At 43.4% G+C, this 52,642-nt stretch overlaps 1 protein-coding gene across 5 annotated transcripts; it reads right to left on the bottom strand.

Annotated features, from left to right (window-relative positions):
- Positions 1–11,324: 11,324 nt before the first annotated feature.
- nfascb (neurofascin homolog (chicken) b) lies at positions 11,325–37,965 on the bottom strand. 5 transcript variants are annotated; one of them, XM_024375914.2, is made up of 28 exons: positions 37,780–37,965; positions 28,334–28,517; positions 27,654–27,781; positions 27,410–27,515; positions 27,100–27,290; positions 26,710–26,832; positions 26,264–26,482; positions 24,965–25,076; positions 23,446–23,630; positions 23,023–23,154; positions 22,716–22,859; positions 21,534–21,645; positions 21,296–21,459; positions 21,027–21,174; positions 20,173–20,297; positions 19,883–19,984; positions 19,535–19,732; positions 19,295–19,365; positions 18,944–19,166; positions 18,687–18,802; positions 18,239–18,449; positions 17,993–18,115; positions 17,697–17,870; positions 17,456–17,587; positions 13,659–13,728; positions 13,208–13,219; positions 12,875–12,913; positions 11,325–12,771 (listed from the first exon to the last, which is right to left on the bottom strand). In XM_024375914.2, the coding sequence occupies exons 3-28, from the start codon at positions 27,727–27,729 to the stop codon at positions 12,516–12,518; spliced, it is 3,564 nt and encodes a 1,187-aa protein (XP_024231682.1). In that variant the 5' UTR covers positions 27,730–27,781; positions 28,334–28,517; positions 37,780–37,965; the 3' UTR covers positions 11,325–12,515. The 5 variants fall into 5 exon arrangements, with proteins under 5 accessions (XP_024231682.1, XP_024231680.1, XP_024231683.1 ...); XM_024375912.2 differs by lacking the exon at positions 37,780–37,965 and having other exon boundaries at positions 27,654–27,788; positions 28,334–28,589; XM_024375915.2 differs by lacking the exon at positions 37,780–37,965 and having other exon boundaries at positions 27,654–27,764; positions 28,334–28,589.
- Positions 37,966–52,642: the final 14,677 nt, after the last annotated feature.

The raw sequence follows: 52,642 nt of genomic DNA, 5'->3' as shown, positions 1-52,642 counted from the left end.
TTTAAACTACAACAAAAAGTCACGGGATTGTCACCGTCTTAGTGGTTCTTCCTGGATAGCTCCTCTCTCTCGGTGGCCATCTTCCAGAGATAGTTTCCCCCCCCATCTCTGCTGGTTCCATTCTCTCTCTTATAGGGGAAGGAGAGTATGTCATTAGTACCGTCAGCTGTGCTTAATTGCCTCTGGTTACCTTGTCTCCCATGCCTTGTTGGGCTACTATCCATGAGCCCAGCCTGCCCTCTGGTGGTCCTTCCACACTATATATATATTTGTTTTCCCAATAAAGGCTCTCCTGAATATCACAGTTTAATTCGCACTCTGTGTATGCCTATCTGTTGGATATCTTTGATGTGAAGTTTACGCCATAAACAAAGAAAACTGAAAAAGAAATTGCAAAAGGTCATCATAGTAGAACAAACATTATGCAAGATCCAGGACCCAGCTTCCGACAGGGCAGGCGGAGGAGCAGGTTTCGGGTCGAGAGCCAGACCCGGTCCCCCGGTGCGAACACAGGGGCCTCACTGCGGTGACGGTCTGCGCCCACTTTCTGGTGCAGTACGGCGCGCTGAAGGTGGACATGGGCGGACTCCCATGGGTGCCGGAACCAGTCGTCCACCGCAGGAGCCTCGGTCTGACTCTGATGCTGATACCCCAATACACACTGGAAGAGAGAAAGGTTAGTGGAGGGGTGGCGGAGCGAGTTCTGCGCCATCTCTGCTCAAGGCACGAACGCTGCCCACTCCCCCGGCTGGTCCTGGCAATAAGACCTCAGAAACCTACACACATCCTGATTAACTCTCTCCACCTGCTCGTTACTCTCGGGGTGAAAACCTGAGGTAAGGCTGACTGAGACCCCCAGACGTTCCATGAATGCCCTCCAGACCCTCGACGTGAACTGGGGACCCCAATCAGACACTATATCCTCAGGCACCCCGTAGTGCCGGAAGACGTGTGTAAATAGAGCCTCCGCAGTCTGTGGGTCCGTAGGGAGACTGGGCAATGGGAGGAGACGACAGGACTTAGAGAAACGATCCACAACGACCAGAATCGTGGTGTTACCCTGTGAAGGGGGAAGATCAGTCAGGAAATCCACCGACAGGTGCGACCATGGCCGTTGTGGAACGGGTAAGGGTTGTAACTTACCTCTGGGCAGGGGTCTAGGAGCCTTGCACTGGGCGCACACCGAGCAGGAGGAAACATAAACCCTCACGTCCTTACCTAAAGTGGGCCACCAGTACTTCCCACTAAGACAGCGCACCGTCCGACCGATACCAGGATGACCAGAGGAGGGTGACGTATAGGCCCAAGAGATCAGCCGGTCACGGACAGCAGACAGAGCGTACAGATGCCCAGCCGGACACTGGAGGGGAGCGGGCTCTGTACGCAACGCCTGCTCAATGTCCGCGTCCAGCTCCCACACTACCGGTGCCACCAGGCAAGAGGCCGGGAGTATGGGAGTGGGATCCATGGGCCGCTCCTCTGTGTCATACAGTCGGGACAATGCTTCTGCCTTAACATTCTGAGAGCCTGGTCGGTAGGAAAGGGTAAACACAAAACTGGTGAAAAACATGTCCCACCTTGCCTGACGAGGGTTCAGTCTCCTCGCCACCCGGATGTACTCCAGATTGCGGTGGTCAGTCCGGATGAGAAAAGGGTGTTTAGCCCCCTCAAGCCAATGTCTCCATGCCTTCAAGGCCTTGACGACAGCCAACAGCTCCCTGTCCCCCATGTCATAGTTTCGCTCCGTCGGGTTGAGCTTCTTCGAGAAGAAGGCACAGGGGCGGAGCTTAGGTGGAGTACCCAAGCGCTGAGAGAGCACAGCTCCTATCCCAGACTCGGACGCGTCCACCTCCACTATGAACGCCAAAGAGGGAACACCCAAAGATGGGCCAACACGGAAACCTCAGGTGACTAAAAGCCCTGTCCGCCTCAGCTGACCACTGCAAGCGTACCGGGCCTCCCTTCAGCAGTGAGGTAATGGGAGCCGTCACCTGACCAAAACCTTGGATAAACCTCCGGTAGTAGTTGGCAAACCCTAAGAACCGCTGCACGTCCTTTACCGTGGTGGGAGTTGGCCAATTACGCACGGCTGCAATGCGGTCACTCTCCATCTCCACCCCTGAAGTGGAAATGCGATACCCTAGGAAGGAGACGGATTATTGGAAGAACAGGCATTTCTCAGCCTTGACGTACAGGTCATGCTCCAACAGGCGACCAAGCACTCTGTGCACCAGGAACACATACTCGTCGCCTCTAGCGGAGTATATCAAAATGTCATCAATATACACCACTACACCCTGCCCGTGCAGGTCCCTGAAAATCTAGTCTACAAAGGCTTGGAAGACTGATGGCACATTTTTTTTTTCTCTTTTTCCACTTTTTCACTCTGGACTCTTTATCTGGACATGGTTTGTCAGGACCTCCAACAGCCAAAGCTAAGTAGTAACATTAACATGATACCTTCTAATTGTAGTCACTGTACTCGTAATATACAGGAGAACGATCGCCTTACGGCGAGGATAGCTGTGCTGCAAGCCCAGCTTCAGACGCAAATGGTAGGCAAGAGTAATTTCAGTGTAGGAAAGGATGAAACAGCGTCTGTGCCACCAGTAAGTACAGATAGTAACATTAGTATAAATCCCCTCCCACGGTCCCCGCAGCCGGACAATCTTCTCATGGCTTGTGGAGGGAAATGCTGTAGGAATGCTCAACCGGTGTCGCTCATTCAGCCGACAGAAACTAACAACTGGTTTTCCCCATTAAGCAGCGAGTCAGAGTCTGAGGCTGAGGCTTCTCTGGTCTCTACTCCTCCCATTACGGGGTCTGAGGCGCCGAAGGCTCCCACCATTAGCTCTGACAAATTGAAAACCCTAGTCATTGGCAACTCCATTACCCGCAGTATTAGGCTTAAACGAATCATCCAGAGATCATACACTGTTTACCAGGGGGCAGGGCTATCGACGTTAAGGCTAATCTGAAGATGGTGCTGGCTAAAGCTAAAACTGGTGAGTGTAGAGAGTATAGAGATATTGTTATCCACGTCGGCACCAACAATGTTAGGATGAAACAGTCAGAGGTCACCAAGCGCAACATAGCTTCAGCGTGTAAATCAGCTAGAAAGATGTGTCGGCATCGAGTAATTGTCTCTGGCCCCCTCCCAGTTAGGGGGTGATGAGCTCTACAGCAGAGTCTCACAACTCAATCGCTGGTTGAAAACTGTTTTCTGCCCCTCCCAAAAGATAGAATTTGTAGATAATTTGCCCTCTTTCTGGGACTCACCCACAAACAGGACCAAGCCTGGCCTGCTGAGGAGTGACGGACTCCATCCTAGCTGGAGGAGTGCTCTCATCTTATCTACCAACATAGACAGGGCTCTAACTTCTCTAGCTCCACAATGAAATAGGGTGCAGGCCAGGCAGCAGGCTGTTAGCCAGCTTAGTGGAGTCTGCCAATAGCACAGTCAGTGTAGTCAGCTCAGCTATCCCCATTGAGACCGTGACTGTGCCTCGACCTAGGTTGGGCAAAACTAAACATAGCGTTGTTCGCCTTAGCAATCTCACTAGGATAAAAACCTCCATTCCTGCCATTATTGAAAGAGATCGTGATACCTAACATCTCAAAATAGGACTACTTAATGTTCGATCCCTCACTTCAAAGGCAGTTATAGTCAATTAATTAATCACTCATAATCTTGATGTGATTGGCCTGACTGAAACATGGCTTAAGCCTGATGAATGTACTGTGTTAAATGAGGCCTCGCCTCCTGGTTACACTAGTGACCATATCCCCCATGCATCCCGCAAAGGCGGAGGTTTTGCTAACATTTACGATAGCAAATTTCAATTTACCCCCCAAAAGCTCTTTTGAGCTTCTAGTCATGAAATCTATGCAGCCTACTCAATCACTTTTTATAGCTACTGTTTACAGCCCTCCTGGGCCATATACAGCATTCCTCACTGAGTTCCCTGAATTCCTATCGGACCTTGTAGTCATAGCAGATAATATTCTAATTTATGGTGATTTTAATATTTCACATGGAAAAGTTCACCGACCCACTCCAAAAGGCTTTCAGAGCCATCATCGACTCAGTGGGTTTTGTCCAACATGTCTCTGGACCTACTCACTGTCACAGTCATACTCTGGACCTAGTTTTGTCCCGTGGAATAAATGTTGTAGATCTTAATGTTTTTCCTCATAATCCTGGACTATCGGACCACCATTTTATTACGTTTGCAATCGCAACAAATAATCTGCTCTAGCTCATTACCCTAGATGCAGTTGCATCCCTAAAAATTAAAAACATTTGTCATAAGAAACTAGCTCCCTGGTATACAGAAAATACCCAAGCTCTGAAGCAAGCTTCCAGAAAATTGGAACGGAAATGGCGCCACACCAAACTGGAAGTCTTACGACTAGCTTGGAAAGACAGTACCGTGCAGTATCGAAGAGCCCTTACTGCTGCTCGATCATCCTATTTTTCCAACTTAATTGAGGAAAATAAGAACAATCTGAAATTTATTTTTGATACTGTCGCAAAGCTAACTAAAAAGCAGCATTCCCCAAGAGAGGATGGCTTTCACTTCAGCAGTAATAAATTCATGAACTTCTTTGAGGAAAAGATCATGATCATTAGAAAGCAAATTACGGACTCCTCTTTAAATCTGCGTATTCCTCCGAAGCTCAGTTGTCCTGAGTCTGCACAACTCTGCCAGGACCTAGGATCAAGAGAGACACTCAAGTGGTTTAGTACTATATCTCCTGACACAATGATGAAAATAAACATGGCCTCTAAACCTTCAAGCTGCATACTGGACCCTATTCCAACTAAACTACTGAAAGAGCTGCTTCCTGTGCTTGGCCCTCCTATGATGAACATAATAAACGTCTCTCTATCCACCGGATGTGTACCAAACTCACTAAAAGTGGCAGTAATAAAGCCTCTCTTGAAAAAGCCAAACCTTGACCCAGAAAATATAAAAAACTATCGGCTTATATCGAATCTTCCATTCCTCTCAAAAATTTTAGAAAAAGCTGTTGCGCAGCAACTCACTGCCTTCATGAAGACAAACAATGTATACGAAATGCTTCAGTCTGGTTTTAGACCCCATCATAGCACTGAGACTGCACTTGTGAAGGTGGAAAATGACCTTTTAACGGCGTCAGACCGAGGCTCTGCATCTGTCCTCGTGCTCCTAGACCTTAGTACTGCTTTAGATACCATCGATCACCACATTCTTTTGGAGAGATTGGAAACCCAAACAAGTTCTGGCCTGGTTTAGATCTTATCTGTCGGAAAGATATCAGTTTGTCTCTGTGAATGGTTTGTCCGCTGACAAATCAACTGTAAATTTTGGTGTTCCTCAAGGTTCTGTTTTAGGACCACTATTGTTTTTACTATATATTTTACCTCTTGGGGATGTCATTTGAAAACATAATGTTAACTTTCACTGCTATGCGGATGACACACAGCTGTACATTTCAATGAAACATGGTGAAGCCCCAAAATTGCCCTCGCTAGAAGCCTGTGTTTCAGACATAAGGAAGTGGATGGCCCCTCCCAGCTCAATGGGTATTGGAGAGGGAGTGCGGGAGGATGGAACCACCAGACCCCAATCTGAATGTCTGCGAGTGGCCAGCAGGTTGTCCAGCCGGATGGACAGGTCCACCAGCTGGTCAAATGTGAGGGAGGTGTCTCTGCAGGCCAGCTCCCGACGGACATCCGCGCGCAGAATGCAACGATAATGGTCGATCAGGCCCCTGTTGTTCCATCCCGCGCCGGCAGCCAGGGTCCTAAACTCCAGGGCGAACTCCTGGGCGCTCCTCGTCTCCTGCCTCTGATGGTAGAGGCGCTTCCCGCTGCTCTATCCTTGGGCGGGTGGTCAAAGACTGCCCAGAAACGACGGGTGAACTCCTCAAACTGGTCCAACGCCGCATCTTCCTCTCTCCACACGGCGTTGGCCCACTCCAGGGCTCTCCCGGTGAGGCACGAGACGAGGGCGGACACCCTCTCACAGTCCGATGGAGCTGGGTGGACCTTGGCCAGATAGAGGTTTAATTGAAAGAGGAACCCCAGTTGGCAGCCCTCCCTTCGTACTCCTGTGGCAAGGAGAGACGGATCTCACTGGGTTCAGGTGGGAAAGGGGCGCTCAGGGGAGACCCCGGTTGTGCTGGTGGAGGCGCTGGAAGAACTCCCTGTCTCTCCCAGCGGTCCATTGTCTGGACAACGCGATCCATGGCGGCACCAAGATGGTAAAGTAAAACTGCATGCTCCTGGACACGCTCCTCAACCTCAATGGCCGGGGTACCCTCTCCTGCTGACTCCATAGTAGAGGTTGGAGATTCTGTAATGAGTGCGTGTCGGTGGCAGGGAAGTCAGGCGCAGGAAAACGAACTTGGTATAAACGGAGTCATTTAATAAGTGCTCATACAACTCCAAAAACCAAAATATACAAAAAATAACATAAGTGGGTACAAAACCCGTCGCACACCGACACCTGACTTGCACAAACATACAATAAAACAATATCTGACAAAACATGAGGGGAAACAGAGGGTTAAATACACAAAATGTAATTGATGAGATTGGAACCAGGTATGAAGGAAGACAAGACAAAACCAATGGAAAATGAAAAATGGATCAATGATGGCTAGAAGGTCAGTGACGTCGATTGCCGAACACCACCCAAACAAGGAGAGGGACCGACTTAGGCGGAAGTCGTGACACTTGGATACATTTTCGAAACTATTCTCTCATTTATTATATACTTTGCACACGAACCGCCACCCATTTGGAATAAGAAATCATTAATGTATTTACATGTGAGTGCCTTTGTTCACCATTTATCTCTGTTGGAACCAGGCCTTCTTAGGAAGGACGTGGGTTGGCCTTTCAGCGGCACGCTTGTAAGGCTCTGATTGTCTGGAAGGGTCCGCACCGTCTCTTCTACTGGTGTTCACTCTGGAAGATAGCCAGCCATTGGTGATGAGCGTAGTAGGATAGTCAAATCAAATTTTATTTGTCACATACACATGGTTAGCAGATGTTAATGCGAGTGTAGCGAAATGCTTGTGCTTCTAGTTCCGACAATGCAGTAATAACGAACAAGTAATCTAACAATTCCAAAAAAACTGTCTTATACACAGTGTAAGGGGATAAGGAATATGTACATAAGGATATATGAATGAGTGATGGTACAGAGCAGCATAGGCAAGATACAGTAGATGATATCGAGTACAGTATATACATATGAGATGAGTATGTAAACCAAGTGGCATAGTTAAAGTGGCTAGTGATACATGTATTACATAAGGATGCAGTCGATGATATAGAGTACAGTATCTACGTATGCATATGAGATGAATAATGTAGGGTAAGTAACATTATATAAGGTAGCATTGTTTAAAGTGGCTAGTGATATATTTACATCATTTCCCATCAATTCCCATTATTAAAGTGGCTGGAGCAGAGTCAGTGTCATTGACAGTGTGTTGGCAGTAGCCACTCAATGTTAGTGGTGGCTGTTTAACAGTCTGATGGCCTTGAGATAGAAGCTGTTTTTCAGTCTCTCGGTCCCAGCTTTGATGCACCTGTACTGACCTCGCCTTCTGGATGACAGCGGGGTGAACAGGCAGTGGCTCGGGTGGTTGATGTCCTTGATGATCTTTATGGCCTTCCTGTAGCATCGGGTGGTGTAGGTGTCCTGGAGGGCAGGTAGTTTACCCCCGGTGATGCGTTGTGCAGACCTCACTACCCTCTGGAGAGCCTTACGTTTGAGGGCGGTGCAGTTGCCATACCAGGCGGTGATACAGCCCGCCAGGATGCTCTCGATTGTGCATCTGTAGAAGTTTGTGAGTGCTTTTGGTGACAAGCCGAATTTCTTCAGCCTCCTGAGGTTGAAGAGGCGCTGCTGCGCCTTCCTCACGATGCTGTCTGTGTGAGTGGACCAATTCAGTTTGTCTGTGATGTGTATGCCGAGGAACTTAAAACTTGCTACCCTCTCCACTACTGTTCCATCTCACTTAGATTCGCTTTTCTCGATATCTGACTTAGGACAGCTAAACATCCATACCAGTGATTGTCTGGGAGGTGAGCTTCTCGCCTACACCTCATGTGGATTATTCAGGGTTCAGGATTCAGACCACTTTACAAACACAGCTGCAACCTGGCAATGTTCTGGTCTAAAGAATGGTGAGTTTATTTCTTCACCTCGTGTTGAGTTTCAAAGTTCCAACCATTTCAAATGTGTAGCTCCCGCCTCCCATTTCCTGGTCTCTGAGATTCAGCGTTTAAACCACTTTAGATGTGGGCTGCAACTGCCCATCTTTCCTGGTCTGAAATGTTTATTCTTAGCCAGTCCTTTTAAGCACTCTGGTCAAAAAGGACGGTTCCATCAGGCTGACACGATCTTCTGACCTCACTCCTGGCGTTGCTACTTAATGTGCAAAGGATATGATGGGAAGTTATCTCTTATGCCTGCTAAAACCACATTCCTATCTTAACAAAAATTCTTTCATAATTGTTCATATCATATGCACAACGCATTGGATGGAAACTTGACATATGAAGTGGATATACTTTCCAAGTTACAGTATTTCATCCATACAGTTTATAATGACATGACAAAATGAAAGCCAATATGACATTAGTTTCCTGTAGCGTTAGAATTATTGTTCCAGTATTCACTTTGACGTGTTACGAGTTTCGGCTGGAAAACCTCTGTGAAGCAAAGAATATTCCTTGGGTTAGATACTGGAGGGGAAGAGAAAGTATCCTTCGCCTGTAATTTACAACAGGGTGTGAACTGTCAACCCCCCCAGCAGCTCCCTCCCCCCTCTATGGGTGAGAGAGAGCCTGGTTACAGTCATCCATTGCCAAGCTGATCTGACCCATTCAGATCCTCACAGGACAGTCATGACACATGACAAGATAAACTAGTCATAAAAATGTCAGTATTGGATTTAAGATTTTATTTTCTTCTTTTGTTGAAACTGTAAAAGTTTGTCCTTGGATTAACACAATATGATAATACACTCAATGTTATCTTGTACAGGGGTGTACTGATTCATTGAGGTCAAGAAAACAGAACAACACCGTAAATGCAAAACATGACAATGCCTGGAGAGTCTACTGTCAGTTGGGTGTCTACTGTGTGAGGATTCTACTGAGTGTGACCTGTTTACTCGACCTTTAAAGACAGGAAGTTGACTACATTTCAAAATCACTTACAGCCATTCACACTGGTTCAACCTGGATGTCAGTCTGCCTCTGCCTTAGCCAACTATTTTGTTGTCATCATGCCACACATGTATGCAAATCTGAAACTAGATTTTAATAAATTAATTGTAAACAATGTATACTAAATGTACTACAATACTTGAGATTGAAAAACAAGCACTTTATTCATGTAGCAACACTTGTGATAGCATGACACAACATAATAAGAGCTCTATGAACTAAATAGACAATCAATTAGATATTTACAGTGCCTTCAGAAAGTATTCACACCCCTTGACATTTCCCACATTTTGTTGTGTTACAAGGGGGAATTCAAATGTATTTGTCTTTTATATTATCATCACAAAAAACTAATGTCAAAGTGTAAGAAAAATTGTAACATTTGTAAAACAATTAAATAACCTAATATCATAATATATAATATACTAATATCTCTTGATTAGAAAGTATTCAAACCCCTTACTCAATACATGTTAGAATCACCTTTGGGAGCGATTACAGCTGTATGCCTTTTTGGGTAAGTCTCTAAGAGCTTTGCATAGCTGGATTGTACAATATTTGCACATTATTCTTGACAAATTCTTCAAGCTCTGTCCAGTTGGTTGTTTATCATTGCTAGACAGCCATTTTCAAGTTTTGCAATAGATTTAAGCCGATTTAAGTCAAAACTGTAACTAGGCCTAACATTCAATGTCGTCTTTGTAAGCAACTCCAGTGTATATTTGGCCTTGTGTTTTAGATTATTATTCTGCAGAAAAATTGAATTTGTCTCCCAGTGTCTATTGGAAAGCAGACTGAACCAGGTTTTTCTCTAGGATTGTGTCTGTGCTTAGGTCTATTCTAATTATTTTTTATCCTAAAAACCTTCCCACTCCTTGCCGATGACAAGCATACCCATAACATGATGCAGCCACCACTATGCTTGAAAATATGAATAGTGGTACTTAGTGATGTGTTGTGTTGGATTTTCCCTAAACATAACACTTTGTATTCAAGACATAAAGTTGATTTCTTTGCCTAATTTTTTCCATTTTTACTTTAGTGCATTATTGCAAACAGGATGTATGTTTTGGAATATAATTCCTTCTTTTCGCTCTGTCATTTAGGTTAGTATTGTGTAGAAATGACAATGTTGATCCATCCTCAGTTTTCTCCTATCATGACCATTGAACTCTAACTGTTTTAAAGTCACATTTGACCTCGTGGTGAAATCCCTGAGTGGTTTCCTTCCTCTTCAGCAACTGAGTTAGGAAGGACGCCTGTATCTTTGTAGTGACTGGGTGTATTGATACACCATCTGAAGTGTAATGAATAACTTCACATGCTTAAACAGATATGCAATGTCTGCTTTTACATGTTTTACCCATCTACCAATGGTTGCCCTTTGCAAGGCATTGGAAAACCTCCCTGGTCTTTGTGGTTGAATCTGTGTTTGAAATTCACTGAAACGCTCGACTGAGGGACGTTACAGGCAATTGTGTGTGTGGCGTACAGAGATTTAGTAGTCATTAAAAACTCCTGTTAAACACTATTATTGCACAGTCCATGCAACTCATTATGTGACTTGTTAAGCAAAATTGTACTCCTGAACTTATTTAGGCTTACCATAGCAATGAGGTTGAACACTTATTGACTCAAGACATTTCAACATTTTAATTTTTAATTAATTTGTTGAAGAAACATTTCCACTGACATTATGGGGTGTTGTGTGTAGGCTAGTGACACAACATCTCAGTTTAATCCATTTAACATTCAGGCTGTAACAACAAAATGTGGAAAAGTCAAGGGGTGTGAATACTTTCTGAAGGCACTGCACAAGTGCTGGGTTATTAAGGGGAGAGACAATTTACAGTTAAAAAAACTAAACTATGTCTGAAATACAGCTCTGAATCACCTGTCAGCTTTCCCCCACTAATGTTACTGACGATGTTGCAGATTCATAGTCTCTGACTGGAAGGTTAATATACAGTATGCCGTGTGCATCATATCATTTGAGAACATGATGATACTGTACTGCTGCTCCTCCATATTGTACTTTCAACACTATTACTCATGATGGAAAAATGCAGCTGGCCTTGAGCATTTCATGTCATGTCATAGAACAGTGTTTTAATCTATTTGTGTATTAATTCAAGTACCATGAGTACAAGGTAAATCTCTATCAGTTAATATTGTCAAAATTACAAGGAACATTAATAATAAGCAGAAAGTAAATAAATGATTAAATAATATCATAGCATTTACAACTTCTAAATACTGTAGCTCACCACATTACAATTACACAAATTCCTCGTAAAAATAAAAGTGCACAGGGAAAAAAAAGTTACGGTATGGTCCTAGAGACATTGATTAGGGATATGTTTAGGGACATTACGGATATGTCTGTGTTTACACTTTCTGCTCACACCCAAAAGTAGACAATTTGCTGTCCAGACATTTTCAAGGCTACAGGTGACATCTGTCTAGCTTTGAAAGATGTTGAAACAGCTCACAGTCCTGAAATATGTGTACACAATGACAATGTGTCATCATACCAATAACAACGTCAGCCAAGATTCACAGAACAATGTTTAGACAAAGCAACAGACAAACAAGTGAAGGGCACAGAGCCCTAAAGGTGGTACTATATTTACTTCCATCAGGTGGAGATAAAGTTAAAAGGATCCTTAGCAATCCTGCCAGGCCTAAACCAGTGACTTAGCAGTGAATCGTTAATTAATATTTTTCTCCCACTGTCATATAAATCATGATATAAATAATATTTATCATATAAATAGTTTCTCTACCAGGTGTCACTGCTTTTATCAACATGATAAACTTATCAATGTATCCCTCTGCCTAATGTTCAGTCAATATCTCTCCATTAGTAGGAATATTACACACGCACATCAACATGGACGCATGCACTTCCACACCCACAAAATACACCTGAAAAGCATGTACTTTTTACAACTTCATAACTGTAACTGTAACCAGACTGTAACTGTAACCTTCATATTTTTGTTAAATTGCTGCTGTATTGCATTTACAGCACCAACCCAGTGTCAATGCAGAGCATGAGAATAGAGGAACACTACCAGGCTCCAACCACATCATCTTGTGTGCCTGGATTGAAGAAGATGGTGGATTTGTTTGGGAGCACCTGTGTCCCCCAGTTAGTGGGCAGTGGGCATTCCAGACCCAGTCCGATTCGCATATACAACTGTTTATAGAGGCGCTAGTGGGCAATGTTCATTCCGGACCCAGTCTGAGTGTAACACCCATTGTACGTCTTGTTTCCTTATGCAAATGAATAGATGGGGCTCATGGGGGAGTTGGCCATCGGGGAGTGGGCTTCCTGGCTCCTGTTCTCACTGAACTCTGTGTCTCTGTCATCCCTCTCCTTGTGTCCAGTGTACTGGCCAATGAAGGAGCCGTCCTCGTTGAACTCAATCTCCTGTCCATCACCATAGTCCACCAGACTGTCGTCACTATCTGTCCGTTTCATCATGGTGTCTACTGTCGTCTGGCCCCTGCCAACTTTAGTCTCTTCCTCCCTGGAAGAAAAAGGACAATATCAGAGGATATGCTTCAGCAGCTGTGGTTATGGCCTCACAGCTTTCTGCATACAGTTCTAGACTAACTGGTTATAATATTTACCGTCGGGCAGAGTAGGGAATGGTGGTGACACGACTTATCCTGAAACATTAAAACAGATTGTTAAGGAATTGTGTTGAGAGAGTGTTGAAGAACTTTGCTATAAAATGTCCTAAAATGGTTGATCATTCAATCAAATCACTTAAACCATTCATTTGTTTCAACAATGACAACATGTTGAATTGTAGACACAGACCTTTTTTATGTTGTTTTTTGTTGTTGTTCAGATTTCTGATTATTGGTTATAAATATGAAATAAAGTCAATACATAAGTAAAATAATATAAAATAATAGAGTAAAAATGGTGTAAACTTGTCAGTGTTAGTCTTATCATACCTTTCCAGAGACCTTCAGTAGTCCAAAGGCGAAAAGAACAAGGATGAAAATTTGAAAACATTAGTAGTCAGAATAGAGAGATCAATTGGGGTGTATTGGGGAGTTACCAGGAAAAATACATTATTCTGAAATAATGACAACACCAAATGGTACAATATTGTTAGGGAATTAAATGATTTTTTCCCCCAATGTTGAATATTATTACCATGACATATTACAGTATGAATACATGTTTATATGACTGTAGATCACTGTTCATGTGGAATTATTTAGATACCATATATCTGTCTTAAAGGGAAACTGACATGATGAGGAATACTTCACAAAATTATTATACATGGTATATGTGGTTTACTTTGACCTACACAAATCTTGCATTGGTACCACTGATACCTATCTCAAGTCAAGGTTTTCTCAGTTCATTTTCAGACAGTTCTGTTATATTGCTTACCGATAGTCAAATGATCCCTCCTGATCTTTGTCATCCACTGGCTCCAATGTCACTTCTTTCTTGTCCCGTACTGAAAATAAAATTCTCTGTCTTGTTACCATGACCAAATATAATATAAGCAATTGTGATGGGTGAATGCTTCAGCTTAGGTTTGGCGTATTTCCCTTGATCAGGGAGAAGAGCCTGGATCAGGGAGGTGACCAAGAACCCGATGGTCACTCTGACAGAGCTCCAGAGTTTCTCTGTGGAGATGGGAGAAACTTCCAGAAGGACAACCATCTCTGCAGCATTCCACCAATCAGGCCTTTATGGTAGACTGGCCAGACGGAAGCCACTCCTCAGTAAAAGGCACATGACAGCCCGCTTGGAGTTTGCCAAAATGCACCTAAAGGACTTTCAGACCATGACAAACAAGATTATTTATTCCGATGAAACCAAGATTGAACTCTTTGGCCTTTGGCTTTAAATGGCGCCGGAAGAAATGGCAGCAGTTTTACGGACGCCCAACCAATTGTGCTATTATGTGTTTTTCTCTGCGTTATTTGTAACTTATTTTGTACATAATGTTTCTGCAACCATATTTTAAGGCAAAAAAAGAGCTTCTGGAAATCAGGACAGCGTTCACTCACCTCGGATTAGATGAAGATTTTTTCTACGACAAGGACGACACACAAGACATTCTCCAAACACCTCACAGGGCCGACATCCCCGTTATTTGCAAGAAGAAGCGACGCAGGTACAGAGGACAAAGAGCCGGATGCCTGATCAGGACCCGGAGAAGGCGACTGGGAAAGCTGCCCTTACCGTCAATACTACTTGCCAACGTGCAATCATTGGACAATAAATTAGACGAGGTACGATCACGAATATCCTACCAACTGGACATCAAAAACTGTAATATTCTATGTTTCATGGAATCGTGGCTGAATGACGACATGGATATTCAGATAGCGGGATATACACTGCACCGGCAGTATAGAACAGCACACGAGGGGGGTGGTCTGTGCATATTTGTAAACAACAGCTGGTGCACGAAATCTAAGGAAGTCTCTAGAATTTGCTCACCTGAAGTAGAGTTTATTGTGATAAATTGCAGGCCACACTACTTGCCGAGAGAGTTTTCAGCCTCACTTTTCGTGGCTGTTTATTTACCACCACAGACAGATGCTGGCACTAAGACCGTACTCAGTCAGCTGTATAAGGAAATAAGCAAACAGGAAACCACTCACCCAGAGGCGGCGCTTCTAGTGGCCGGAGATGCAGGGAAACTTAAATCAGTTCTACCAAATTTCTATCAACATGTTAAATGTGCAACCAGAGGGAAAAAAAAATCTAAATCACCTGTACTCCACACACAGAAACCCATACAAAGCTCTCCCTCGCCCTCCATTCGGTAAATCCGACCACAACTCTATCCTGATTCCTGCTTACAAGCAAAAATTAAAGCACGAAGCACCAGTGACTTGGTATTTAAAAAAGTGGTCAGATGAAGCAGATGCTAAACTACAGGACTGTTTTGCTATCACAGACTGGAACATGTTCCGGGATTCTTCCGATGGCTTTGAGGAGTACCCCACATCCATCACTGGCTTTATCAATAAGTGCATTGAGGGCGTCGTCCCCACAGTGACTGTACTTACATACCCCAACCAGAAGTCATGGATTACAGGCAAAATTCGCACTGAGCTAAAGGGTAGAGCTGCCGCTTTCAAGGTGCGGGACTCTAACCCGGAAGCTTACAAGAAATCCTGCTATGCGCTGCGACAAACCATTCATGTACATACTACCTCAATTGGGCCGACCAACGAGTGCTCCCGCACTTTGGCTAACCAGGCAATCTGCATTGTGTCCTGCAACCCACCACCCGCCAACCCCTCTTTTACGCTAATGCTAGTCTCTGTTCATCATATATGCATAGTCACCATATCTACATGTTCATACTACCTCAATCAGCCTGACTGGTGTCTGTATGTAGCCTCGCTGCTTTTATAGCCTTGCTACTGTATATAGCCTGTCTTTTAACTGTTGCTTTATTTCATTACTTACCTATTGTTCACCTAACACCTTTTTTGCACTATTGGTTAGAGCCTGTAAGTAAGCATTTCACTGTAAGTTCTACACCTGTTGTATTCGGCGCACGTGACAAATAAACTTTGATTTGAATGCCAAGCGTCATGGAGGCAACCTGGCACCATCCCTATGGTGAATTATGGTGGTGGCAGCATCATGTTGTGGGGATGTTTTTCAAGCGGCAGAGACTAGGAGACTCTGGAGCTCTGTTAGAGTGACCAGTCAGGATCGAGGGAAAGATGAACGGAGCAAAGTACATAGAGATCCTTGATGAAAACTTGCTCCAGAGTGCTCAGGACCTCAGACTGTGGCGAAGGTCCACCTTCCAACAGAACAACAACCCTAAGCACACAGCCAAGACAACACAGGAAGGCCTTCGGGACAAGTCTGTCCTTGAATGGCCCAGCCAGAGCCCCGACTTGAACCCGATCAAACATCTCTGGAGAGACCTGAAAATAGCTGTGCAGCGAAGCACCCCATCCAACCTGACAAAGCTTGAGAGAATCTGCAGAGAACAATGGGAGAAACTCCCCAAATACAGGTGTGCCAAACTTATAGCGTCATACCCAAGAAGACTCAAGGCTGCAATTGCTGCCAGAGGTGCTTCAACAAAATACTGAGTAAAGGGTCTGAATACTTGTGTAAATGTGATATTAAAGTAGATTTTTTTTATTGTAAATTTGCAAAAATGTATTAAAAAAACGGTTTTTGCTTTGTCATTATGGGGTATTGTGTAGATTGATGAGAAGAAAACAACTTTTTAATACATTTCAGAATAAGGCTGTAACCTAACAAAATGTGGAAAAAGTCAAGGCGTCTGAATACTTTACAAATCCACCGTATGTTCCGCCCCCACAACCATGCGCTCAAGGAGAAAAATGTACCCACGGCTTAATGTAATTGGGGACCCCTTCTTTAGAGTAAAGACATGTAATTGAACTGTAAAAATGTATTACCTTTTAATCAGTCATGAACACAACTAGTTATGATGTTGTCATCTGATTGTCAAACAAATCACTTAAAAAACTAGGCCAGCCTCCCTCAAAGAATGTACAATAAAAAACAAACGAAACGTATAATGATTTCTTATTCATGACGATCCGTGTTTCATACTTTTCCAGTCAATTCGTAAATCTATTTCACTAGAGAAAGCATCTGAGTGAGGCAAACAGCACCCCTCTGTTGTAGTATCTGTAGCCCAGCCTAGTGGTTAAGATTGTTGGGCCGGTAACTGAAAGGTTGTGGGTTTGAATCCCTGAGCCGGCAAGGTGGAAAAAAATCTGCTGTTCTGTCCTTGAGCAAGGCAGTTGCTCCCCGGGCGCCGATGATGTCAGTTAAAGCAACCCCCTGCACCTCTCTGATTCAGAGGGGTTGGATTCAATGCGGAATACACATTTTGGTTGAAAGCATTCAGTTGAACTCTTTTTGTCCAGACAGCATCAGATATATGGGCTACACATACTAAGAAAAAAGGGCACTGTTTTGCTCGAATGCTTTCTACGGTGAGACCGATGAATCATGTTGTTTGGTTATTTTTCTAGGTAAAAATTATAAATATATTCTGAGACAACCTAACAGATCTGAATGTCTGAGGGGGCCACTGGGGTGGCCAATTAGATTTCAGGGCACCCCCTGGACATGCCACTGAGTATTAGGTCTGTCTCTCCATCTAAGAATGTTAGTCCTTTAATGGAGAAGACTTGTGGACTACAGTATTGCTACAGTACCTGGGTATTTGCCCCCTCGGCTCCTTTTGATAAAGCAGACGACCAGCAGGATGAGCACGAAGAGAGCCACAGCACACATCACACCAATTACCCAGCCCTGAGTGGAGAGGTCCACCTGCTCCCGAGCATAAGCTGTATGTAAACACACACACACATGATTAATTGTCATGATCAAATCTGCAGATGTGTGGATGTTTAATGGCTTGTAATTGTGTGCTGTGGTTGACCTGCATTGTTATACCTTCAGTTGTATAATGGGGTGATTCCTCTGTGTACCACTCTCCTACCCCGATTCTAGTCTGTGCTGCTATGGTGAATCTATAGCGGGTGTAGCGATCATATCTGCGAACAGCAAAACTGGTGGTGTTTGGGGGAAATCCCTCAACGTGCAATTCTTCCCCCTGAGTTGCGTTCACTGTAGAGAGAGTGCACAGTAGTGAGCCATGAGAACGTATGGTTAAGAGACATGCAGCTACTGTACTTACTGTAGATACTGTACCTTATTTGCTCACCTGGCTTATGAGTAAGTCTTCCTACCTGTCTGATATTTGAGTATGTATCCGGTGACGATGCCATTGGGCTCTGCAGGAGTGTCCCAGTCCACCCAGATCGTGTCCAAATGTCTCTGCTGGATTCTGAAGGATCTTGGAGCAGAGGGTGCTACAGACATAGATCAGAGGTCAAGTCTGAGAATAAACACTGGGAAATACATGATTAGGAAAAGAACCCTGACAGAAAAAGTGTCTGCCACATCTAATACAGCACCGCAGTGCTCTTCCTTACTTCCCTCTGGAGTGGAGAACTCTATGGTGTTACTGGGATGTCCCTCGTATCGGTTGTTGGCCACCACTATGTACATCTTGTAGTTGCTGTAAGGGATGAGTCCCGGCAGGACACCAAAGAGAGGCGGCCCGCTGGCTGGAAAGGCTTTAGACTTCATGGCCCTGCTCACACTCAGCCACCTCAGCTGGCTACTGTCTCGCCAGAAGTAGACCTGGGATAGGGGGGACACAGCACATGCATTCGTTCCCTCTTTTGTTCTGTTGTTTATTCCTTCCTTCATTCCTTCATTCATTCATTCATTCATGCAGCCAGTGTGTAAAGGGCTCTTCCTCCACCTCTCTCCTAATGAATAACAATTTCACCTGGATCTCTACTTGTCAGAACAGATTGTCACACTTGGAATTGAAAACCAGAAACTAAACAGGCCACCTATTCCCATTAGTCTAACCTTGTATTCCTTCAATTCTCCCATGATGCTGCTGCCAGCCACGGTGTCCCAGTGCACGGTGACCTTAGTGGCCTCTATCCTGGACACACGCAGGTTGAGGGGGGCAGCAGTGGGACCTGAGAGACACCAGGAGGAAGTTGTAATTCACTACGGTATGGCTAACTATGGTATGGATCGATCTAGGTCTATAGCTACCTGTAAATGTATATAAAAAAGTGTCTCTGTATCTGCAGGAAGGGATGGGAGGTCATACTCACGGTCTTCTCCAGAGTAGCCTATGATGACAGGGGACTCTGGGCCCATCCCAAAGTCATTGACAGCTTGGACCTTTATCTCGTATGGTGTGAAGGTGTCTGTGTCGTAGATGTAGTATTTACACCACCAAGTGGTAGCATTCTTCCACTCCTCTCTGGAATCCCTCCGTTTCCACCACACCAAGTACTTTAGGTGGGGACCGTTCCACTCTCTGTTGTTTAATGCCTTTTTCCCATACCAGACACGGAAGTTCAATTGTACGGAATAAAAGTTGTTATTCTTCATTGAATAAACATTGAGTTACAAACGAATTAATGGAGAATTAGCTTTTGAAAAGACTTTGAATGTATCACCTCCCAGCTGATCATCATGTTGTTTCTCCATGTTCCCACTCCCTGGATGTTTTTAGGGATGGCGTCTGGAGCTGAGAATCATAGCAAGTACACAGATTATTTTGGGAAAGCTCATGGTCCAAGTTTTTTAATATGAAAGATAATTGTCACCTGTGTTCCTGTTCAATACAATTAATGAAGCCAATGAGAAATCCATTATTCATATCACATTATCAAACTCATCAAGCATGAAATACTCACGTGCTCCACCAGTCTGGAAGTTGGCTGACGAGCGACTGGGTTTACTCATACCAATGTCATTGATAGCAATGACCCTAAACTCATAGATAATGAATGGTGACAGTTGCAGAATGACAGAGTTCAGGTTTCCAGGGTACGTGGAAAGGTTTCTCCACTTGAAAGGTAACCAGTCGTCATCATCATACTGCACCAGGTTTTCTGGAGGAAAAGCCCAGAAGAACACACTGATTCCTTCAGTTGATGGTAGCTAACTGACTATTTCAATGAAACCATGTGGCCTGAATCCAGGCCTATGTTTACTCTGGATGTCCTGCTCCTGAGGTGTAGACAGTAGGGTAGAGCTGTTACCTTTGATAGGACTGTGATTGCTATCTCCAGGGGTCCAGGTAAGCCTGACGCTGCGCTCAAAGGGGTCCGACAACTGCAAGTTTGTAGGGGGGTCTGGACGATCTGGGAGGAAAGTAAGGAAACTTTTGATGCAAATTCCAAAAACATACAGCATGCTTATGAAGTCTTTATCTGCTACTCTTACATAATGCAATGTAATTAACATTACATAACATGTAATGCAATTGCTGAAACACAGTGTATGTACTGTAGCTATGTATGTTAACTAAGTGTCAAGTTATAGTCCTTACCCATCACCACCAGGCGGGCGGAGGCAGTGTTCTTGTCCATCTCAGTCTTGATGATGCAGGTGTAATTGCCCTCGTCTCCTCTATTGACGTTTGTGATGACCAGAGTTGATTCATCCAGTGACAGCCTGGAGATAATTAAAAGGACACAATACTGTTATTATTACGAAGTCATCTTGACAAATTCAGTTGAACTATTAACCATTTAGCCTTTAGTTATACTCAGATATAGACTATAACTCTGTTAATTTGAAGTTAGCTACAGTCATCGAAATCCACTTCAATCAGTGTGAAGCCATTTCCGGTCACAACTTGCAGACTTGTTTACGTGTTGCTGTGCGTTTTGTGCATTTTGTTGCCAACCTTACTTTGCTACCTGACAACTTTACGGTTTTTACTTTTTAATTACCGTTTATATTTTAGTTTTTTCCCTCACTCAACTTTTTTTCATTCAACTTTTTCACTCAGTACGCTTTATTTGGACGTGGTTCGTCAGGACCTCCAACAGCCGAAGCTAAGTAGTAAGTAGTAGGCAGTAGGGATGACCAGAGATGTTCTCTTGATAAGTGAGTGAATTGGACCACTTTCCTGTCCTGCTAAGCATTGAAAATGAACGAGTACTTTTGGGTGTAAGGGAAAATGTATGAAGTAAAAAGTACATTGTTTTCTTTAGGAATGTAGTGAAGTAAAAGTAAAAGTAGTCAAACCTATAAATGGTAAAGTAAAGTACCTAAAGAAAACTACTTAAGTAGTACTTTAAAGTATTTTTACTTAAGTACTTTACACCACTGGTTAGCTATAACTATAACCCCATTGTTACAATGGTTACAAGGACAAGTAGTCATATTCAGGCTCACCTCCAGCCTATGATGAGGAACTGTTTGTTCTTCAGCCAGGTGGTGGTGACGGCGACTGTGGGGTCATGTTGGGCCTTACACTCCAACCGGACATCAGTCCCCCGGAGGACTCTCATATTATCTGGGCGTTTGAGAATTTTGGTGGACTCTGAAAAAGAGAGGATAAGGATCATGAGAACACCTGCAATGTGATCCATGAGCAGTGTAACTCTGGATTGAACGACATGCAGAAGCAAAGTGTTACAGTAAATCTATTATTAGGCATTCACCTTTGACTTCTAGGTTAACCTTGTTTTCATCTCGTCCTGCTACGTTGCTGACAATACACAGATATGTCCCCTGGTCATCCATACGGGTGCCTTTGATCTGTAGTGTCCCGTTGCTGTGTACTTTAAAGCGATTCCCCTCCAGGTTGCCCAGTCCATACTTAGACCTGTGAAAAAACAGGTAGTCAGTTATACATATGCATACACACACGAGAGAAGAGCATCATAAACATGTTCTCACCAGCGCAGATCAGGCACGGGCGAGCCAAAATAGCGGCAGTCTAGCCAGGCGCGTCTGCCCTCAATGACCTTCACCAGGTCAGTCCTAGGCCTAAGGATACGTGGCGTTGCATCTGCAGATAAGAAGATGAGACATTAGACAACTCACATATACTTTTTATCTTCATTCCTGGCTGTGGAGCGATTTTAGTGCCAACAGAAATTGTATAATTTTGAATTTTGCACAAATTAAATCACAAAATGTATAAATTGATCTTTTGTTTCATGATTTGAAACTGAATTTAATGAATGACAAATTGACGTTTAAATTCAATATTTATACATTTAGTTGTCTGCATATCCAGTTTACAAACTATCATTTCAAGTTTATCTAAGTTTCATATATTCAACTTCTCAAACGCATTCAGATTCCGTTTTAAAATGCAGTTCTCTAAATTCAGATTTGAAACCAAAGACAACATCCTGGTACTTTGCCAGCCAGGAAAGTTAAAGGAGAACAGATAGTATCCAACTCTCTATGTTCATAGGTAGAAAATAAATTCAACATGCCACATTGGCTTCAGAAACGGCCAGAGGTTTTGGTTTACCACAGAGAGTTTGATTCTATTTGTTCCCCTCTTCCTTTCCTGGCTGGGAAAGTACCAGGATGCTGTCTCTGGTTTTGAATCTGAATTTAGAGAACTGCATTTGAAAACGGAATCTGAATGCATTGAATATATGAAACTTTGATTTACTTGAAATGATGGTTTGTAAACTTGATACACATACAATGAATGCAATATCTATCATCCACCATATTTACAGTATAAATATTGCATTTGAATATTCTATTAAATTGAAATTGAACTTTAAAACTGAATGCAATATTCATTCAATTCAGTTTCAAATCATGAAATACAAGTTCAATTTATGAATTCAATGATTCAATTTGTGCATTACAAATTCAAAAATATTACATTCAAATTCAATATCCTAATATTCTACATTGAAATAACATTTCTGTTGGCACTGAAATCTCTACATACGTGGCTCTGAAAATACTTGGTGTTGCATCTTGAGGAACAGAAAAAGAAACTGTATCACACTAGAATCCTGCACTGGTGACCTGATATCTGCATTTACACATATGCCAATAGATAAAGAGGTTTAGGGTTATTTTCTGCAAACAAATGTGATATCTTACGCAGTACGTTGATGTAAGCATTGGCAAACAGGTAGCCATACTGGTTAGAGGCATTGCACTGGTAAACACCAGTGTTCGCCACAGTCACAGAACGGAAGGTAATTGTGTCTCCGGATACCTCCCTGTTTGGGACTGGAGTAGCATCTGGAAAGGATAGGAGAAGAAGAAGTAAACTATTATTTCCTAGTAGTTCAACTTACTTTATCATATAACCTTTTCAATTAAGTGACAAAATGGCTGATATTATTCATATCGTTATTGAAAAATGTGAGTGGCATCTATATTTGTGCTTAGGTTAGCTGCTTACCCTCCATTGTATCTCCGTTGATGAACCAACGGATACTGGGCCTGGGGATGCCGTCAGAGCGGCACACTAAGCGTGCATTCTCCTCTGGGGCCAGCACCAGGTTACTGGGCTTTTCCAACCAGAACGGAGCAGCTGTCATGGAGATCAGGTCAGCAGAAAAAGAGAAACATATCATATCACATAAATCTACATAAATATTAAATATTTCCGTAATATCAAACCCCATACAAGGACAAGTAACATTGTCCAGGCTATATCAAACTACTGAATATCAAACTAATGGGCTATTTCCTTCCACGGGAAATCAAACAGTGAAATGTAAAGTTCAAATCAAAATCCTTGTGAGAGTAAATATGCTGAACATGTCCCAGTATCTGTGTGTTGGTGTGATGAAGGATGACGTGATGTAGATGATTGGCTGACCTTTGATCCGGACAGTGATGGTGTGTTCCAAGTATCCAATCTTGTTTGTGGCACTGCACGTGTATTCACCAGAGTCCTCAAAAGCGGCCTTGGGGATCTGCAGTAACTTGTTGTAGTTCTTCACCTTCATGTTGGTCGTGTCCAGTTCCTGTCCATCTTTGGTCCATGTGATGACAGGGGTTGGACTATTATATGGTAATTATAATTAAAACCAAATAAAATCACATGTCAGGTGTATTCAGAATGCTTTGAATGTTGAATGAACATTCAAAACTTGACGACTTGGTTTGAAGAAGTAATAGTACAAAACAAGATACTTGAGGCATTTCAATGTAGCCTTTTATGACTTACAACACTGTCCAGGACATAGCTTAAAACAAGTACAGTAGTTGCACCGGCAAAACTGGGAAGTGGAATAGTAGAAGAAGTATCGAGAATAAGCACATTAATTACCATATATGTTTTGCCCATTATAAGCAATCAGAACTGTTCCACTGACTTGATTAGCTATTGTGAAAGACCAAATAAATTAAACAGATATGTGTGAAATATGACCGGAGCCTGCATTTGGTCCTATTTGAATTATTGTTCATTGAGATACAGTATGTTAAATATACCACCAACAGTTGGTTTTGTTAAATTCAGGGCCCTAAAAACAATAACTCAAAAGCATCATGATACTGTACAAGCCTCTTGTTCACCACAAGAGGCTTATTGGAGATGCCATTGATGACTGCTTCAAACAATGTACAATACAATTGTGATTGCTAGGTATACATTTTTAGATTATTTCTTGATACATTTGAATTTTGAAACGAGGTCTAGTTGCGGCCATAACCGGAATAGATTGTGAACGATTCTTGGCGGAATTCAATTGCTTGACTGCTGCGGGGGAGATTAGCAATGATTTGATCTCAAGTTCTGTTTTTTTTTTAGTGTAGGTTTTGGTTCTGTAAAGCTATGTTCATGCATTCTTTTTAGCACCATGCAATCAATGTTCAGTTCTAAACATGTATTTTCCTTCCCTATACTGTCTGCAGCATGATCTATTTTCCTAGCCTCGTGGAGAAAAGCATTGTTATAGATCGTTTAGGCCTATAATCGGGATCCATTTATCCCCCTTCAAATGTTTAAATTTAAAAAAGGGTGCGCTTTTTGCCCTTTTCTAAACCCTCTCAATTGGAGCACTGCTGGTACTCCTATATTTGAACTATTGTGTTGTCTCATGTTTCTGTTTTTACTGTGTTATTGTTCTGGCCTTTTGGTCAAGTCGTGGTTGAAAATAAGAAGTGGTTCTCAACTGACTTGCAGAGGGAAAGAATGTCCCAAAACGTTTGTGGTTGAGAGGATCATGGCTATATCGTAAATATGAATGAAAACAACTATTTGCATTTTGGTCTTGATTTAAGGTCAGGTGGAAAAATCTGATTTTAATAATACATTTTTTTAAACAGGCGAGGTTTAGCCATAATTATGACTTTGTGCCTGTAGTAACTAGTGATGACCGAGGATCACTCACACTCCAGCAGCGATGCACTCGAGGAGCAGCTCCTCCCCCTTCAGGACAGTCTGGGAGCTGGACCTCCCGGCTGGAGACAGGAAGGTGGGAGCGGCCTCTGACACCATGCGGGCTGTGGAGGAAACACAACACACCACACAGAGTTAGAACCACAGAGATAGATAGAGGACTCTTTACCACAAAAGCCCGTTTTAGAATGGGAAGCACCATTATGGACTTTCACCATTTTGAAGTCGTCAACTGGGTGGGACTTCCTATGGGTTAATGCTGCAATTTGTAACTTTTTGGGCGACCTGACCCAATTCACATAGAAATGTGAGTTATAGCTCTATCATTCTCATTAAAAGCAAGTCTAAGAAGCTGCAAATCTGTTCTCCCCTAATTATATGATTCCGGTTTTGTACACCAGCTTCAAACAGCTGAAAATACAATATTTTTGGTTATTGGAAATACATTTCACAGCGGTTTAGATGGTACAATGATTCTCTAAACCCTGAGTGCTTGTTTTGTCACAAACTGAAATTTGGGACAAATTACATCTGCGTTACCTATCATATGTACAAGAATTTTAGCAACCAGGAAATGGCGGAGCGATTTCGGCATATTGCACCTTTAAGGAAGGATCATATAATTCCATCCAAGTCACCAGGAGGGATCAGCCAATAAATTATACTTGCGAGGAAACATTCCATAACTGCAGATGGCAGTAAATCGGCAACCTTGGCTTTATATCAGTTCCAACAACACACTCTAGGTGGCAGTGTGCACTCTTTCAGGTTGTTTGCCAACTCATAGAAGTAGTAGAAGAAGAAAATTGGCCTCAATGGCGCTGCCCGTGTTCTCAGAGACATCATAATGGGACAGATACAATGACGCAATGTCTATGGTTAGAACTTTTCTCACTTAAATATCCTGACAGCATGGACTACGACTGTGGTTTGACTACGACTGGTACTTCACACTGGGTACGGAAAACAGTGGTGCCTAACTCATCCTGGGCCTGAAGACTGTGTCAAGGCAGACCAATGTTAAAGAAGGGTCAGGTTGTTAAGACGAGGTTGTTCATTCTTGACAGTATACTTAGTAAAAATTAAACACAACAAAAGAAGCAGAGCACACACTCACCACTGCACTAGGTCAGTAAGATCGGAGAAGAGCTATGGTGAGTCGTATTAGGGACAGTCTGAAATAAAACAATGTGGGGCAAACCAAAGCAACAGTTTAATAAGGAAGGCCAGTTAGTACATGGTAAGTTAAGTAAATGATGCAACATCCCTTGTGCTACATAACAATACTCACTTGTAAGGACTCTAACTGTAATAGGCATCTTCTGTTGAATGATGTTTTTGTAGGGGAAGCGTGCGTTGCAACAGTAGTCGGTGGCAGAGTCATTGACGTAGACATTAGAGAAGTAGAGATCTCCATTCACCCCCATAGACACTCTACGGTCTTGTTTGATAGGCAGCATGACTGGGGGGTGGGGCTGGTGAGGCCAGTTGAAAGGTCTCCCTGATGAACCTGAAATAAATACAAAGTTATTTATGCATTTCCTGTTAAGGTCATCTGGAGTTGATAGGATAAATACAGATAATGTTTGAGATAAGTGCCATATTACAAAAACATGAGCAAAATAAGCTCATCAGTTCCGAACGAGAGACAAGTGGTTGTCATTAATTATAGAATATCAATGCCATTCCTAGACATGATGTACTTCTGATTTGAGAATAGGAGGTAGGCCTACTCACACTTGCTCATCCAATAGGTCTCAGGTTTGGGAGGGCCTGGAGGAGGGCTGCAGTCCAGGACCAGAGGAAGACCAACACTCACCGTTACTGGTTCCAAAACCTCTCTGGGCCACAGAGGGGCCCCTGACATGAAAACATAGGGTTAAGAAGATGTGGTTAGTGGCATTTAACACAGAGAGCAGAATCTTGCCGGGATATGGACTTATCTTAACACAAGACCACTTTTGAGGTCTGAAAATGGCTGACAAAATTAGGTTTTGTACGGATTTGTCAGTTTAAGCTTTGCTTGGTTCTGCCACCAAAGTTGAGCATTTTCAAGGTTTGAGGCTCTAGCTTTCGAATGTAGTCTGTGACAATGGACTCAAAAGCCTGAATGGAGTGGCAGCTTACTAGAGATGCGTAGGTTGATCTTGTTTGAGTATGCAGTGCCATACTCATTGGTGGCAACACACTGGTACTCCCCCTCATAAGCCTCCGGGTCAGCCCAGGCATAGATGTCCAGCGTCCCCGAACGTCTCCTCATCGAGGCCTGAGGGTCCCGTGCCACATTGAAATACTTCCCATTACGCCTCCATGAGAAACTTAGGGATAAAGGCAAGTAATTTGGTTAAAGTAGTCAAAAGAGTTGTACTATAGCTACTCACCATTTTTATACGGTTTTGAACTATAAAGAAAGTGTTTTTGATTTGTCAGTTCTTACATTGGGTGGGGGGTGCCTTTGGCTTCACACTCAACGACCATGTTGTCTCTGGGGTCCACGACATGATCCTTCAACGACTGTTTTATAATGGTGGGGGGCTGTCTGACTTTAGGTTGACAAGTCAAAATGTAAGACCTGATTGCATTAGGATTGTACATTCATTTACATACTGTATTTGACAATATACAGCACTGTACACTATTATCACCATATTGCAGGGACACAATAGGTTGTATTGACTTACATTCCAGTGGGACGTCAATGGCAGACAGTCCTTGCCATAACAGTAGTAATAGAGTGGATCTGGCCAGCATCCCCATCTCTACAGTGAACGACCTTCACCGATCCTGTTGAACTGCCGGACGCCTTTATCTAGGAACTGTTTTATTAGTGATCGATTAAGCAATTCAAATGTTTCATGAAATCAAATTAAATATCATGACATTTATGGGACCAATTGCTTTGTGAGACAATATTTTCTAGCGCAAAACAACAAAATAAAATGAAATGCCATTTAGTATCCAAACAGCAGTATTTAATCTCTGTCCCACTCAACAGTCTGCGCTGTCACATTCTCTGACAGAGTCTCTTTATCACTGTTTCCAAACAATAGATCCACCAACGCAACACATGCCCAGGACTCAACTCCAGTCTCAAGCCATTATGAAAAACTTACCTCCTCCACAGGACTACATTAATAAAGCTTTTGTTAGTTGCTGTGTAGGAAGTACTTGAATCCTAAAGAAATTCATTGTTATAATGTAATTAATATGTCACTACTATATTATCCTGTTAGTTATAAATATATATGATACAAAGTGTAACAAAACAGATCATTGATCAGACTCATTGATCAACTCATCTACAACAATTATCAGAACTTTTCTTCCTCTAGAACACATTAGCTCATTACATCTGCGTTACCTTTCATAAGCACAATCCTTCAAGTGGAATATCATGAGGTTTCCCTCTTCCCCATCATCTCCATGACACTCCAATGCATTGAGTTTCTCCACAATTCCAATGTCCAGTTAGTGCCGTAAACAGATAAAATCCTTGGTGGTCAATCAGTCAATTTTGTTTCCTTGGTCAATCAAATAGCAGGAATCTGGAGAGGTAGAGCAGAGTGAACATCTCAGTAATAGAGTTTCTGTCTGTGCCATGGCCGTTCTGCACTCTGCCCACCCATCTCATGAATAATGAATGAGCTCCCTCCGCCCCCCCCTCACCACCCACATCTCTGTGCCTGCCAAGCTCCCTCTCTCTCGCTCTCTCGTGTACACGCACATATTCGTTCAAAGAAATTTGTGAATAAGTATCATGGATAGTTTTAACAATGAGATGATAAAATGTGGTTTGAGTGGAATGATTGAGCACTGCTTGGAATTGGAATGATTGGCATTGTTGAGGTTTGGACATGACATAATTTGCATGGAAAGAAAGATGGTTGTCACAACCATAGATATAGAGCCTTGATACATGGTCTGTGGTCACAACCTTGTATGCTTACTCATTTGATGATGCCTATCTGGGGAAACTTATGAGGGAAGCCAGACAGAATTGTTTGTATTTACATCAAAGCTGTGTAACAACAAAGCTTTATCTCTATTGCATTCCCACACTCTGCTTATGAGCTTATTCATATTGAGCAATTTCAGTGCCTAAAAGAATTTCACAGAAATACTCTGTGTACTCAGTGGAAACACAAGCCAGCCCATAGTCTGCACATGGTTAGCATTTTTATTGGTTTTGATGACATCAATGATGTGGGCCTTATTGTTGGCTGCTGAAAACCAGGGAACAGAGTATGAGTGCAATGTTTGTCTCAAATGAATTTTATATGCAAGAAAAAACCCTGGCAAATGAACTCATCACAAAGGCTGTTAGAAGGAATGACTGTTTTATCGGCAAAACAGAGGCATATTTGTAGCAAGCAATGTCTGTTGTGTCTGTTTGTGAATTGTGTTGAAAGCGATTTTATGGTGTCTAACCCTCTGGCCAAATTAACTTCCTTTTGTATGAAAACAAAAAGAAACACTTCACTTGTTGGCACTCTGGCCACCTTCCCTCTATTGTCTCCTTCCAATGTGTAGCTCATCAGCATTTTCTATTCCCATTCTATTCTATACTCGACCACTCTAATACAGTACACCCCACAGGTGGCTGGTGGCAACTTAATTGGGGAGGACAGGCTCATAGTAATGGCTGGAACAGAAATTAATGGAATGGAATCAAACACATCAAACATATGGTTTCCATGCCTTTGATAACACTCAATTCACTCCATTCCAGCCTTCTGTGGTACACCTAAGCAAGAAAAATCAATCATGCTGACTGACATCCTCATAAAGGGCACAGGTAAAAGCCGTTCAGCGGAGGACTCTTCAGGAGAATAAAATGCTTTTTTTTCTAGAAACAGCACAGAACTCTAGAAGAGGCCTCTGTCTCTGTGGCAGTCTTAAGCCTCTACATAGTTCTGACCCAAGTAGGCTAGGGGCCCAGGAATGCAGACACAGCACTAATTCATGGACTATATGTACTATATGTACTATACTCTATGCTAAAATGGACTAACATGACTGGTGAGGGTAAGATGAAAACCAAACCAATTAATTATCTCTGACTATTTTTTCTAAAGAATCCAAAGGGTTTCACTCTAAGCAATTGTTTGGAGATGTCACACCCTGATCTGTTTCACCTGCCTTGTGCTTGTCTCCACCCCCCAGCGTTCTGCCTGCCCTGACCCTGAGCCTGCCTGCCATTCTGTCCCTTTTGGACCCTGCCTTGGATTACGAACCTCCGCCTGCCTGCCCTCGACCTGCCCTTTTGCCTGCCTCTTTGTTATAATAAATATTCTGAGAACAGAACCATATGTCTCCTGTGTCTGCATCTGGGTCATATCCTGAGTCGAGATACTACGAACTGGCCATGACTGACCCAGCAGACTCGGACCAGCTTCACAACCCTGTCTGCCTGCAAGAAGACACAAGGAGCTACTTTTGAACCTTATGGAAGGACTCCATACCTTGGTGGAATGCCATGACCAGGGTTTCAACTCATTACTCGAGCAATTCCACTGACTATCCATCAGGCAGCAAGTCATAACGGAAACCTCCCAGAAGCTCAGTAACCCTGATACCAGGGGTGCTTTTCCCCAGCCTACCCCGGCTTCTCGAGAACTCCACTTACCTCCTCCGGAGCGCTATGTTGGGGATCCTGGAGCCTGCCGTGCATTCCTCTCCCATCTTTGACAAGCAGGCCTCTTCGTTTCCTTCAGATCGTTCGATGATAGCGTCTCTCATAACGCTCATGTCTGGAAGGGTGCTCGCCTGGGCTACAGTGGTGTGGGAGCAACAATCTGCCATTTACCTTCGTCTGGAGGATTTTGTAGTAGAGTTGAGGAAGTGGTTCGATTCTCCGGTGTCCGGGAGAGAGTCGGCTCGGAAGCTACTTCAGCTACATCAAGACTCCCATAGTGTGGCAGACTATGCGGTAGACTATACCATGTTGGCCGCCGAGAGTGCCTGGAACCCGGAGTCCCTCGTTGACACCTTCCTTCATGGCTTATCGGAGGAAATTAAAGATGTTCTCGCAGCTTGGGAGTTACCCATGGACCTTGTCTCCCTCATAGCGTTGACTATAAGGATCGATGGGCGCCTACGGGAATGCAGGAGGGAGAGGAGGTCTGTTCTTGGCCACACTCGCTCATCAACGGTTTCTGCCTCACCTCCGAAAAACCCTGGATGTCCCCATTGCATGTATTCCGGAGAGAATCTGAAGTCACCCAAGTTCCCTCGGGAATCATCGGGGACTGGCGACTCGTCTCCTCCAGAGCCCATGATGCTGGGCAGGGCTAGACGGTCTCCTTATGACTGTTTACACAGGCTGAGCTCCAACAGTTGCCTGTATTGTGGTACTACAGGACATTATATATCCACCTGTCCAGTAAAAGATCAGGCTCATCAGTAGGTACGAATACGCTGGTGGGCCTTACTAGAAGTCTCCAAACTCCTATTACTTGTACACCTCTCCATGCTATCCTGCTGTGGGGTGACCGGTCTAAATCTCTCCCGGTCATCATTGACTCTGGGGCTGACGAGAGCTTCATGGATGCTATCCTGGTATCTGAGCTGGGTTTCTCCACACAATCCCTCTCTATTCCTATGGACGCCAGAGCATTGGATGGACGCTCCATTGGAAGGGTCACTCACAGTACTGTTCCCATTAACCTGGGAGTGTCGGGCAATCACAGTGAGTCCATACAGTTTCTACTAATTGAATCACCTCATGTTCCTGTGGTTTTGGGATTTACATGGCTCCAGAGGCACAATCCCCTGATCGACTGGGCTACGGGATCTATCCTGGGTTGGAGCCCGTTCTGCCATGCACATTGCCATGCACATTCCGCCGCATCATCCCTACGATTGCGCCATTGATCTCCTCCCGGCCACCACACCGCCTCAGGGGTGGCTTTATTCCATGTCTGGCCCAGAGACCAAGGCCATGGAGGAGTACATTGAGAACTCTCTGGTTGTAGGGAGCATTCGTCCTTCTGCCTCCCCTGCCGGCGCAGGGTTCTTCTTTGTGGCAGAAAGGACAAAACCCTGCGCACGTGTATCTACTACCGGGCCCTCAATGACAAAGTAAAAAATTGTTACCCTCTACCACTCCTCTCCTCAGCAGTCGAGCCTCTCCAGGGGGCGATCATCTTTTCAGAGTTGGACCTTCGGAACACCTACCACCTAGTTCGGATACGGGAAGGAGACGAGTGGAAGACAGCCTTCAACACGTCTAGCACACACTACGACTACCTGGTTAGGCCGTTCGGACGGACCTACCCTCCCGCGGTGTTCCCGGCCCTGGTCAACGATGTGCTTTGTGACATGTTAAACTGGTTTGTGTTTGTTTACCCCGACGACATCCTTGTCTTTTCCCGTTCGGCTCAAGAGCATGTCCTTCTCATCCGACAAGTCCTCCAGCGCCACCTGGAGAACCATCTGTTTGTCAATGCGGAGAAATGTGAATTCCATTGCTCCACTATCTCCTTTTTGGGACACGTCATCGCTGCAGGGAACATTCAGATGGATCCTGACAAGGTGAGAGCAGTAGTGGATTGGCCCCAACCCACATCCAGAGTGCAGATGTAACATTTCCTGGGATTTGCACATTTCTACCACAGCTTCATTTGGGGCTACAGCACCCTGGCTTCCCCCCTTTCTGCACTCACCTCTCCCAAGGTTCCGTTTACGTGGTCCCCAGCTGCTGTTTTTGGATCTTAAGCATAATTTCATCACTGCCCCCATCCTAATCCATACGGACCCGTCCTGTCAGTTCGTGGTGGGGGTCGACGCCTTGGACGTTAGAGTGGGGGCCGTTCTGTCCCAACATTCTGCCCAGAACAAAAAGTTGCATCCGTGCGCTTTCCTGTCCCATCACCTTAATCCCGCTGAGAGGAATTATGACATTGTTAATTGGGAACTTCTCACAGTCAAGATGGCCCTGGAGATGTGGAGGCACTACCTTGAAGGGGAGGGAACACCCATTCTTGGTGTGGACCAACCATAAGAATCTAGAATATCTTGGCACCGCCAAATGCCTCAACTCAAAGCAGGCTCGTTGGGCACTGTTATTTACTCGGTTCCATTTACCATCTCCTACCACCCTGGGTCCAAGAATGTTAAGCCTGTCTAGTTCTACGGCTACAAAACATCCTCCCTACCTCCTGTCTTGCAGCTACACTTGTCTGGGGTATCGAGAGCCTGGTCCACAAGGCGCAACGTTCACAGCCAGAACCAGCGGGCGGGGGCCCTGGCTAACCGGATGTTTGTCCCTGATTCGGCCCGGTTCCTTACCAGTTATCTTACCAGTTATCCCGGCTCCTGTCGAACCCTGGCATTCATCCAAAAATGTTTTTGGTGGCCCTCCATGGTTCCTGACATCTCCGCATTCATCGCCGCCTGCACTATGTGCGCACAGAACAAGACTCAGCGGCAAGCTCCAGTTGGCCTTCAATCATTCCCTGTTCCTCACTGACCCTGGTCCTATATATCCCTGGAATTTGTCACTGGTCTCCCCCCATCAGATGGCAACACCACCATCCTTACGGTTGTGGATAGGTTTTCCAAAGCCGCACATTTCATTCCCCTTCCCAAGTAGCCCTCAGCCAAGGAGACGGCCCAGCTTATGGTGCAGCACATCTTCTGGATCCATGGACTTCCGGTCGACATGGTCTCCGATCGTGGTCCTCACTTCTCGTCCAGGTTCTGGAAGGCATTTTGCACCCTGATTGGGTCATCAACCAGCCAGTTTTCTGGGTTTAATCCCCAATCCAAAGCCAGTCGGAATGAGCCAATTAGGACCTGGAGATGACTCTTTGTTGCCTCGTCTCTGCCAACCCCACCACCTGGAGCCAGCAACTTGTGTGGGTGGTGTACGTCCGCAACACCCTTCCCTGCTTAGCCACTGGTCTCTCACACTTTGAGTGTTCCTTCAGTTACTAGCCTTCGCTCTTCCCTGAGCAAGAGGAAAAAGTCAGCATACCCTCCACCGCTGGAAGAGAGCCCGGTCCGCTCTTCTTAAGACCAACTCCAGGTATCTGTGACAGGCGGACCACCACCGGAAGCCAGCTCCCCGCTATCAGCTCGGGCAGAGGGTGTGGCTCTTCCCTCGGGATCTGCCCCTCAGGGTGGAGTCCCGTAAACTTTCCCCATTATCCTCTGTGTATTTATAACTGCGTTTTCTGTCTGTCTGTTGCCAGTTCTTTTGGTGCACCACCAGCGTGTTTTCCGTTTCTCCAGCCTCCTGTGTCTGAATCTGGGTCATAGGGCTCCCGAGTGGTGCAGCGCACTGCATCTCAGTGCTAGAAGTGTCACTACAGACCCTGGTTCGATCCCGGGCTGTATCACAACCGGCCATGATAGGGAGTCCCATACGATGGCGTATAATTGGTCCAGCGTCGTCAGGTTTAGGAGAGGGTTTGGCCGGGGTAGGCCATCATTGTAAAATAAGAATGTGTTCTTAACTGACTTGCCTAGTTAAATAAAGGTTAAATAAAAATAATAAAAAATCCTGAGTCGTGATAGGCGAGCCATTGCAATCGGGGCTTGGAGTCACAGATCACTACCAGTTCTGACCATGACCATGATGTCAACCACTGAGGCCCCTGCAATAACAGACATATAACAGTGTCACAGGAATGAGAATAGAACTTGAGCATGGCTCATCCACTTGTACTGATCTGGGCTTTTCCCCCCACGTCATCTTGATTGAAACAGAACTTGAGTCCCCTCACAAAGGAAACAAAAGCAAAAAGTATGTTCAGCTTGGCTCTTGGCATGGCCTCTTTCTTCCCATGCATTTGACTTCAGCAGGGTTTCAGTCTGACCAGTGCCATGCACCAGATTGCACAGTGTGAAGGGCTCGAGAGGCGGGCGGAGGCAGCTCTGTGAGGACAACAATGTCTCTATGTCCCGTGGGTCCCCTTTGGCACGTGAGACTAGGGCTTGGCTAGGAGCAGATGGCATGTGGGAGGATTTCTCCATCTCTACACAAGCTGCCTGTTCAGGAACGGAGTCAGAGACAACCCATCACTCAATGTACAAGCAGCGTCACTAGGCCTACACCAGTGAGGAGGAGGGGTGGCAGTTGCCAGATACAAAGGAGTATTCTTAAGGTAACATCAGGTGGCAGGTGCAATATTAAGCATCATCTTCATTTGGACTGTGCTGGAGTGCTTATGCTCTGTTGCCCCTCTAATGCTCTGTTTCTCCTGACTGTTACCGGTAGTTAGAATTTTAAGCCTGGTTTGAGCCTGGACCATTTCAAGTGCCATGAAAATGAAATTAACATGGACAAGTATAAACAATCAGGCTACCAAGACTGTCATTATAACTGTGATATTCAATCAAAAGCAAATAATGTATGTCCGCAAAAGAGACAGCTAAAATATGGTCAATACCAAAACAGTGAATGCATCTAAATGCATGCTAACAGCTTCTATGTGCAATCGTGGGAACCAAAAAATAAAATAAAAATATATATATTTTCCACATTTTGTTGTGTCACAGCCTGAATTTAAAATGGATTAAATTGAGAGCATGTGTCACTGGCCTACAAACAATACTCCATAATGTCAAAGTGGAATTATGATTTGAGACATTTTTACAAATTAATAAACAATGAAGAGCTGAAATGTCTTTAGTCAATAGGTATTCAACCTGTTTGTTATGACAATCCTAAATAAGTTCAGGAGTGAAAATGTGCTTGACAAGTCATATAATACGTTGAATGGACTCAGTCTTTGTGCAATAATTTTTGAATGACTACCTCCTCTCTGTACCCCACACATACAATTATCTGTAAGGTCCCTCAGTCCAGCAGTGAATTTCAAACACAGATTCAACCACAAAGACGAGGGAGGTTTTCCAATACCTCACAAAGAAGGGCACCATGGTGCCAATGGTGACTTTAAAACTGTTACAGAGGTGAACGGCTGTGATAGAAAACTGAGGATGGATCAACAACATTCCAGTTACTCCACAAGTTACAGAGTGAATATGAGGAAGCCTGTACAGAATACAAATATTCCAAAACATGCATCCTGTTTGCAATGAGGCACTAAAGTAAAACTGCAAAAAATGGCAAAGCAATAAACATTTGACCTGAATACAAAGCGTTATGTTTGGGGAAAAACCAACACAACACATCACCACTCTTCATATTTTCAAGCATGGTGGTGGCTGCATCATGTTATGGGTATGCATGTCATCGCAAGGACTAGGATGCTCTGTTTCAAGTGCCTAGGAAGTTTTTTTTATGATAAAAAGAAACGGAATAGAGCTAAGAACAGGTAAAATCCTAGAGGAAAGCCTGGTTCAGTATGCTTTCCAACAGATACTGGGAGACAAATTCACCTTTCAGCAAGACAATAACCTCAAACATAAGGCCAAATACACACTGGTGTTGCTTACCAAGACAACATTGAATGTTCCTAGTTACAGTTTTGACTTAAATCGGCTTGAAAATCTATGGCAAGACTTGAAAATGGCTGTCTAGCAATGATCAACAACCAGCTTGACAGAGCTTGAAGAATTTAAAGAAGAATAATGTGTGAATATTTTACAATCCAGGTGTGCAATGCTCTTAGAGACTAACCCAGAAAGACTCACAGCTATAATCACTGCCAAAGGGGATTCTAACATGTATTGACTCCGGGGTGTGAATACTTATTTAAATGAGATATTTCTGTATTTCATTTCTAAAAACATGTTTTCACTTAGTCATTGTGGGGTATTGTGTGTAGATGAGTGTGAGAAAAATATATTTAATCCATTTGAATTCAGGCTGTAACACAACAAAATTTGGAATAAGTCAAAGGGTATGAATACTTTCTGAAGACACTGTATATATATTATAATAGATATTGTATATACACTATTCACTGGCTGTCTCATTACAAAACTGCTGATTCAGTGAAAGAACATCCCTCTGTTAAAGCTTGACCCTGCCTCTGATTCCTTCTGACGAATAGCTAGAAGAGTACTCAGTCATACACAGTAAAACAAAGACACTTGTCATGGAATAAGATCTCAACATCTATCCACGACTTAAAGGTACAGTCCATACGATGTGCACAACTCTCGTTTCAGGTCTACAAAATACAAATAAATGTAATGAACAAAAAAAAATGTAAGTCTTCAGAGACAACTAAAATATCAACAACGGTGAAGGTAAGAGTCATATTCTTCAACAATCACAGGGTAACCTCTATTAGTTGAAGTCACTAATGAGCAGCAGAAAATATTTTGCACCAAGATTGCACCAATAATTCTTGCATTTAAATTAAAAGGCATTCATACTTGCCAAAAGTCATGCAATACAAGAAAATAAAACAAAAGTTATCTGGAGAATTAGGTTGCTGTATTTGTTCAGTCTCTTTCCACCTACAGTTGCAGCTACTGTGCTTCTCCTCTGCTGCTCTCTCTGTAAACTCAGAGCAGCTACTCTGGTCTTAACATCAGTCTACAATCAGCTTCTGAAAGTTAGTGTGAGTGTTGTGAATTTTAGTTTGCATTATTTCCAACCACATGCGGGACAAAATTAGGTCAAACTCTCTGGTCACACGACATGTCAAATGGGCACCATAATGTGTCCTTTGTGTAATAGGGATACAAAGATAACGTCATCTCCGTCCATTGTGATAGCAAAAGTGATGGCAGACTTCACAAGTCAATAGAATGGAAACAAAGGTCATAACATGTCATTTATTTATACATCAACTTTAATAGGGGAAAAATGTCAATTGGATAAAAGTAATTTCATGCCTTTTGTTATCTGTGCTATTTCAGAGTGAAAGGCGGGGGATTACTGACCTTGTGTCTTCTCTCTGGCTGGCACGGACACACTCATTCCCTCTCTCACAAGGCCTTTCTGTCCCAAACAAAGTGTGTCTTACATTGACTGACCACTGACCAGGGAGGGTACAGCCTCTAGATGCAGGCAGGCTGCCGTTAACCCCTCACACTCCAGCAGAACACAGTCAAAACTATACATGACTTACTGCTTTTAATTGCTCAGTTGTTGCATCACCAACACCAATCCAAGTCTGGCATGGGAATGACTAGGTCTGAGAGAAGTGAGATAAGTTACTACTTGAATGTAAAGGCTTCAGCTGAGCACAACAGACCAACAGAGGCCAGACATTTCACAATTATGTGCGAGACAAGTTGTTGTATACATCAGAGTAATTCATAGCTTTGAGAGGCTGAAGCTAATTGCACCTTGACACAAATATCATAACAAAAAAACACATTATATAATTTTAAAATAAATAATAACCCTAACCCTTCCCCTAACTCCAACCTTAACACGAACCTTAACTATTTAACCTAACTCCTAAACGTAACCCTAACCCCTATCCTAGCTAACGTTCGTGAGCTAGCTAACGTTATCCACCTAGCTAGAATTCATGCGTTTTGCAAATTCGTAATAGGGATGCTAATTTCTGTACATTTTGCTGCCGACTAACTGACCTTCATTAACCGGTCAACAAACTGTTACATTTTTTCCAAACACTAAAGTGACGTGACCAACAGACAACACTATCAGAGATCTGTACATAATGACGAGATGCTTATGTTTCCGCCCTAACAATGGTAGTCGTCCCAAGGCGAGAAGGCAGGCAGGCGACAAGCTTAGGCCCAAAATAAGCGTATTTTGGACAGATTTTTGCGAGTGTGAAACCTCTTGCTTAGCTTCTTCCTCTCTGATACTATGCATGCACATGAGGATCGGACATTTTTCATTATGCGCTCAATGGAAACATGCAACAATAGCAAGCCTATTATCTCACAGTCAAAAGGCTATATAGAGCCTATTATAGAACATGCAACTCCTGTAATGAATCAGCTAATAAAACACAATTTTCTAAATTTGCCAAAATACAATTAGCGGAAAACACAGTTATAAACAGCAAACGTAATGCCAGCAGTTGTGACAGAGATGAAAATCTCAGTTAGAAACTTAGAAAGAGGGAGAATCTACACTGAACAAATATATAAACGCAACATGTAAAGTGCTGGTTCAATGTTTCATAAGCTGAAATGCACATAAATATTATTTCTCACAAATTTGTTTCCATCTTTGTTAGTGAGCATTTTTTCTTTGCCAAGGTAATCCATCCACCTGACAGGTGTGGCATATCAAGAAGCTGATTAAACAGCATGATCGATACAAAGGTGCACCTTGTACTGGGGACAATACAAGGCCACTCTAAAATGTGCATTTTAGTCACACAACACAATGCCACAGATGTCTCAAGTTTTGAGGGAGCGTGCAATTGGCGTGCTGACTGCAGGAATGTCCACAAGAGCTGTTGACAGATAATTGAATGTTAATTTCACTACCATATGCTATTTTAGAGAATTTGACAGTACATCCAACCGGCCTCACAATTGCAGACCATGTATAACCACGCCAGCTCAGGACCTCCACATCCGGCTTCTTCACCTGCAGGATAAATTCTAAATAAATTATATTTAATTACCACACAAATTCCATGAAATATGATAGAGTGACAAACCAAATAAATATGTAGGCTACAGCAGCCTAGAGGTAGGTAAATAGTGGTTTCTTCCCTGTCTTCGCTCTGGCGAATGATGAAGAACTGTAGGCTACATATGAGCACTGTAGAGGCCCATTGACAACTTCATAATGTCGAAAAAATGCACCGGTCTGCCTTGATGTTCATAAAACTCCACCGACCTGCTCTTGCGCAATGGAACCCAGAACGATATGTGACCACTTGGTTACAGCGACACGATTCTACTGAGGACACCCAAACCAGGTTGGCCACCTTAAAGCCCAAAAGCCCAATCCTTTCTGGAAGTTGCTGTAGCCCTGCTTGGGATCGTTAGGCTATAATGACTGTGAATTGGAGGTAATACCCCATGATTTTATGACTCTATTAAAATGAATATGCTGCAGTTCTAAGTAGTAATGATTTATATTTACTACTTGGTCAACTGATTTGATGATTAAAATCTATGAAAATAAATTACATGAATTGATAGTTCTGCCCTCTGTTTTCTTTTACTTATTATATTATTATTATTTCTACAAATAGAAGATCATCACTTCTCACAATGGCGCTTGTTTAGTAAAGTTAGATCAAAGCTGAATCAATGTCTTGCAAGATCACATAACGATTAATTGGATTAAATATAACATTACCCGAATAACTCTACAGGACAGTAGCACTCCGGAAACAGGGTTGGAGAGCAATGATAGGCTATTCACTAGGCTACATCTGTCTGTACCAAAGTTGATTGAAGAAATTATGACGTCATTTACATATTTTTTTGCGCACCCTCATCTAAACAAAAATACCACTACACTACTGCAAGCGAAATCTGTGGTAGGACTGTAGGCGGTGGTGTCTGTATGCTGCATGTGTTCCCCGCTGGCTTCATCCATCTGCGCAGCAGACAAAATGCAACCGTCCAGTGCTCAATAAGAACAGGGCAAATAAAGGACCTTGAATGACAGCACCATGGACAACCCCTCCGTTCACCCGGAGTCTTCACAACACTATTTCGATATGCCACTGGCCACGTTTTAGCGTTGTTCTCCATTTACATTGTGTCATAGCCTACACTTGGATTAGCCTACACTGTAATTCATTAAACTGGACTGGATTATTTTACTGCACCAGCATTGCAATCTAATGGATGCCGATTTATGCAATAAACTGAGATACAGTATATTGCGGTGCTATACATGTTTTTTGGGGCTCTGCTACAGAAGGCTATATTGGTCCGCTAATACAGGACTAGTAAAGGCCCAGTGCACTACTTTGTGCAATTTTTTATAATAAAAAAAAAAAAATTCAGGTGGTGCTGCAGCACCCTCAGCACCCCTACTTCCGGCTGCTATGGGCAAATGCTCACCTTCAATGGCCACTAGAACGCTGGTGAAATGTGCTCTTCGCTGATTAATCCCGATTTCAACTGTACCGGGCAGATGGCAGACAGCGTGTATGGCGTTGTGCGGTTTGCTGATGTCAAAGTTTGAACAGAGTGCCCCATGGTGGCGGTGGAGTTATGGTATGGGCAGGCATAATGAACACAATTGCATTTTATACTGTGATGAAATCCTCAGGCCCATTGTCGTGCCATTCATCCGCCGCCATCACCTCATGCTTCAACATGATAATGTATGGCCCCAAGTCGCAAGGATCTGTACACAATTCCTGGAGGCTGAAAGTGTCCCAGTTTTTCCATGGCCTGCACTTTCCAGACATGTCACCAATTGAGCATGTTTGGGATGCTCTGGATTGAAGTGTACGGTAACGTGTTCCAGTTCTCCCCAATATCCAGAAACTTCGCACAGCCATTGAAAAGGAGTGTGTCAACATTCCACAGGCCCCTATCAACAACCTTATAAACTATATGCGAAGGAGATGTGTCGTGCTGCATGAGGCAAATGGTGGTCACACAAGATACGGACTGGTTTTCTGATCCACTCCCCTACTTTTCTTTTTTTAAGGCGTCTGTGACCAACAGATGCATATCTGTATTCCCAGTAATGTGAAATCCATAGATTAGGGCCAAATTAATTGATTTCCAATGACTGATTTCCTTATATGAGCTGAAACATCTTTGAGACTGTTGCATGTTGCGTTTATATTTTTGTTCAGTATAAATGGAGTGTCTCCGATTTACATACAGAATAATGCAAAAGTCTCTGAGACCAGGATGCGTACATACACAGTAATTAAAACAGAAAGGTGTATATGTACAGTGGCAAGAAAAAGTATGTGAACCCTTTGGAAATACCTGGATTTCTGCATAAATTGGTCAAAAAATTTGATCTGATTTTCATCTAGGTCACAACAATAGACAAACACAGACTGCTTAAACTAATAACACACAAACAATTATACATTTTCATGTCTTTATCGAACACACTGTGTAAACATTCACAGTGCAGGGTGGAAAAAGTAACCGGTTGAACCTCCTTTGGCAGCAATAACCTCAACCAAACATTTTCTGTAGTTGCAGATCAGACCTGCAGAACAGTCAGGAGGAATTTTGGACCATTCCTCTTTACAAAACTGTTTCAGTTCAGTAATATTGTTGGGATGTCTGGTGTGAACTGCTCTCTTGAGGTCATGCCACAGCATTTCAATCGGGTCATTCTGTTTTTGATTTACTTCTGTGTTTTGGGCCGTTGTCCTGTGGATCACCCAACTTCTGTTGAGCTTCAATTAGTGGACAGATAGCCTAACATTCTCCTGCAACATGTCTTGATAAACTTGGGAATTAATTTTTCCCTCGATGATATCAAGCTGTCCAGGCCCTGAGAAAGCAAAGCAGCCCCAAACCATCATGCTCCCTCCACCATACTTTGCAGTTGGCATGAGGTTCTGATGTTGGTGTGCTGTGCCTTTTTTTCTCATCACATAGTGTTGTGGGTTCCATCCAAACAATTCAACTGTATTTTCATCTGTCCACAGAATATTTTGCCAGTAGCGCTGTGGAACATCCAGATGCACTTTTGCAAACTTCAGACATGCAGCAATGTGTTTTTTTGAACAGCAGTAGCTTCTTCCGTGGTGTCCTCCCATGAGCACCATTCTTGTTTAGTATTTTACGTATCATAGACTCATCAACAGAGATGTTAGCATGTTCCAGAGACTTCTGTAAGTCTTTAGGATTCTTCTTAACCTCATTGAGCATTATGCGCTGTGCTCTTGCAGTCATCTTTGCAGGATGGCCAGTCCTAGGGAGAGTAGCAACAGTGATGAACTTTCTCCATTTATAGACAATTTCTCTTACCATGGACTGATGAACATCAAGGCTTTTAAAGATACTTTTATAACCCTTTCCAGCTTTATGCAAGTCAACAATTCTTAATCTTAGATATTCTGAGATCTCTTTTGTACGAGGCAATGTTCACATCAGGCAATGCTTCCTGTGAATAGCAAACACAAATTTTGCAATTGTTTTTTATAGGGCCAGGCAGCTCTAACCAACATTCCAATCTTGTCTCATTGATTGGAGCCTAGGGGTTCACATACTTTTTCCAACCTATGCGGTGAATGTTTAAATTATGTATTCAATATAGACAAGAAAAATACAATAATGTATGTTTTATTAGTTTAAGCAAACTGTTTGTCTGTTGTGACTTAGATGAAGATCAGATCAAATTTGATGACCAATTAATATGCAGAAATCCAGGTCATTCTAAAGGGTTCACATACTTTTTCTTGCCACTGTATGTGCATTTGGGACAAAGGAAGTTTTTTTCAAAGCTTAAAAAAGTCAAAAAGGATATCAAACTACAGGCACTGAGTAACAAAACCCTACAACTCTCCTCCAGAGCCGAGTTGTGACTGTGCCTGTGTGTGACCCAGACTATGACCTATTACTCTTAGACCCAACAGCTGCTCCACAGCCCTGAAACTGCTCTCATCTTGGGACACATCGGCACTCAGCTTGGGGTTGAACATGAACTAGACGTCTGGGGCCAGCAGGTTATACAGGAGGGAGTGGGCACCCTCAGTGTCTGTGGCGCTGCAGATCAGGTGGTTGATCTTGGCCCGCAGGCTAGTGGAGGTGCCTGGACGTTTAGCGTTGTCATAGCGACTGGTGCCTTGCAACAAGACACACTGGTAAGGCTGGTTGGGCTAAATGAGACAGTTCTCGTGGACAGTGAGGGCACACGGGTTGTTTAGGATGAGGCCTCCGTCCTACAGAGGGACAGACATTGTGAGTCAGACACGTTCAGCAATTGGATTTATAGTGATACAGCAGTGAGTAGTATAGAAGTGTACAGTGAATTTGATTTTACATGGGAGATATTTTCACCTCTGAAACTACATTCTCAGCAAATATGACATGAGTCAGACTTGGAGAGTCAATCTCCTCCTGTTGTCCTCCTTTCTTCCTTAATGTTTTGCGCTCTATCCTGTCTGTCAGCACTGACTGACTACAGGCTGTGGAGTACATGGAGTAGATGTCTAGAATTAGAGAAGGGGTGATATAGATTTAAAAATGAGTAAGGAAGTTGTCATGGATGTCAGTCACACTTTGCATGACACAATTATGTTCTATTGATTTACAACAATGTTTCGACTCTTAGGTCTTTATCAGGCATCCGTAATCCCAAGTTGGTGTGGAAGGTCCTATATATAGGGGCAGTACACTTCTTGGCCTTAATGAGTTTGACTTGAAACCGTTATTATAGTTTCAATATGTCTAAAAAAAATGTTTTCAACCTAATTGAATATTGTATGTGTATGTATATTACTGTAAATATTGATCACATTCCCTGTGTATGATCATATACTTTGATACATTGAATGTTAATATTGTGAAACTGTTATACATTTTTTTTAGTTTGCCTACAACTCCAGCACCTGCAGAAAGTACCTGGATGTGCGAATGTTCTTCAGCTTTTGTCCAATTATGTTCTACCCAGTACATACTGTGTTTTAGACAGATGTGGGAGTCAAGTGATTATTTGTTATGTTTCTCAGATCTAACGTTTACACATTTACAGTGTATATTTCTCATCCCACTAGCATTGTTAATTTACGTTCCAAATATTTGCAATATGTACATTAGCCTTAAGCATAAGGCAATACACAGTAGGTCAACAGGTACAATGGCAGGCCCATTTTCGACAAACAACATAGATAATCAATATGCATCTCAACCTTTGTCAGGCACATGATGTACAGTGACTCCTTGCTGAGGAAACAGGTGGCAAGGACTCTGAAGATTAGAAAGAGTTGACGTGCCTCTCTGAAGGGATACAGTCGAGGAATCAAAGTTAACTTCAGCAAATAATTTGTGCATGAGTGAATTACAAACAATAACTTAAAATGTATTGGGATCTATTCAATATTATTGTCTCAGAGAAGGATACCATCTAGTGGTAGCTTTAAGTAGGTATGCCTTATCAGCCCAATGCTTTCAAATTGAAAATATGTCTGTATTGCAAAGAGATAGGGCTTCAAAGGGCATTTATGTAATGTACATTTCTTGCATGTGTTCCAGCTAAAGGAGCAGAAGCTCTATAATTAAGTTCCAGTCAAGAGCACCAGAAAAGGAGAGGAAATAGAGTTTATATTAAAGTAAAGTGGTGCCACGCCTGTAAAGAGATGCTGTCACAGTCTCGTCTGTGTATGGTTAAATTCTTAAACGCACTGCCTGGTCAAGGTTGTTTCTTTAGACAGCGTCCTATAGTACAGTCTTCTGGTCCGGTCCATTTCAGGCAGTTTTTGGCAAAGTTGAGTAGGCTTTGTCGATGACTGGTCTAACGTATGACATGAAGCAGCCCAGCCAGCCTAAACCCAATACACTGCACATGACTGTAAAGGCTGGGACTCCACAGTGAACCTGGAGGGAGGTAAGAGGTTGTAGAGTCAGTGAAAGATGTTAAGGGAGATATATACTGTGGGTGTAAATAACTAATAAAGCAAACAGAAGAAAGAAAATCAAATATAGACATGATTGCCATGCTTAATGCTGACTATCTATGCATGTTTGCTGTGTCATTCCAACTCAAGTTGTTAACCTCGTTCTTCTCATCAATCCCGTGCATCTCGCCCATGGCCATCTCATAGCTGCTCTCTTCATGCTTCTCTTCATTGTATCCTTGCAGGGAGATGTCCACAAAGTTTACTTTCCCTGGTCATGGGCGAAACATATTTGGCACTCTCCATCATATAGCACCTGTGATTGTGCAGAAGAAAGAAAGAATAGTTATTTCCTTAATTATTGATCTACAGTTACCTAGCCAAGTAAGCTCAAAATGTTCCTGTTCAGTTGACAGTCATGTATGCTATGAATGTAACACATACATGCAGCTACATTATTCACATGAGTCTTGTTTGGAGCCTATGGTATGTATAGTTGTCTTACCCTGACACCAACAGTGTTGGTGGAATAGGTCTGATGGCTGCAAAGAGGTCGTGTCAAACCAATCACAGCCCTTGAATTCACATTACTGGCTATTCTAGCCAGATAAATATGTCCTTATCTTTCATATATTACATTTGACATTTTAGTCATTTTGTAGACGCTCTCATCCAGAGTGACTTGCAGGAGAAATTAAGATTAATTGCCTTGCTAAAGGGAAAATCTACAGATTTTTCACCTAGTTGGCTCAGGGACTTGAACCAGCAACCTTTTGGTTACTGGCTTAATACTCTTAACATATCAACGAGAAAGAATCTTCCAAATAAAATAGATACACTTACTGTAGCAGATGTGCACAGATTCATACGCTGTGTGTGCCTCCAGTTGACTAACTACACTTCCTTCCCAGTTATGCTTACACACAGGTGTTCAAAGCACGCTAGATAGCTAATTAGCACAGGTGCTCGCTTCTGTCTTCAATCTGTCGTTAAAATGTTAACAAGGGCTGTAACATGGAGACATGGTTGTGTGGCAACACTACCCCTATAAAGGTGTGTAGTAATGTGTAGTAATTTAAAAAAAGAAAGATTTCTAGCTGAAATGAAAGATTTGTTCCTTATGTTTCCAAAAAACGTACCACAAGCGATGCGTTTTAACGTTCAGAACAAGCGTCGTCAAAACTCTCCCGGCCAGAAGATACTATCGTCTTTCGTTTTCATAATAGGTCGCCAAATGACCTATGGGAACTCCTTCCCCTTTAGGCGATGTGATTGAGATGCTTAATAATATCAAAGATGTTTACAGTCACGCCACACCCGTTACTGTACCCACGTGACCTGTCACTATAAAAGGCAGTGTGGTGTGACATACTGTCTTTTTCTTTACTCTCATGTTTATGTATTTTACATTACAAGATTGCTATTAATCCCCTTTGAATTACTGTTTTACCGAATTACGATTCTTCAACGACTCTACTCCCCCCTCTCTCTTAATTGTGCTGCCCATACCAGCTAACTGTTATTGCTTTTGCCGGGCATTTTCATCCTTGTGTGTTAGCTTCGGGTCTATCCCGTTACCTCAGAGGTTAGCTCATAGATACATAGCTACTGTAGCTAATTAGCTTGTCGTACCTGTTGTTGGCGCTTGTCGACCCGCGGTGTCATGCCAGTCCCCCCTTGACTGCCACACGAGCCTATTCATCCAGAATTATCACTCCCTCACTTGGAGTTCAATCAAATAAAATTTATTTATGAAGAGCTTTTTACATCAGCCGATGCCACAAAGTGCTGTACAGAAACCCAGCCTAAGACCCCAAACAGCAAGCAATGCAGATGTAGAATCACAGTGGCTAGGAAAACTCCTTAGAAAGGCCGGAACCTAGGAAGAAACCTAGAGAAGAACCAGGCTCTGAGGAGTGGCCAGTCCTCTTCTAGCTGTGCTGGGTGGAGATTATAACAGTAGATGGCCAAGATGTTCAAACGTTCATAGATGACCAGCAGGGTCAGATAATAATAATCACAGTGGTTGTAGAGGGTGCAACAGGTCAGCACCTCAGGAGTAAATGTCAGTAGGCATTTCATAGCTGATCATTCACAGTTAGAGACAGCAGGAGCGGTAGAGAGAGGTTCCAAAACAGCAGGTCCGGGACAAGGTAGCACGTCCAGTGAACAGGTCAGGGTTTCATAGCCGCAGGCAGAACAGTTGAAACTGGAGCAGCAGCATGACCAGGTGGACTGGGGACAGCAAGCAGTCATCAGGCCAGGTAGTCCTGAGGCATGGTCCTAGGGCTCAGGTCCTCCGAGAGAAGAGAGAAAGAGAGAGAGAAAGATAGAAGGAGAAAGAGAAAGAGAGAAAAAGAGAGAGAGAATTAGAGGGAGCATACTTACATTCACACAGGACACCGGATAAGACAGGAGAAATACTCCAGATATAAAAGACTGACCCTAGCCCCCCGACACAAACTACTGCAGCATAAATACTGGAGGCTGAGACAGGAGGGGTCAGGAGATACTGTGGCCCTGTCTGACAATAACCCAAACAGGCAGGATATAAGCCCACCCACTTTTCCAAAGCACAGCCCCCACACCACTAGAGGGATATCTTCAACCACCAACCTACTACCCAGAGACAAGGCCGAGTAAAGCCCACAAAGATCTCCCCCATGTTACGAATCCAACGCGGGCGCCAACCCGGACAGGAAGATCACGTCAATGGCTCAACCCACTCAAGTGACGTACCCCTCCTAGGGACGGCATGGAAGAGCACCAGTAAGCCTGGTGACTCAGCCCCCGTAATAGGGTTAGAGGCAGAGAATCCCAGTGGAAAGAGGGGAACCGGGCAGGCAGAGACAGAAAGGTTTGTTCGTCGCTCCAGTGCCTTTCCATTCACCTTCACACCCCTGGGCCAGACTACACTCAATCATAGGACCTACTGAAGAGACAAGTTTTCAATAAAGACTTAAAGGTCGAGACTGAGTCTGTGTCTCTCACATGGATAGGCAGACCATTCCATAAAATTTGAGCTCTTTAGGAGAAAGCACCTGCCTCCAGCTGTTTGCTTAGAAATTCTAGGGACAGTAAGGAGGCCTGCGTCTTGTGACCGTAGCATACGTGTAGGTATGTACGGCAGGACCAAATCGGAAAGATAGGTAGGAGGAAGCCCATTTAATTCTTTGTAGGTTAGCAATAAAACCTTGAAATCAGTCCTAGCCTTAACAGGAAACCAGGGTAGAGGGGATAGCACTGGAGTAATATGATCAAATTTTTTGGTTCTAGTCAAGAATCTAGCAGCCATGTTTAGCACTAACTGAATTTTTTTAGTGCTTCATCTGGGTAGCCGGAATGTAGAGCATTGCAGTAGTCTAATCTAGAAGTGACAAAAGTATGGATACATTTTTCTGCATCATTTTTGGACAGAAAGCTTCTGATTTTTGCAATGTTACGAAGATGGAAAAAAGCTGTAATTGAAATAAACATGATATGTTCGTCAAAAGAGAGATCAGGGTCCAGAGTAACACCGAGGTCCTTTACAGTTTTATTTGAGATGACTGTACAACCATCAAGATTATTTGTCAGATCCAACAGAAGATCTCTTTGTTTCTTGGGACCTAGAACAAGCATCTCTATTTTGTCTGAGTTTAAAAGTTAAATATTTGCCGCCATCCACTTCCTTATGTCTGAAACACAGGATTCTAGGGAGGGCAATTTTGGGGCTTCACCATGTTTCATCGAAATGTACAGGTGTGTATCATCTGCATAGCAGTGAAAGTTTACATTATGTTTCCGAATGACATCACAAAGAGGTAAAATATATAGTGAAAACTATAGTGGTCTTAAAACGGAACCTTGAGGAACACTGAAATTTACAGTTGATTTGTCAGAAGAAAAAACATCCACAGAGACAAACTGATATCTTTTCGACAGATAAGATCTAAACCAGGCCAGAACTTGTCTGTGTAGACCAATTTGGCTTTCCAATCTCTCCAAAAGAATGTGGTGATCAATGGTATCAAGAGCAGCACTAAGGTCTAGGAGCATGAGGACAGATGCAGAGCCTTTGTCTGACACCATTATGAGGTCAGTTTTGCTTTGATCACAGAGCTCAGTCATGCTGTAGGCTACTGCTCCTACAGCATGACTGAGTTCGAGACCGGACCTTGATACACCTTCGAGCACATCCTGGCCAGGCTTCCTTTTCGGGTACCAAACCCAACCCCTAGTTGTGAATGGAGCATGGTTGTTGACACTGACATACTTTCCACAAGAGCCTCACACTCTTATGACAGAAACTATGAGCACTATGATGATGATGATGCTATGTACCACAGTTCTAGCATCGTCCAGTCCCAGCCCGCCTGCCTGGCAGTGACGGTCAACCAGAACATATCCGTGTCTGAAATCTTTGAGAGGGCAATCAGGAACCTCAACGTGGACCATGCACCTACTGCCATAGTGTCCACATCCAAGTTTGATTAATTGAGTTATTTAAAGACTGTCATCCATCTGTTGTTCAAACACAATGCACTCTGAGAACGTCAAATGACAGAACCCCTGCCATGCCAAGCATATGCACTCACTTAGCTACAGTTCATGGTGCAGATGAGAATGGTTTTGGCCATTTTCCCCGTATGGACAAATCATTTGCTTTGCTTGTTCTGCCTGCTTCTCTCAATCACAGTTCAGACTAACAGCTGCCTAACAAACTCCTTCTGATCACTTCCTATGCAGGACGCATGACAGCACTGTGTCGGCCGCTAGGCTTAGTAATTCAGCAGCAACACTGAATTATCATAAGGAGCTGCAGGAACGCCTCTCCGCAAACTATGATGCTGAGACCATGAAAGAACTGTCTATAGTTACAGACCTGCTCATCCAATTCCTTCAGGGCAATGCTCAGATGGTTTGGAAATCTTTGGCAACAACGTGTTGCAGGGCACCACATATGGTTAGCGCAAGCTCCCTGACAAAGTGAAGGCTCTACTCCTAGGTGTACCCATATCAGCTGGCCAGACATTTGGCCCAGCAGCGGCCCACCTGCTCCACTCTTAGGTGTACCCCTACCACCTGGCCAGACATTTGGCCCAGCAGAGGCCCACCTCCTCCGAGTGTCTAGGGAGTACAGAAAAGCACAGATGTAGCTTCAGCGCTTCATTCCATAGCCTAGAATGATCAGCCAGCAAACCATTACTTCTGTCTCAGGCCCCCAACTGGGATGCCAACAAACCTCAGAGCTCTGAGCTCAGGCTCAGACTCACACTGTACCTGCTCAGGAGTGGAGGAACAGACATTCTCAGCCCCGCCGAAGAGGTGGAGCGTAGCATCACCCATGAGGCAGAGGCACGCAGAGACTCAGTCCTGTTTGGACCGACCCTCTAGCGCAACACCGTTTTCTCAAGCACCACCTTTCCAACTGGAAACGGTCAATGGCCAACAAATGGGTGTTACACACTCTCACACAAGGCTACGCACTACAATTTTGTCAGCAACCCCCACGCTTCAGCGGTGTCTTGAAAACAACAGCTCACAACCCTGCTGAAAAGCAAAAACTCTGCTCAGAAATCTCCTTGCTCCTGGAAAAGCATGCAATGGTAGAAGTAGAACCAGCGTAACAAAACTGCAAGTTTTACTCAATCTATTTTCTGGTGCCAAAACTCTTGGACCAAAGTTGCCTGAATCATCATCTTTCAGCACTTCCCTTCAAAATGCAATCAAAACCATCCTTCAGTCAGTACAACTAGGCTATTGGTTCACCACAGTGGACCTGAAAGCACACAGTAAATATCTGAGTTTTACCTTTAAAAAAACATTTTTTTTCAGTTTAGCGTTTTACATTTCAGCATGAGAGCAGCACTAGCCCCCTTTCGCCTCTTCAAGCGGACCTCCTGTCACAAGCAAACGGCAAGCTTTGGCACCCCAAACCCAGCATACTGAAGTTGTTGGTGTGGCCCCTGAATGTGACCTCCTTGTAGCTGCACGGTTGCCCTCCTTGGTAATTGATACAATTGAGGCAGCCATGGCATTGTCTACTCAAACCCTGTATTCCTACAAGTGAAATGTGTTCAGGAAGTGGTGTGTCGACCATACAGAATCATCATCTTCCTGCCCAATTTCTGTCATTTTTATTTTCCTCAAGGAGCTTATGGCAGCAGGGAAGTCCCCATCTACATTGAAAGTGTATATGGCAGCCATCTCTATGGGTCATGACCAGATTGCGGGTGCCAGGGGCACACCTTCTAGTATCACAATTCATGAAAGTGCCCACAGGCTACGGCCCCCCAAGGCTCCTTCAGTACCCTCATGGGAGTTAGATGTTGTCCTATGATCACTTATGAGCAATGTTCCCTCTAAGCTGTGTGTGTTCGCAGCCCCACACATCCTCCAGTACTGCAGTGCAGAAGAAATTCCATGCCGTGCAGAGACGCAAGACATTCACTGAGTTCACCCCACTAGTTTGCACTATAGTATAGATCAATGTTTTTTCTGTGATCAAATCAACATTATACCAGCCCCCTTTCAATGCAACAAACCAAAACAAATCTAACTTTGCAAGATTGAGTCTGTGATTTTGTTGTAGGCAGAGCCAGACAACAACCGTGAGTTATTTTGGCTGGGGTAGCCCACCAGTGGTCTTTCAATCACCCATGAGTCAATCATGCCTCACTTTAGCAGAAGATGGATCTAAGGCATTGCTCCGGCCAAATCCAGCATTCTCACCTAAGGTGCTTTCATCATCACATGCTAACAAGCCCTTAATCATAGCACATTGCACGAGCTTCCCCACTTCTCACAAGAGAGACTTGAGGTGCATACACTTTGTCTGGTTATGGCATAGGGTGCCTATCTTGTTGGAACAAGAACTGTTCATCAAACAGAAACATTTTTGTGTGTTATGGGGAGAACAACAAAGGGCGTGCTGTCTAACTAACAGAGAATTGCACATTGGATAGTTACCGTTTCTTTGTAATCCCCAACCCCGCTGGTGTGACTGTAAACATATAATATAATAAGCATCTCAATCACATCGGATGAAGGGGAAGGAGTTCCTATAGGTCGTTTGGCGACCTGTTACTCTACTCAGAGAACCAAGGTTACATCTGTAACCCAGGTGAAATGAGTGAATGCCAAATCACCTGTTGATTGAAACCAAAGAGGCAGAGGTGAAGCGAAAGGTTTCACGCTCACCCAAATCTGTTAATGAGGAATCTAAGAGAAATCTGCTTATTTAATGAGTTGGATGTTCAATTGTGAAAATGTAGATTATTTAAAGTTTGGAACTAATTTACACTGAAACTACAGATTTATCTGAGTAA

This window comes from Oncorhynchus tshawytscha, linkage group LG16 (genome assembly GCF_018296145.1).
Source record: "Oncorhynchus tshawytscha isolate Ot180627B linkage group LG16, Otsh_v2.0, whole genome shotgun sequence".
Taxonomy (NCBI): domain Eukaryota; kingdom Metazoa; phylum Chordata; class Actinopteri; order Salmoniformes; family Salmonidae; genus Oncorhynchus; species Oncorhynchus tshawytscha.
The sequence above is the reverse complement of the archived record's forward strand: the minus strand, read 5'-3'. Positions and strand labels throughout refer to the sequence as shown.

Coding starts and splice junctions, on each gene's coding strand:
- nfascb (XM_024375914.2), bottom strand. CDS start 27,729: ATGGGGATGCTGGCCAGATCCACTCTATTACTACTGTTATGGCAAGGA. Junction 27,291..27,409: donor AAAGGCACCCCCCACCCAAT/GTAAGAACTGAC, acceptor TTTATCCCTAAG/TTTCTCATGGAGGCGTAATG. Junction 19,733..19,882: donor CAATCACAGTCCTATCAAAG/GTAACAGCTCTA, acceptor CTTTTCCTCCAG/AAAACCTGGTGCAGTATGAT.